The sequence below is a fragment of the Oryctolagus cuniculus genome, chromosome 12 (genome assembly GCF_051225735.1).
Source record: "Oryctolagus cuniculus isolate XC-2025 breed Fujian yellow rabbit chromosome 12, ASM5122573v1, whole genome shotgun sequence".
NCBI classification, from domain to species: Eukaryota; Metazoa; Chordata; class Mammalia; order Lagomorpha; family Leporidae; genus Oryctolagus; species Oryctolagus cuniculus.
Genome location: NC_142878.1, coordinates 58,269,143 through 58,341,231, shown reverse-complemented (window position 1 = coordinate 58,341,231; position 72,089 = coordinate 58,269,143). Strand labels below are relative to the sequence as shown.

Below are 72,089 nucleotides of genomic sequence, written 5' to 3'. Positions count from 1 at the left end.
TTGTGACTTGCCTTGTCACCCAGCACATAATCCACATAATCAATTTTTGTAAATAAACCTTATTCTTAGGGATATTCAATTATCATGGTTCACAATATTGTATGTATGCCAATTAAGCAAAGTTTATTAAAAGTGTTACTTTAATCTTTATCTTTGCTGATATTATTTTACCCTTTCTTTATCAGTAATTGAGAGTGGTGACTTTGTGGATTTGTCTTCTACTTCAAATTGTTGATTTTTACTTTAGACACTTGAAGGTATGTGAAATCAAATTTAGAACTACTTTATCTTCCCGATAAATTTCTTTTTGTTACACATGCTACTTAAAAATAGGATAATTATGTTAGATTTCTTTTGATTAATATTACCATGGTATGTTTATTTCCATCTTTTTACTTCCAATCTCTCTGTATCTTTATATTTAAGGAAATCTTTTAAAAAGCAGCATATAGTATTTGTATTTTAATAGGATTAAATACTTTTATTCCAATTAATGATATATTTGTGTTACATGTATTGTCTATGTTTCTCATTTTTTTATGTTCCATTTTTCCTTGTTTGTATCATTAAAGATTAATTAGATGTGCTTAAGTTTTCTATCCTCTATATTGATTTGTTAATTATATATATATGTGTGTGTGTGTGTGTGTGTATCATAAAGAATACAACATACTAGGGCCGGAGCTGTGATGCAGCGGGTTAACGCCCTGGTCTGAAGCGCTGGCATCCCATATGGGCACCGGTTCTACTCCGGCTGCTCCTCTTCTGATCCAGCTCTCTGCTATGGCCTGGGAAAGCAGTGGAAGATGGCCCAAATCCTTGGGCCCCTGCATCCTTGTGGGTGACCCGGAAGAAACCCCTTGCTCCTAGCTTCAGATTAGTGCAGCTCTGGTCGTGGCGGCCATCTGGGGAGTGAACCAGCAAATGGAAGACCTTTCTCTCTGTCTCTACCTCTCTCTGTAACTCTCTTTCAAATAAATAAAATAAATATTAAAAAAAATAATACAACATACTGCCTGGACTAACTACAATAGCTTTATATTTATACTTCTTAGACAATTCTAGGACCTTAGAATATTCTAAGTCCACATATCACCATACTTTGTGTTATTGTTACCAATCATTTTCATTCTATACATGTGTGCTTCCCAGAAGACATAATCACTGTTTTCTGCAGTGAATAATCATTTTCATTCGCCTATATTTTTACTCTTTTGGTCATATTTCATTCCTTCCTGAACTATTTCTCTTTGGAATCATTTTCCTTTTGTCAGCAGAATTCACATTAGTGCTCTGATTTTCAGTGAGGATCTACTGACAAAATTTTCACTTGCATTTTCTTTTTTAAATTTTTATTTAAGTTATACAAGTTTCATATATCTCATATATACAGATTTAGGAACATAGTGGAACTTCTCCCCAACCCTCCTTCCTGCTCACATAACAACCCTTCCTCCCCTCCCTCTCAGATTTCTGTTCTTAATTTTTACAATGATTTATTATCAGTACACTTAGTGATTGTGTATTTAACCCTACTCTAAGTAAAAGAGTTCAGCAAACAGTATGAAGAGAAAGAAAACAAAACAAAAGATTGTTCCTCAATGGAAAAGACAAGGGCTATAAACAATCATCTATTCTCAAACTATCTATTTCATTCCATTACATTTCAGGTATTCTATTATTTGCTTAGGATCAGGGAAAATACATGATATCTGTCTATATATTTGGGATTGGTTTATTTCACTAAGTATAATGGTTTCCATTTGTGACCATCTTGTTGCAAAAGACAGCATTTCTTTTTTTTTTTACAGCTGACTAGTACTCCATAGTATTTATATAATTTCTTTATTCAGTCAATAATTGATGGGCATCTGGGTTGATTCCATATCTTATCTATTGTGAATTGTGCTTCAAAGAACAAGGGGGTACAGATAACTCTTTCATATACTCATTTATTTTGGGTGAATTCCCAGGAGTGCAATAACTGGATCATATAGTAGGTCTATATTCAGATTTCTGAAGTATCTCCATACTGTCTTCCACAGTAGTTGTACCAGTTCACATTCCCAATAGCAGTGGGAGAGGGTACCTTTTTCCCTACATCCCCACCAGCATTTGTCATTTGTTGATTTCTGTATGCAAGCCATGCTGGAGTGAAATTAAACTGCATTGTGGTTTGATTTGCGTTTCCCTGATGGCTAGTGATCCTGAGCATTTTCACAAGTGTCTGTTGGCCATTTGCATTTCCTCTCTTGAGAAATGCCCGTTTAAGTCCTTTGCCCATTTCTTCACTGGATTGTTTTGTTGTTGAATTTCTTGAGCTCTTTATATATTCTGAATGTTAACCCTTTATCAGTTGTGTTTTCATGGTCTATAAATATCCTTATTTTATCTTCATGGGGGGTATTATTGATGGGTATAAAATTCTAGAAAGATTTCTTTCAGCAGCCTGAGGATATCATTATATTACCTCTTTTATTTTTTTCCATGGAGATAGTTTTCTTTCAACAGTTTGATATTATTCTATTTTTGTCTTTTATTATTTGCATTGAGAAGTCAACCATAATTCTTACTGTACTTTGAAGATAAGGTATATTTTTGCTTACTAGCTATTTGCCAATTTTTCTTTTCCTTTTTCTTTTGTGTTTGATTTTCAATGATTTATGTTCCTAGGTGTGATTTTCTTTGCCTCAGTGTCTTTTACTCTAGAAATTCATTATCTTTATCTTTTCAATAGCTTCTGACCTACATTTCCCCCTCTCTGGGACTCCAAATAGGTAAAACTTTTTACAAATTCCATTATACACTTATAATCTTCAATATTTCCATCATTTCTATTCATCAAGTTTCAGCACAAACACTTTTTGGTATTTCTTCCTGGTAACTAATCTTTTCTTTAGCTTTTAATGCTCTATTTAACTTTCCTAGTGAGTCATTAATTTCAGTTGTTATGCTTCTTTTATTTCCAGTATTCTATGTCATTGTTTTAAAAAATCAAACTATCTAAAATGGAGTAACCACAGTTCTTTTTTATCCAACTAGATAATTCAAAAAGATGAGTTATTTATATATGTGTTTTTCCCTCCTACTCTGTGTTATATATGCATTTTTTATGAATGATAAATATTATGTTTGTTAAACTATAGGGACTCTGCATAATGTTACTTCTCTCTTCCTGTAGCTAGTTGACCAATACAGTAATGGAAGATTATCTTACTATAATTCTGAGATTCAATTACAAATTTTATAATGTTCATTTTTGTCTCTTGTTTCTCTGCTTTTCTATTACGTGTACACCTACATTCCCAATTTGGATACTGGGGTCTTTGAATCAGGATCCCTCCCTTTTGAAAGTTTCTGAACTCTATTTTTTGTTTTCCTAGGACTCTAAGACTGTGGAAAACCTTGCACAGTACTTCATTGGCTTTCTGCCTAGCTCCTTTTCCTCTTGCTTTGTATAATTCAGAAATTCTACAAATTATTTATTATTCTTTAAAATGTTTGTCTTACTGTTTGTACTAGATTTTATAAAAGAATGGCATGCATCATAAAATTTATACATTTAAAAGTAGTAGATTTTGTTATCTGTATACATAGAGGAAGATAAAGAAACAGCAGCAGTTTAATGTAATCTGCTTTCCCCGGTACCCAAGTAAGGTTTGTTTTCTTTTTTTCTTTCTTTTTCTTAGTTAGGCTGCAGACTTTGTGTCATTAAAGTAGTTATTCATGTTTGGAATAGTCATAAGATTATAAAACTTAACGTTTGGAAGGAACCTAAGACATCATCTTCTTTTGGCTAACCTCCCACACAGCACAGAAATGTTTCCTGCAGCATCCTTGGCATATGCTCATCCGGTCTCAATTTGGATATCTTCAGCAAAGGAGCTCATCATTTCCTGAAACAATCCATTCTGTTGGACAACTCTATTTTAAAAATCCTTATGTTGAGCTAAAATATGCCTCTTTGTAACTTATACCCATTTACTCATTGTTTCAAGTTTTCCTTCTGGAGTAAGTCAAAACAAGGGAACATTTTAGATAGCTGTACATAAAACAGCTATAAATGGCATTCTTGCCTCTTCTTTTTTCCCTCTCTTGTCCCAAATTGTTAAACATAAATTACCCAACTCAAATTAATAATCCTAAGTAAGGGTATCTACTTGGTAATGATTTTGAAAACACAAATGTCTGTGACATTTTGAAGAATAATACTTTTAAAGTTATCTTGAACTATATTTTTGTAAAGAAAAAAGAGTAAGAAGACTGCCATAAATGTTCAAAAATGATATTACATAACTATTTGTGGGAATATAGAGAAAACCAAGCTTAAATTACCAAGACGTGATTAAAATCTAGAGGTATATTTCTGTTTTCATCTGATCCTTTTCAATTATCTTTACAATTTGTTGTGAATAATAATGTGAATCATCATATAGTAGCTAATATTTATTGAATACCTACTATGTGCAGTCCATATATCATTTTCTCTACTTTTAAACTGAATTATGTACTCAATGAAAACCATCTAATACCTTGTAGCACAATCTATGATCTAAACAAGATACTGAGGCTCAGGTTAGTTAATATTAGTAATTACATTGAAACAACAGCTACAAATCAGAACAATTCAGGCATACGACACTTATATCACCATCTATTAAGTTGAACTTCATTCAGGTTATTCTATTGACTAATGGCATTACTCAGAAATTACATATGTCAGGAACATTGTTTCAAATAGTTCTGAAAGGCATGATAAATGCCTGTTCTGCTTATGATTTAACTTTACTCCCACATCCTAACCTCTTCCTCACATTCAGGACCATAAAGAATGGTTTTGTAAGCAAGAATTGGTACTTTACTCAAAACCTTTGAGAAATGAAAAAAAAAATTTCTCTACCCTTCCTCAATAAATATAGGAGAAACCATAAGGTGCAGAAGGTTAGACTAGCTACTCAGCCAATCCCTCACTGACCCATAAGCTATTTTCAAGATGTAAGAAGAGGTAGGGTTGGAAGAATCTGTTAAAACTTTGAAATTTTCAGAGCCTATTTAAAAGACAGTATGGGGGAGTACATGATGCTTCAATTATTTTGCAAAAATACCATAGTTATAAAACTAATCCCATGATCCCTAAGGAATGCCAGTCCTCATTCTAAGCAGTTTTCTCAGCTTTGGTAATGTAATCAAATGTACTGGTGTCTGAGTTTCACTGTGGCTTAATTGGTCTGGGATGAAAGATAGGTTTGTGATTTTTCAAAGTCCCCCCCAAGTAATTCAAATGTATATCTAACTACGGTTAATGGTCACTGTACTAAAGCTACTATGACACTAGACCGAAAAAAGGATGTGGGGGAGAGAGGGTTCTAGCTCTAAAATTTTTATTTCAAGTGCTGGCACAAGTGAAGTTCCTCTGGCTATTAAAAAGTATATGCAGGAAGATCCTACAGATTACAGATATTTACAACTCAAGATCAACAAATCCCACTGAAATGATAGCTAATTCCACATGAAACATTCTGAATTCTGCCATTCAGATCCAGGGTGAAAAGGAATGTATTTTTCCCAAAAAGCACGTTCTTTTATCCTCAATCTGGTAGAAATTACTCATTGTGAGTTATTTTCATTTTGCAATATTTCATATCTAGAGATTGTGTCAAAGCAATGATTAAGCAAACATTAGAGGAAATATGTCCACCTACTTCCTTTTGTTAGAAAATAAACACAGCAATACTTCTCTTTTCTGTTCTTGCCTTTTAATTATTTAAGATGGGTTTAAGGCTATTAGTACTGATTCTGTCTCTAAGGAGGCAGATTTAACACAACGAATTTTCATTAGGAGCAGTATTAAATGATTGGCATACATAAGCACCTCCCCTTTTATACCATCTCTTCTGTTTTTATGCATTGCCACATAAGTCTCCATGGGGTAGCTCTAAGAGGCGTTGAAGAATATTTTTTATGTTAATATCAAGTGCTGTTTTTCTTATTGACTTTACATTATTATGTACTTTGCTATACTTTTTCACTTTTACCATTTTATATCCTCAGTAAATTATATTTCAGAATTATGCCAGATCATGACTATACTCATGGTCAGGTATTTCAGATTCTGCCTAGTAGAATGAAATGTATCTCACATGAGCCAGCAGCTCAGCTCTCATGTAAGACACTGGCTCATAACAATGACACAATCAAACTTCAGTTTTTAGAGTTAATAGTTTCCTCACGCTCCTCCTCCTGTAAAGAATATTTAGCTGAGCTTGTGCACATGCTTTCAGTTCATAAAAAGTTTACAAGTACAGCTGGAATGCTTAGCATTTGATTGTTACATAAATAAGTATTTGAGAACATATGTAAACTTGACAGTGTTAGTACCAGATGTTCTAGTAACATAATATACTCTGAATGTCCGTTCTCACTTTCAGCTTGTTTATTTTGGCAATGTCTCTTTATCTGCTTACTTTCAGATAAGCACATATTAACTCTGTCCAGAATGTTGATCCTTCATTGTAACAGTCAAATGCCATTTGTTACATTTAGGATATAGAAGTGTAAATAACATTGACATAAGGTCATTTTTTATATTCATGTCCTTAAAATATAAAATATTTCGACTCCTAAATGTTTATGGAATATAAAGAATAAAGAATATTCTTGGAAACTTTTGAAAGTTCATTTCATGTCTATTTAGCCTTTATATTTTATTATCTATTTTCTAAAATAAGAATATTGTATTACATACAAGAAAATTTAAAATTGATGTATTTTTCCAATCTTCCATCTCGATTATAATTTTATTAGTTGTCCCAATGATATCTTTAATAGTATTGTTTTGAGCATTTTTACAAAGTCTTTGTCTTTTATAATGTTTACACTTGAAAATTCACTGTTTTAATAAGAAAAAGTTTTTGTTGTGGTATTGTGTACTATTTCCTCATGGGTAGATTGAGGTTATGGTTCTATGCTGAATATGAAATAAGTGATTTATTGTTCTCAGGACATCAGGTCTGGAGGCACACTATGCTATCAAACTTTGATAGTGTTATACATTTTGATGATTTAGAGTATAGCCTAATTTCTCTACCATATGGTTATCAGTTTTTCTCTTACGACTAATAATAAATTTGTGGTGAAACAATTCAAGACAAATATTCTAGAGCAGGGCTGGCTCTGTGCTGTTGAAGGTAAAGCCACTACCTGCAGCACCAGCACCCCATATGGGCGCCAGTTTGAGTCCTGGCTGCTCCACTTCTGATCCAGCTCTCTACTGTGGCCTGAGAAAGCAGTAGAAGATGGCCCAAGTCCATGGACCCCTGCACCCGTGTGGGAGACCCAGAAGAGTTCAGCTCTGGCTATTGCCACCATTTGGAGAGTGAACCAGCGGGTGAAAGACCTCTCTCTCTTTCTCTCTCTCTCTTTCTCTCTCTCTAGCTGTGCCTTTCAAATAAATAAATAAATCTTTTAAAAAATTCTAGAATATAGCTTTCTAAATGACATAAGCTAATCACTATTTGAATCATTGTATTCTATACAGGCATACTGGAAGAGTCCTAAATTTGTCTAGATTTTACTTTCTATCTTTATTTATCCTTGAAATGCTCTTTTTCCTCTCACTCACCTTGCCCTGGAATTTCTTCTAGTGCATAAGCTTAAGGCCATATCTTTGCTTTCTGATAGCATCTACCCCGCCTTTGCTTTCAGACCTTCCCCTGTCTATCTTACTGTTGGAAGCAGGTTTAACATATTGGCATATTGGCTGTGTACTCTGTAGGTGGCTCTGCTAAGGTAGTTATAGGGTTTTGGGAACTATAGTGTCCCCAAAGCTTACTGAAGGAGCTAGTCTATTTGGATGAAAATACCAAATATGGTCAAGAGTTATACCAAAGGATTGAGACCAGAAACTCACTGCTTAGCCTCATAAGGAAAGATTATGTAAGTCCCAGAAAGGACAATTAATCAAGCGATTCAAAGGCCCCCAATGGGAAGACATAGTACAATTTGTGAAAAGGTCAGAGGTTTAGAATCAATGCTTTGAGGCTGATGGAGGTCTGTCTTTGTGTGAATACATCTCTATAGCAAAGAAGCAAATCTGTCAGTGTGAAAGAGTCTGACCCTGCCCTGCTTTGGCTTTGAATGATAAAAGACTCAGTAAGGGGAATGGATTCAGAATGGGCGGACCAGGATCCAAAGAAAAGTTAGCATAGTGAGGAGTAGTAGGAACAAAGGGTTTTAAAAGGCAAGTACATAATGATTTCTAATTTTCAGGCCTAGAAATCATGCATCAAGAATGGGTGCATAGCTCTAGAAAGAAGAGAGCCAGTTGAGCCTATTGCTTAAATTTTCTCCCATTGTGAGAAACATGTTTTATTTATACATAATATTGCAAAATTATTTTAAAAACACATTTTATTATGAATTTCAACCTCCAAAGATACAGCAAAATAAGAAAAAAAATATGCTGTAAGTAAGAATAGCTCTAATTAGCATTCTTACAGAGTGAGCTGTCGATTTACTGGAGACTACTTACTGAAGGGAAAACACCAGAGCACCAGACTAGCACATCAATCATGTGAGACTGTCTGACAGCCTTGAAGAGGTATCCTGGCTACAGAAAGCACATTGCTGTCTTAAGGCTCGGGGTCTAGGTCAGAACATAGTAAGAACAAAAGATGAGCAGTTTTGAGAGGAATCAGCTGGCTTAAGGTGATCCATAGTGCACAGATGTTAAAGGCTTACTATTCCAACAATACCATTACCCCACACAAGAATAACAGAATAGCCATTAAGATGAGTTACAAAATTTGATTTACCCTGTTGACCCTTGAAATTTGTTTATGTGTTTGTCTTCCATCATGCAAATTTTCTATCTCGATTTTAAAGTGCTTTTATTTTGTGTCTTCTAGTTGATGGCTATAAAAAGAATAGAATTTATTTTAAAAGTTGAAAGTTAACTGTGACTAATCTTCATGAGAAATATATCTAGAATTCCGTAGATGTGGGATTTTTAATAGGTTTTTGAAATGATATAAGCAGAGTAGCCAGGATTCTGTCATTGTACACTTACCTCAGAATTCCTCAAACCTAACACAGGTGGTTTTGTGGCAAGTAGAGATGATAGCTCTCAAGTCAATTATGAACCTTCTATGCTTGTTATTGAACATAAAAGGTACTAATCTAAAAGTGGAATCCTAAAGAGTTTGCAGTATAAGAGTAATCAGGAAATAAAAACATAACATGATTTGGAAAACGTTAATTTTGTTGTTGCAGAGGTTCTGTGGGTACATGGTTAAAGTCATGAAAAACAGTTGTACATTCTTTAAGACTAAAGTCATTGTTGTCTATTGAATGATACTGAACACTTTGCAAGTATAATGATTTGGAGTCATTACACACACTAGAAAACAGTTATTGTGCACCCTTTAAAGATTTTTAAAGTGAAGCATCATTTATAATACAATCAGTAGCATACCACATGACTTAAAGGTATGGAAGTTTATCATTCCACAAATATTATTAAACTCTTAAAAAGCTTTTTGCACACCTCTGTAGAATTATTGAATATATGCATAGGTCATGTGAAAATTTTATGTGCTATGCACCAGGCCATACAAGGAGGTTTTCCCATTTGCTCTCATGTGAAGATGTGCAACAGTAATAGTAAAAGTATCCCTCAGTGACAGTTGCCTCTATTCAATTCTAAGACATAGTAATAGTATAAAATAGGCAGAATGACAAGTTTTATTTTCAAGCCCTGTAAGTACATCAAATTGGTTTGTTATTTGTATTCAGAGAATGTGGGGCTGAGACTATCTAATTCAGCTGCAGCTTGCTTTTTACTTCTTTTTTTCAAACCATCAGAATAGCTTCATAGAGATGAGCTTTGAAGAATTACTTAAACATACTCTTTTTCTTTATTCTCAGGTTAGTATCACTCCAAAAATAAAAATAGGCACTCTTATTGGTACATCAGGAATAAAGCTGGCTATAAACAGGCTTAGAGTGTCCTTAACTATAGTAATCCTTCCCAACACACATAGAGATGAATTGATAACCGGATTTGGCATTTCAAATATTTTTTACCTAAGGCAAAGGCTTTAGGGTGTTTTCTTGGAATTAGAGAGTTTAGAGATGAAAAGGGTGCCATTTATTATTTTCTTTTTCTGTCAGCTTAGGCTTCTTTTTGCAGTCATGTTTATAATATTGGGCCTATCTGTTCTTAAATGTTTCACTTGTTGAAGTATTCTGCTCCATCAGAGGATGTGCTAAAATCTTAGATTGTGTGTACCCCAGGTTTTGACTGAACAATAGTAAGGAAATTTATTGGAAGAGGAACATAGACATAAAATCAGAAGTAGTGAATTCAAGTCACTGCAACGTAATTTGTCCATGATCTTGAGCAAATCAGTTAGTGTCTATGCATTTCATTACGCAAAATGTGAGAGGTTTTGGCTCACCTAGAAGGTTTGATCAGTCAGATAATTAGATAAATTTATAATTCAATCAAATTAATCATATCAACTGATCTGTTCAGCCAAAATATTTAGGCCATTTTGTATAAAACTATAAGCAATATTGCTTTCTTAATGTTGTATACCTTTGCCAAGCAATGGAAACTTAAAAGATCTTTCAAAAATAGCCATTTGCATTACTCTATATAAACAGGATTCCTGATGATGTTAGACTATATCATGGTACAAAAGTGATACACATTCAGTAGAAACTTTACTTTGAATATTGAATTTTGCTCTTTTCTGAGGATGGCAATGTACGATAGTGTATTGATGTTATGCTGTGTTGTGTTGCTGGGCAGTGGTAGTGAGCTGCAGCTCCCCGTCAGCTACATGCTAACAAAGATAAACAACTGATACTCCTTGGTGTTCTGTATTGCTAAGCTGTGATGTTGACTAGGTTAGATCTAGTAAATACATTTTTTATTCATGATATTTTCAACTTACACTGCATTTATCAGGATGTAACCCACTGTAGAATGAGGAATATTTGTATGATTTGGGCAATTTCTTCAACATCGATGAACCTCAGTCTTCTTATTTTAGCCGTAATGCTTATCTTTGGAGTGATTGTTAGAATGAGATGAAGCAATGAATTGTGATTCATAAAGGATAATGTGCATTATTATTAACACTAACTGGGGCCAGCGCTGTGGCATAACGGGTAAAGCCGCCGCCTGCAGTGCAGACATCCCATATGGGCACCAGTTCAAGACCCGGCTGCTCCACTTCCTATCCAGCGCTCTGCTATGGACTGGGAAAACAGTTGAAGATGGCCCAAGTCCTTGGGCCCCTTGTGCCCCTATGGGAGGCCCAGAAGAAGCTCCTGGCTCCTGGCTTCGGATCGGCACAGCTGCAGCCGTTACAGCCAATGGGAGCAGTGAACCAGTGGATGGAAGACCTCTCTCTCTCTCTGCCTCTCCTTCTCTCTGTGTGTAACTCTGACTTTCAAGCAAAATAAACAAATCTTAAAAAAAAAAAAAAACTGTGGGCCGGCGCCGCGGCTCAATAGGCTAATCCTCCGCCTCCGGCGCCGGCACATCGGGTTCTAGTCCTGGTCGGGGCACCAGATTCTGACTCGGTTGCCCCTCTTCCAGGCCAGCTCTCTGCTATAGCTCGGGAGTGCAGTGGAGGATGGCCCAGTGCTTGGGCCCTGCACCCCATGGGAGACCAGGAGAAGCACCTGGCTCCTGGCTTCGGATCAGCGCAGTGTGCTGGCAGTGGTGGCCATTGGAGGGTGAACAAACAGCAAAGGAAGACCTTTCTCTCTGTCTCTCTCTCACTGTCCACTCTGCCTGTCAAAAAAAAAAAAAAAAAAGCTGTGACAAAAAATTGTAAAATATTTGATAAATTAGGCCGGTGCCCCGGCTCACTAGGCTAATCCTCCGCCTTGCAGCGCTTGCACACCGCTTCTAGTCCCGGTCGGGGTGCCGGATTCTGTCCCGGTTGCCCCTCTTCCAGGCCAGCTCTCTGCTGTGGCCAGGGAAGGCAGTGGAGGATGGCCCAAGTGCTTGGACCCTGCACCCCATGGGAGACCAGGAGAAGTACCTGGCTCCTGCCATCAGATCAGCACAGTGCGCTGGCCGCGGCAGCCATTGGAGGGTGAACCAACGGCAAAGGAAGACCTTTCTTTCTGTCTCTCTCTCTCACTGTCCACTCTGCCTGTCAAAAAAAAATATTTGATAAATTGTATTTTTCCATTGGACTACATGGAGATGACAACATACTTTTATATTAAACTCAAATATTAAAGGAAGAAGAAGGAAGGAAGAGAAATGGAACCAATATGTCTTGAGCATCCTGCCCCAAAATCATGATGGAAAAGTCAAGCCATGCTTTATTTTCTAACTCCTACAAAATTTAATTTCTAACTCCTCTTGAGAGACAGAGCTCCCCATGCTGTTCCTCTGTATGGGACAGAAACGTTCTTTCTGGGTGCTATACATTGTGGAACAAAGAATAGTTGCCCCATCACAGAGGAACTACCTTGCCAACACCATCTCACCCCTGTACCATTTCTCAAAGTTTTATTTTTTAATATGTAAGTCACTTATATTACTTATAAATTTAATCTAAATGCAAGTGATTTGAGTATCAGAAGACTATTATTCAAGTTTGAATCCAGGTGGATGTTTAGCTAAAATGCTATAAGAGAAAAAAAAAAAAAAAGAAGAAAAACCTTCTTCATTATGAATATGAGATAATTACCTTTCAAAAATCATTGCAGCCCCAATCCAAGAAGGGGCCACAAGGTTTAATTGTGGGTGTGCTATTTACAGATTAATTAGGACATTTAACTTCATTTTTTATACCACAGAATTAATCCCATAAAAATTAGTGATCTCGAAGGAGTCAGTTGTCAACTCTGACAGGATCTCTTTGCCATAATCTATTAAAATGCTGCTTTTATCTTGTCTTGCCTGTGTCATATTTTATGGATTTTTTCATAAACACTGCCTATACTTCATAAATGTCTCAATTTTCTAGTCTATTAACATTACTTCAAAAGCAATTGATAAAAGAGTAGGGCATGCATGAAATAATACACCAATAATGTGAAGTGCTGGAGGCAAGAACAGTGGGTAGGATCCGCACAGCTTGTGAGCTGAAACAATGAAAGGATGTTTTATCTACTACAATAAAGAAACAAATGATCATTTTTGATAGTAGGAAAAAAATTGCTAGTAATTGGGCAGATGAAAAATGGGTTACACAGAAAATACAGCGTATTTTGAAAATGACAACTGAAATGAGAAAATAAACATCCCCAAGTATCTATTTACATTAGCGAGAACCTTGTCCCTTCAGTTACTAAAGATGTGGTATTCAGCTTGATTTGGGTTAGTTCTAGATATGATAGGTTTAGTCTTTGTCAACATATAAAAATTTCCTTTGTATGAATGTATTTTAACAAGGCAATAACATTTTATATATAGATCAATATAATAAAGTTTTAAATTAGCTTTTTAATCTTTTTAACATTATTTTAGTTTTTGAAATTAGTTTAATTTTCCTTTTAGTGTATAGAAGATATGTCAATAGCATTCTCTTTCTATATTTAAAGCCCTAATGTGAGACCTTAATTACATAAAGAAATTAGAATCTTAACCTGGATTTTTTTTTTTTTTTTTTTGACAGGCAGAGTGGACAGTGAGAGAGACAGAGACAGAGAAAAAGGTCTTCCTTTGCCGTTTGTTCACCCTCCAATGGCCGCCGCAGCCGGCGCGCTGCGGCCAGCGCACCGCGCTGATCTGATGGCAGGAGCCAGGTGCTTATCCTGGTCTCCCATGGGGTGCAGGGCCCAAGCACTTGGGCCATCCTCCACTGCACTCCCTGACCACAGCAGAGAGCTGGCCTGGAAGAGGGGCAACCTGGACAGAATCCGGCACCCCGACCGGGACTAGAACTCGATGTGCCGGCGCCGCAAGGCGGAGGATTAGCCTAGTGAGCCACACACTACGCCTTAACCTGGATTTATAGCACAAAATTTAACCAAAAGTATATATTTTATTTGAAAGGTAGAATTACAAAGAGAGAGAGAGAGAGAGAGAGAGAGATCTTCTATTAGTGGTTCCATCCCTAAATTGTCACAACAGCTAGGGCTGAACCCACATAAAGCCAGGAGCCTATAGCTTCATCCAGGTCTCCTATGTGGATGCAGGGTACCAAGCACTTGGGCCATCCTCTGTCCCCTTTCCAGGCATATTAGCAGTGAGCTGGATCAGAAGAGCTGCAGCTGGGACTCTACTGGTGCTCATATGGGATGTGCACCATAGGCAATAGCTTGACCTGCTGTGCCACAAAGCCAACCCCAACAATCTGACTTTTCAATACTTAGTTGATAATTTTGTATTTAAATCAACAAAGAAGAGAAGTAGCATTATGTAAGATGCAGAATATCTGGTTGTTCTTTCATTTTTTTGTTGTTGTTATTTTACCACTTGATTTAGCTGAATGACTCCAGATTCTGTCTGAGCTTTCATTCTTACGGTACCATGTTTTATAAATGGAACGATCTTAGTTCCCAGTATTTGTAGGCAGTCCTGGTGTTACCTGCGATTAGCAATAGATCCTTCTTCCACTAAAGTCTTGGCTTAGATGACAAAGTCTGTGGTCCTCTTTTAAATTACATGTTCAACTGAATATTGAAAGGAATGTTTTAGTAATTAATATTATTTTAAATTTCTTAAGTGCTACATAGTGCTATCTCAAATAATTAGTGTGGTTTAGTGTTGATTAAAGTTCAAGATTCTTGATTCACATAATTATGTGCTTTGTTTTTCTTACTTGGAAATGAGAAAATTTTATTGTTGCTCAGGTCAAGACATAATCTCCAGTGACTCCACTGTGAGCACTCCATTCTGACACTTAGGAAGTAGACAGTTTTTTAAAAAAGATTAATTTATTTGAAAGGCAGAGTTAAAGAGAGAGAGAGAGAGAGAAGATATAGATATCTTTCATCCAGTGATTCACTCTGCAAATGTCTGCAACAGCTTGGACGGGGCCAAGCCAAAGCCAGGAGTCAGGAGTTTCTTCTAGGTCTCCCACATGGTTGCAGGGGCCCAAGCACTTGGGCCATCTTTTCTAACTTTCCCAGGCACATGAACAGGGAGCTGTATCAGAAGTGGAGCAACCAGTACTCAAGCCAGTGCCCCATATGGGATGCTTGCACCGCAGACTGCAGCTTACCCTGCTGTACCACAGTGCCAGCCCCAGAGTAGACGATTTTTCCTCCTTCCTTGAGAAATGGTGATAGAATAGGTTATTCAGTCATCCTAGTGGTGTTCAATGAAGCAGGTGATGTAACTGAACAAGTAAAGGACCCAGCATAACGGTGATGCTATACGAGTCTGTGACTTTACAGGGGCCCAGAGATCGTGTTCGATGGGATTCTTTAATTCTCAAATGTTGCAAACAATATTTGAGAGCCCTAGTTTTTGGTACTAACCTAAGGAAATCAAAACTATGCGAAATGACTAGACCTGACAATTTGGGGTGAAAGACAATGTGCAAACTGAGAGTTTACTCAGGAAACTTAATTCCTACCCCTCTCCTCAATCCACTTCTCCTTCACTATCTCGGAAAACAGCATTAATGTTCACTCAGTTTCTCCAGCCCAGACCCTAGGGATTTTTCATCTTCTCTCATTTTACCATGTTACCTGCTCTTCCTCCTTTTTCTTTTGCTTTCTTCCTCACCATTCGTTCTCCACAGAGTAGTCAAAATAATATTTAAGAATGTGTATGTGTGCATGTGATTCTGTAGCTTCCATCAAAGACAAAATAAAATCTAAACTCTTCACCATGGCCAGTGAGCACAGCATGGTAGAACTTCTGTCTGCCCAATCTTCCATCATTCTCTTTTTGGCCTGTACTCTAGTCACACTGTCTTGTATTCACGCTCATTCAGCATTGCCAAGCTTGTTTTTACCACTTCTTCTTTTGCCCTTGCATTATTGGCTTCTCCTTGTCATTCAGGTTCTCTTTCTAGAGGCCTCTCTGATTATCCTATCAAATACTTTTTCTACTCACCCCTCACCCCAGTCCCTATCTAACCTTCTCCTCCTACTTCCAGATGAGCAATGATGATTTGAATTCAGTTTTATCAGTGAGCTTGGAAAATATAATAATACTAACATTTACTGAGCACTTGCTACATATGTTCCTGTACTATTCTAAATTCTGCTTCTCACAGCAGTACCATGAAATATATGTCATTATTATTACTCTCTTTGTAGATGATAAAAGTCATAACACAGAAAGGATGAAAACTCACCAGGAAATGGTAAAAATCAAAATTTCAACCTAGATTTCATGGGTCATTTCACTACTACACTGTGGTGCTGCATGCCGTCTATTCAGAGAGTATTCTTGCTGTTTGAAGGACAGCATGGGCACAGTAAAGATAAAATCAGATGATCACTTCAGGATGAAGACCAGGTGAATCATCACAACTCAGGGTGCACAGAACAAAAAGAACCTGGCACCAGCCTTGGTGTAAACCAGAGTGGGGTAAAAAGCAGAGGCGGTCACCCAGCTGCTGGGGACTCTGTGCTTTTGTTTGTTTGTGCTTCTTCACCTCATTGGCCATTTCTTCTCTTTTTTGCAGACCTATTCTCTGTACCTTTGTAAGTTCAGCCTTAGGCCATCTTTCTGCTATACTTTTTCCCTAAATAATCTCATCTATACATATCATGACCCCTGTCATCACCTACAGACATACAAATGATTCACAGGTTTTATGTCCTATGTCTGAATCATTCCTTGGAGCTCCATACTTTTTTTAGTCTACCTTCTGTTTACCATCTCTTCATGAATGTGTTGAGAATTTTAACTTAGCATGCCCCTAAAACAATTCATTCGTCCCTTATTCCATGACTTGCCCAAGGTTCCAAAGTCAGTGAGAAATATACATAAAACCTTGGTGGCACTCCAAATCTCCCTTTCCATTGTCTTCATTCTTCATATCCATGTGTGATAAGACATGTTATTTTTCAGGGCCTGCACAGTGGCACAGCAGGTTAACAGCCTGGTCTGAAGCACTGGCATCCCATATGGGCGCCGGTTCAAGACCTGGCTACTCCACTTCTGATCCAGCTCTCTGCTGTGGCCTGTGAAAGCAGTAGAAGATGGCCCAAGTCCTTGGGCCCCTGTGCCTGTATGGGAGACCCGGAAGAAGCTCCTGGCTCCTGGCTTCAGATCGGCACAGCTCCAGCCGTTGCAGCCAATTGGGGAGTGAACCATCGGGATGGAAGACCTCTCTCTCTCTCTCTGCCTTTTGTCTCTCTGTGGAACTCTGACTTTCAAAGAAATAAATAAAATCTTAAAAAAAAGACATGTTATTTTTCTAAAAGAAATATTTGTGGAATCCATCCATTTCTTGCCACCTCTGCCACCATAGTCCTGGTATAGCTCCCATTATCACTCACTCACCAGACTGCTCTATCAGCTTCCTCAGTGATCTCAGTATCAATTCTGGCTCTCCATCTGGGGTGATATTTTTGCAGTGTATATTTGATTGGTTTGTCCCATTTTTTTTCTTTTCTAAAATTACTTTCTCCATCTTGATCACTTCCAGTCTCCATTCATTCAGCTATTTTCTATGAGCTGAGCATACAGCTTTGGCCTTATAGAATTTATATTTTAGAGGGGACGCAGACACTATGCACACAAATAGAGTAATTCCAGTTTTTGGTAAGTACTATGAGGAAACTAAATCAGGATACAGAGATAGGGAATAATTGGAGAGAGATCCATTTTTAAATTATAGAGTCACGGAAGTCTTTTCTCCAATTAATAGCTGCATAAAGAGCTGTGGAAAGGCAAGAGGAAACTAGGGTGGAGGAAGCACAATGACTGAGGAAGAGAATAAAGATAAAGTTAGACGGGTAGGATGGTGATGAATGAAGAAAAGGTTATAGAGCTGGTGCATATTTTGGAAGTTAACAGATTTTGGATGGTTGGTGGATTAAATGTAGAAATTAGAAATGATACTTAATCTTTGCCCTTGACCATCAGATGAATAATAGTCCTAGAAACTGAGTAGCAAAGAGTAGGGAAGAAGCACTATTATTGGAAGAGGGGGATATCAGGGTTCTTTTACGTCTAGGGAGAGTGGCTGAGGAAGGTTAAATTTACTGTGTCTGCTATCTATCCTTGTGATTGTATCAGGAAAGTAGATGATTATGTGAATCTGGAACTCAAGGTAGAGGTCAGGGCTAGAGATATAAAATTGAAAGTCACATCATATAGATGGCAGTTAAAATTTAGGAGCTAAATAAAGTTGCCTATAAAGAAAAGTGAAGAGGAAGGGATCAAGTCCTGTAGCAGATTTAATGAAATCAGATAATCTCTTTTATGTATCTCTGACTGTTAGAGAGTTTTAAAAATTGTGTTTTTTTTTTTTTCTCAGAGGTGAGAAAAACATTTCAAGGAAGGTGTGGACCAAAAGAAGAATTAGGTAGTGAGTAAGTGTTGCCCTGAACAGACTAGGACAGAGAACTGACCATAGGATTTGTCAAAATGGAAGTTGTTGAACTTAGACAAGCCAGCATTCAACAAATTGGTGGAAATAATGGCCTGAAAGGTGTTGTGTTAAAGTAAAAATAGGAGAAGAGTTAGCGGATATTGGCTCCATTTCAAAGGCTTTTTGCATAAAGGGGCATAGAAATAGAGCAGTTAACAAAGAAGCCTGGGGACAAGGGGTTAAAAAAGGATTGAGTTTGTATTTTGCCTCAATTCTCATGTTAATGTGATATTAATAAAAATACATTGATTCAAGGTAGTCCCCATAATGATGCTTTCCGTCCTCCTCCCCTCACCTTCTCTCCCTCTCTCCCTTTTCCTTCTTTCCTTCCTTCCCTTCTTCCTTCCATCCTTCCTTTCAGAATTATTGCATATTTTTATTGTTAACTAACTGAACACATTGGACAATTAAATAATATCAAAATTAGATTCTGATTTGGTAAGATGGGTGGTAACTTTAAATGGAAGACTCATCTTGAGAGGAACAAGAACAAGTCTATTATGATCCAGAGAAAGGTACAGTAAATGTACTCACCTACTTTTTTATTTTGTGCTGGGTAGATGAAACAAGAAGCCAGTTCATCAGTTTAGAAAAGGTCAGATACAAAATAGTTGTCAAGGGAATGAGAATACTCTTCACAATAGTAGGGAAATATAGTAGGATTAGTCAGCTTAAAGGCCTGCTTGTAATTTGGGATCATAAATTTGTGATATCTGTCTCCATACTTGTGTGTTATTTTCAGGCAACACTCAGCTGCTTGGATGGTGGTGCAAAGTAGCTAGAAAGCTTGGTTTAGATTCTGGGATTTTAACAAGAAAATACCATGGAGAATCAAAAAGGGAAGCAGTTGGGGCTGGTGCTGTGGCACAGTGGGCTAAGCTTCTGCTTGCAATGCAGACCAACACTACAAGTAAAAGAACTTTCAAAACAACTCAGTGGGGCCAGAATCCCATATAAGCTCTAGTTCAAGTCCTGGCTATTCCACTTCCAATTCAGCTCTCTGTTAATGGGCCTGGAGAAGCATCAGATAATAATGCCCAAGTGGTCCCCTGCCACCCATGTGAAAGACCCTGTCTCAGCCATTTGGGTAGTAAACTAGCAGATGGAAGATCTCTTTCTCTCTCTCTCCTTCTCTGTAACTCTGCCTTTCAAATAAATATTTATTTGTTTGAAGGGCAGAGTTACAAAGAGGCAGAGGTAGAGAGAGAGAGAAGTCTTCCATCTACTGGTTCACTCCCCAAATGGCCACAATGGCTGGAACTGAGCTGATCTGAAGCCAGGAGCCAGGAGCCTCCTCTGGATCTCCTACACAGTGCAGGGGCCCAAGTATCTGGGCCATCCTCCATTGCTTTCACAGGCCGTAAGCAGAAAGTTGGATTGGAAGTGGAGCAGCCAGGACGCAAACCAGCACCCACATGGGATGCTGACACTGCCAGCAGTGGATGGGTGGCTTCACCCACCATGCCACAGCACTGGCCCTGAAGATATATCTTTAAAAAAGAATTAATTCATTCAAGATGAACATATATGACATATAATTGAAAGAAATGTTCATGAAACAATGTTTACCCAACTTCATATAACTCTGACTTTTAAAAATATATTTCATATTACTTGACAGAAAAAAAATTATTTATAACTGCATTAAATGGATTTTTATGATTGCTATATTACCTATAGATTGACCACAGGAATGGATAATTGAACTGTGGTAGAAGAGATTGATGGAAATATAAATCAAATACTAGAGATTCCACAGATCAGAAGGATTATCTACTTAGATGTGGAAGTCACTAAGGATGAAGACATGATAATGTCATGGGGAAGACAGTGAAATAGGTATTAAATTAGTACATGATAAGTGGATGTCAAGGTGATATGTGCTTAACAATACAAAGGAAGGGAAGTAGTGGAATAGTCTGATGGTGTTTTGTGCTTCCAAAGATTGGAGGTTAAAGAACCAGGAAAGATGTCCTGGTCCTACCATGTGGTTGGGAAAGAAAAACAAACTTCCAGTTTGAAGGATTCAGGCAAAGCTATACACTTGAACTATAGCTTGGTTTCAGTGTGAGCAAAAAGATAAAGTTAAGAGGAGAGATTGTGGAGATGAGCAGGCTTGGGGTGTTGCTGCTGAGAGATTCTGATTCTTGTAAGGTACAGGGAAAGGCTTTGGGAGGTCAGAGATGCATTCAAATAAAAATGACTTGGGAATCTTGGGCTGAAATTAAAGATGGATTTGGTTAGTCTAGATGGTAACATAGGGAAAGTGTGTCGTCAGTCCCTTTTAGGCTTTTTCAAAGGTGTGATTTCTTAGCTAGTGTGTTGAGGTGAGATGGTCCATGGGGACTTCTCTGCAATCCCAAAGCAGCTTATTTAGCAGCAGGAGGGAGAACTGGGGCTGTGAGGATAGGTAACATCCCTGAATCCCTGCAGCAACGCTTCTTCCAGCAGGCTCTTCCCACGTCCCTCAACCTGTGCCTGGATACCAGCTAGCTGATTATCTTCTATTCAGTCTCCACACAGTCTTACAGCCTCAGGAAAACTTCCCCTAAGTCCCTGGCCTCCCTGACTAGTCTCTTATGGCACCTGGTGCTTATCTGTTTTTGTTCACTGTTGTATCTCAAGCATGATGTATGGCATATAGTAGGTGCTCAGCAAAGATACAATTAGTGAGATAATGAAATTATAGCCAGCAGACATTTTTGAAAAAGGGGAAAAAAGCAAAGGAAGGTATATGGATCCAGGAGGAGATGCTATTTACATTGCAAAGAGGGCTTCCTGTTGCAATTAGTAGGGCTCCTTTTGAAGGTCTATGGCTAAATCCTAATGAACATGACCTAGCTGATCTTGAAGGGAGAACACTACGAACATAGTATCTAAACCCAAATAACTGTTTAGAGACCTTGTTTTTTTAAAGTTCGTTTATTTATTTATTTTTATCTGAAAGGCATAGTGACAGAGACAGAGATTGATCTTCCATCTACTGGTTCACTACCCAAATGCCTACAACATTTGGGGCTGGACTAGGCCAAAACCAGGAGCCAGGAACTCAATCCAGGTCACCCATGTGGGTGGCAGGGACCCAAGGGCTTGATCATCATCGGCTACTTTCCAGGTTGCTCGTTAGCGGAATGCTGGATGGAAGTAGACATGGGACTCAGTCCCAGGCACTCTAATGTGGGATATGGGCGTCCCAAGCAACAGCTTAATCTGCTGTCCTATAATATCTGCCCCTAAAGATTATGTTAATAGTAACAGCAATCACCAGGGGGTATGAAGTGGAAACTTGAGGGATGATTTGGATTGGGGGGGAAATAAATAAAAAGGTGGGAAAACCCAGACCTGAGGAAATAATAACTTGTTATACTTCTGCAAGTATCTGAGGGAGCAGGGTGAATCCAGGAAAGAAGAGACATTCAGGGTAGGAGTAGTGAGGAAGATGAGAGGAGAGAATAGGAAGTAACGTTGTAAGATTTTGGAGCAAGGAAGCAATTGGCTATATTTGGAGTAGATTTGGGAACTGGGATTCTTTTCAGAGCGTGGCTATACCAAAAATGGTTAGTGTGGAAGGAAAGATTTTGCAGAGTTGGGGCAAACAACTGGACTGTCTGAGATGTCAGACACTCTCCCCACTGAGTAGGACATAGAACCTAAAGGTTGAAATGCCAAAGGTTTTGTGGGAACTGTGCTCTTTGCTAACAGGTGTCATCCAAGACAAATACTGTAAGACATTAATGTAGAATTCAGTCATTTTGGACAAAAGTCATAACAAATTTGAAGGATCACTGCTAGGGAAGATTTCATTCTGTTTCCATCCTAATTTTGTACCAGTCAGGAACATTATTACATTCCTTTCACACTCATTCCCTTTATACATTTACAGTGCATTCTCTTCATTTGTCTTGTTAAGGCCTGTATGTGAGAAGTGATTTTTCCCCCCACTTACTGGCTCATCACTCAATAGCAGAGTGGGACACCTTTGAGCAATCACAGAGTTTCATCTTTCTGTCACAAAGGAATTCAGTGACTCACCTTTCAAAACTGCATTAACTCTTTCAGGCCATAAGGGCACTAGCCAGCATTTTGGAGGAAGTAATTCACTAAACGGTGTTGTGGCCAGAAAGGCTGAACACACATAAAAGAGAGAATTTACATTTTCTAAGTCTTCTCTTTAGAGTCTTGGAAACAATTAGGATTAATTTTGTTTTTCTGTGTAAGAGATGCTATGCATTCCAAAGGCATATAGGAAATAAGAGATAAGCCTATTTTTTAAGCAAAATAGTTCTGGTTTAGGTCCATTATAGCTGCACAATGTCATTATGAGATATGAGGAGATAACTAAATTATTCATATTATGATTTTATTTTTGTTCTATTCTTTATTTTTCCTATAAATGTCCCTATTTGTTATTGCAACTAGCAGGTTTTATAAAAAGATTTATGTTAATTACACTCAAAGATGCTTTAGTCAGAATAGCAAATTCTATAGTGAATTTCAAAGTTTTTTAATGTGTGATCTCTATGTTGTAGAATATTTCTTGCTAATGGTTCATGCCATCTATATATCTGGTGATCTTTGAACTCCATGTTCATTATTATGGTTATAGCTGTACCCAAATGGCAGCGTATTATTAAAATATGAGGTAATGATTGAAGAAACTGGATATAATTATCTTCGTAAAGGAAAACAAACCTTCTAGAAATAAGTTTTTAGAAGGCAAAATAATAACTTTAAAATGTTATGCTCAAAGTAAACACATAAGACAGATGAGAAATGCCAGGTTTTCAAAGAAAAGGAGAGACTGAACACAATAACAAAGACTACCTAAAGAAAGTTACTTAAAAAAACTGTGTTAAAAAAAATTAGGAAGTTCACTCGGGTTTCCTTTGGACTTCTTTGAAATTTTCTAAATTATCTGAATGAACAAACAAAAAAATCATTTTTATATTATGAAGCTCTAAGTAACTATCCTCCCAATTGATTGAACTATTGCTGACTTTGCAGTATTAACTTTGGTAGGCCTGTTGATGTGTCATGAAAGCTAACAGCCTGAGAAAACAATAAACACTAGTCCCTGTCCCCAGCAGAAATGTATTTGTTCTAAACATTTAGGGTGGGATATGGGCATCAAATACCTTTATATCAAGATGTGGAAATGCCATGTCTCACAACAGATACCTTGACTTGAAGGGTTGATTTTAAGCTATTAGCATTCTTGCAGACTAAGAGATCGTTGGTATACTGAACTTCTTAACATAAGGAGATATATTCATTATATGTTAGGACCAGGGAGACAATTTAAATTTGTAGTATATTTTAATGTATAATTTTTAACACAGCTAAGTATCTGGAGAGTATTTACTTTGAATATAACAGAATATATCTTTAGCAAGGTAATTTTTTCCTAAATAAATTTTTATAAAAAATACGAAAATGTATTTTGGGTTTGCATGAATATTTATACTATTTGTACTTACACATATTTTACACTAGTATTCTTAGAGCTCAATTTTGAAGATATTCCTGAAAAGCACAAAAATTGTTTATGTGAGGAAGAAAGCTGATAATGAATTAGGTATTCAGGGAAAGGAGGGGCAGTAACCAGAGAAAAAGGAATGAACAAAGGAAATTGGAGGATGATGTGTGAAATAGGGAGTAAAGAAGGGAACAGTATTACATGAGATAGGAAGTAAAGAAGTGAAGATATTCTCAGAAGAGAAGGAAAATAAGACCTGGGAAAAAATGTATGTTTCCACATTTCTGTTTATCTCCACCAAAATACCATTATTCATGTCTATTTGGTCATTCATAAGTAGACGAGGCTGGTATCTTTCAGTGCTAAGATATCACAACATCATCTTTTGTAGCTGAGATGCTGGAAGTAAATCCTGGAAGAGGAGGGGAGGATGAGGATATTAGGAGATTATAAGAAAATTCAAGGCATTTTTCCTGAGAATTTTTCTCTTCAGAAGAATATCTCTTCTAAGTAAGCAGAAAGTAAAATATGAAAGAATCAGAAATTAACAAACAGAAGACTTCTATCCCAAAAATAAGAGTGTGACGCTGTAGAGTTTTATCATAACATAAAATGTGTATGGAATAAGCTGTGTTATAATCATGCTTCCTGAATTACTAGCCAGCACTTAACACATTTTTCCTATTTGTTATTGATTGTCAGAAAATAGGCATGAAACATTTTATTTTAAATTATTACCAAATTATAAAGATTTTCTTTAAAATGAAGCAGTGGAGTGATTTTCTGCAATGCTTCTGCTTTCACTTCTTTTAGGATTAGGCTAATTTTCTGCTAACGGTTTTAGAGCCTAGGTAAGTAACTTGTTTTTATTGCTTATGAGTAATGTGTGTAGTGGACATTGTTTCTTTTAAACAAATTTGTCTTGTATTGGGAACTGTTAATATTTACAACAAGAGAATGGGATGCTACCTTCTAAAGTCCATTATAATTAATTAGTGAGGATTACATGTGCTGACCTATATATATATATGTGTGTGTATATATATCACCTAAAGCAACAATGATAAACACCCCACCCTTCTAGTAACAAATAACTATGACATGCACAAAGAGCTGGGTTTTAAGTGGCAGAGGGAGGGACGGAAGTGGGTAATTATTTGTAGCAATGCTTTTACTGTTGTTTGAAATGAGACAGACTAACAGTGGCAGCAGTCATTTTGCTGAATCAAAGTCCATGTTAGTCGCATTATACACTGCCACAAAAGGTTGTTAAGGCTGGTATTAGCATGTACCACTGAGGACATTGGAAGGACTCGATCTGTCACACTAAATCGCCTTCTTGCCCTCAACCATTGAAGTCTCCAGCTCCTCTGACATGTTCTTTCATTAATGGCCTGGCCTTGACAACTGATCCTAATTGCCTCTGAACCGCACTTCATGTATTATTGGTGTCTGCCTGCCCTGGTTCATGTCAACAAGCCACAGCATGCGCAGGGTGTGCCCAATGCCTCTGCTGAAACGATGTTCACATCGTCATATTCCTCTGAGGGGCTTGGGTCTCACTGGGAGTAAAGTAGAAAGCTAAAGATCTTCCTGTCTCTTCTTAGTAATACCTTAATGTTGATTTGTGCTGTGTACGTGTGAAGCTTATCTAAGAACTCACTAAAACATTGAAGCAATTATACAACATTCCATTAAGGCACAGATGCAAATGCTGACTTAAATTTGCTTGTATTTTAGTAAGTGGTAAAATCTATGCTTGTTTTAAAATCCTTTTCACCTTTAGTTAGTACAGCTTACATTCCTTTTCAACTTTACTTAGTATGGTTTACATTCCTTCTCCCTTGATTGTGCATAACAATTTCAATTTGACATATGATCATGGCCAAAAAGGTCTATAATGTTATGTAGTTTCCAGGTACAAGAACACATTAGACTAGAATGCCCCAAAAGTAAATTATTGAAGGTCTGCAAAGCATGTGCTAGCCTCAGATTTATATTTAATGCATTTTCTAAAATAATCAATTTTAGTGCATCCCATGCATTTTAAAAACTTCTATTTTTGCTCTGATATGCCAGATAATATTCAAAAAGGACAAATGAATTTAGGTACACTTTAATTTTTAAAGTAAACGATTTGCTTACAGCACACTACTTTAAAATCTAAAAAAAAAAAACATTCAATGCTTGAGATATTTGCCTCTTTTGTTGGAAGTGCCTCTGAGATTTAAAATTTACCTCATTCCTTTGGCAATTTTTTACAATCATAGCTCTGAACAATAATATGAAATTTTTTCAATCTTCTCATCCTTTTTTATTTATCAAAGACAGTTTTCTGGTGAGCCTTTTAAGCACGCAAGTTCTACCCATGATCATAAAAAATAAATCACAGAAGCTCTTCGGTGCTAGGTATCATTTAGCCTAATCTAGACAGTGACATTTGGGCCACTAACAGCATAATCATGGTTATTGCTACAAATTGCTCCATGTTTGAGTTTTAATGTTATAAGTAAATTATGCCACCAGATAAAATATATGTTTCTTTGGGAGTTAAACATGTTTATTTCAGCAATGTGGCCATGGAATATCGCGTAGGCCTAAGATGTCTTTCATGTAGTAATACTGCCACCTTCTGAAGCACAGAAGAATTGTCTTCAAGTTAGCTGCCTTACTCTTAAAAGACCTCAGGTGGCCATTTTCAGTGAACTAGCAGCATGAAACTTCCAACAGAAAGCATCTAGGTCTAGAAATTTTGGGGTTTTTATGCTATATATAATGTTTTAACTGTTCACTTAAAGTAGGTGGAAATGAATTCAAGTATACCACAGTCAGCAGAAATACTATTTCCTCTCTTATTTTGCCACCAAATGCCTTTTATTTTCTGGACTTTAGAACAGTGTATGTTGGTGAGAAGGAGTTTCTTGTCAAAAAAGCACAGTTGACACATATTTAATTCTGATACAGAAGTTACACAGCAAGAGCAGTTGCCTGGCAGAAGTGGGGCAGTAGTGGCCACAGCTGGGATCGTGAGAAAAGGATGGCAAATGTTTTCCTATCATTCAATCAGACAGTATGCCCTTCAGCAGAACAGCAAGCCCTCCCGATTCCTTAGAATTAGTGAGATTAGCATGAAGCACATAATGCAGGATGATGGAATTTGTCATAATTTGCATTGTCCTGGAAAAATGCGGGTTGATAGAGCGATGCATCTTGGAGCATGTCATGTCCCACGGGCAGGTCACAGAGGAAGCTTGGCAGAAATAATTTTGTGATATGTGCATCAGTTGCAAATGCTTCATAAGTGATTTGTCAAAATAAAACAAAATAAATTGGAATAGGTTAGAAAGGTGGGGGAGAGTAGGTTCCTTGTGAAAACACCTCAAAGGAGTAGGTATGCCATCCTCTAATATCACATTTTAGTAATTACATGAAAATACGTACAATGAATGATTTCATCCTCATTTTGGTTTTAAATTCACAAAGCTTTGTTGCTAAATCTTTCCTTTTTTTCCATGATCGAAAGTAAATTCTTGGAAAACAGTATATACAGTTGTGTAAAGCTTATTTATAAAAACCCATTATAGAAACTATAAAATACAACTGCATTAGGAAAGGCTTCATGAAGATTATCTCCTGACCTTGATAATGTTCCCAAACTGCAGATAGGAAAGGATAATCAATGTGTAGTTGACAAAATGAACATGACAGTGTTACTTATCTGCAGCAGCATTTCTGGAAATGGGCATGTAGAATTCAGACAGGCAATGGGAGCATGCTTATTTAGCATAGCATGCCAAGAAAGAAAGGTCCAATGTCAGGTATTGTCCATGGTTTATTTATGGAGCACCTGACAGTGATGCCACTGTCTTGATATTTAGAAATTTCTTTTACCATTGAACATTATAATTAGTGTTTGTAGGCTATTTTATTTATCATTTCAATATCTGCTTCTACTGCACAAAACATTTTGCAATGTCTTCTTTATTTGTCTTTATACATTTCAAAGAAAAGATTAATGCTGGCAGTTCAGTAACACTGATTTTTTATGACAGTTGAACATTTGTGGATTGAGGGTCTAATAAAAAAATTAAAGTTAAGAGTTTAAGGAAAATGAAAAAATAATCAACTGTGAGAATCAGGTTTATAATAAAAATGTTTCTCCTTACTATAGTGTTATGTAGAAAGAATACTCATTTTCTCAGATGGTTATAATTGTAAAATTAGGTTTTATGAAAACTAAAATTACCCTCGGGCACAGCTAAACATGAATAAATCTTTCAACACCCAGTATCTGGAAACATGATACACATGAAACTAATAATGCCCTACAATTACAAGTAAATCAAGAAGAACTGTGTGAAGTTTTTAAAAAGCCTTATTTATTGAGTTCTATAACATGAAAGTGACTCTGAATAATGTTAGTTCAGACCATTTTAAATCATTTGTTGTATTTAAAATAATAGCCTTCCATCTATACCTCATGTTTTTAAACTTGCACCCCAGCCCCGTATTCTTCCAAACTGAGGACTTTCAAACAAACTGTTTTACTAACCAGAGATAATTACTTCTTTATGGTGCCAATTATCAAAAACTAGGTTTTTTATGAACATTATTTCTCTAATATATCATTTCTTGACTCATGAAAAAAATATTTTAATGAATCCTGTTTGCTGGATTGTACCTTTGCAGCCCAGTTTCAGCATTGTGGCTCTAAATAAATATCCAGTACAATATTTGTTCCATTGACAGCTGGCATTGTAGATTCCATTTTTATTGTCTTATGTTGTCTATTGTTTTTTGCTTAGTACTACTATGCAAAAAGATTTTTTAAAGGGCACCTGTTGCTTTTCCTCATAGGAAAATTTATTTCCTCATAGGAAATACGTTTGCAGTACCAGATAATTTGCCTGGGTTAGAATTTTTCTAGCATTTTCCCCTTAGCAGCAAAACCATAGTAGTCTTAGATAAGCTTTCGAGAAGGTGGAAAAAAAAAAAAAAACACTGTCTTAGCGTTCTTGGAGGAAAATTATGATAGGTGATTTTAAAAACTTTAAGTATACATCTCATTAGCCCCTCCCAGAAATTTTAATAAAGGTTTAAATTCTATTTTCATGTGAAGCATTCTAAATCGAATAAACAGTATAAGGGTCAACTTTTGCAGGCTCTTTAGGCTTTACAGTTCCATTACTGTAGCCAGTGACCAGTAACCTGTGAGTGCTAGGGTAATTCTCTGTGTCTTTGGACTGTTTCCACAGTCATTGTCCCCTCAGTCAGTATTTTCTCCCATTGGTTACAGCACCTCTTCTGCCTCCATTGAAGGATGCTGCGCCAGAATTTATCTCCTGCAGGAATAAAAAGGGGGTGAGCAGAGAAGGCACAATTAACAAATTTAATCAATTGATAATTATTGGTCAAAACACCTCATCCAGAGTTAATGGCATTGGCACTCTGAATGAGTCTCAGAAAATGAAGAGGAGGCTAAATGTTCTGGCTTCTTAACATGCTATCTTCACATATGGACTAGATCCAGTTCTTGGTGCTTTCCTGAAAAATTAATTGCTGCTGCATTATCCAAGAACTTGATAAAGATTATTGACAGCATCAGGATGCTTTCTTTCCAATTTGCCCCTGCTTCAGTAGCTTCCTCTGTGAACTCTTACTTTCATTTCAGAGTTGGATACACATGCACACATGCATGTTGGAAACATATGCACATTACACACACCCATAAATCCTCAAACACAGTCTTAGATAATGTCTAGAGGCACTTGAAATATATATATTATATATATAGGCTATATCCCATAAGAATATGAATCGATAGTGGGCAGAAATCATTCTCCTAGCCTTAGCTACAATAGTTATTCTTTTGGTTCTCTCTGTCTTTGCTATGGCAATTTCAGATGTTCATTAAGCTTAAATTTTAGAATACCTGATTTTTTAGTCCAATTATGGCAAGCCAACAAGACATAGAATCATTATTTCAGCCGGCGCCACGGCTCAATAGGCTAATCCTCCGCCTGCGGCACCAGCACTCTGGGTTCTAGTCCCAGTCAGGGCGCCGGATTCTGTCCCGGTTGCCCCTCTTCCAGTCCAGCCCTCTGCTGTGGCCCGGGAGTGCAGTGGAGGATGTCCCAAGTGCTTGGGCCCTGCACCCCATGGGAGACCAGGAGAAGCACCTGGCTCCTGCCATCGGATCAGCGCGGTGCGCCGGCCGTAGCAGCCATTTGGAGGGTGAACCAACGGCAAAGGAAGACCTTTCTCTCTGTCTCTCTCTCTCACTGTCTAACTCTGCCTGTCAAAAAAAAAATCAATGATTTTGGTTTTATTAAAATGTCTAGATAATTCAACTTTGAAATTTGCACCTTTAGTATGTTTAAGGTAAATTGGTAAATAGTTCTCTATAGCTATGAAAACACAGTATGAAATCATTCAAATTTCACATTTGTATTAACATCATTAAAGCTAATGTGTATTGCTGAGACATGCACAACTCTGTATCATGGTGTCAGTTATCAATGTACGTTCATGTTTTAGAAATCTAACCATTTTTAAAATTACAGCTTAAATCACAAATATTCCATGATACTTTCATCTGAGCTATGAGCTACAAGTGACTTTTGTCTACCCATATCTCTAATATCATTTATTGGTTAATAGACTTTATCTATCAGTAGCTGAAACCTACTAAAGCTGTTTAAGCAAACAGTAGGAAATCTGTTGTTATGCTGCCATACAATTTCCTAGAACCTCAATGTACAAACTGGCTAACTTTCATAAAGTGACTAGGAATTAGAACTAGAACTAGGAACTAAAATAAGAATAATAATGGTAGCAAAGACTTAGTTCATGTGTTTTAGTCTACTCAGGCTGCCATAATAGAATATCATATACTGGGTGGCTTAAGCAACAGATATTTCTTTCTCATAGTTCTGGAGGTTGAGAAGTTCAGGATCCAGGTGACAGCCAATTCAGTTGTTGTTGATGGTTCTTTTCCTGGCTTGCAGGCAGCTGCATCCTCACTGTGTCCTCTCATGGCCTTTTTTTGTGTGTGTTGGTTTAGAGAGAAAAAGATTGCTCTTTCTTCACGTTTAAAAACTGAAATATACTTTTAAAAAATATTTACTTATGTACTTGAAAGGAAGAGGGACAGAGATAGAGATTTCCTATTTGGTGGCTCACTCTTCAAAATCCTGTAATGGGCAGAGCTCAAGCCAAGAGCCAGAAACTCAACCTGGGTCTTCCACAAGGGCTGCAGGGACTCAGATACTTGATTTCATCACCTGTTTCCTGGCTTTCACATGAGCAAGAACATTAGAATCAAAAGCAAAGCCAGGACTCAAAACCTGGCACTAGATATGAGATATGAGTGAGTATCCCAAGCAATGTCTTTTTTTTTTTTTTTTTACAGGCAGAGTGGACAGGGAGAGAGAGAGAGACAGAGAGAAAGGTCTTCCTTTGCTGTTGGTTCACCCTCCAATGGCCGCTTTGGCCGGCGCACTGTGGCCAGTGCACCACAGGTGCTTCTCCTGGTCTCCCATGGGGTGCAGGGCCTAAGGACCTGGGCCATCCTCCACTGCACTCCCGGGCCACAGCAGAGAGCTGGCCTGGAAGAGGGGCAACCGGGACAGAATCTGGTGCCCCGACTGGGACTAGAACCTGGAGTGCTGGCGCCGCAAGGCGGAGGATTAGCCTATTGAGCCACGGCACCGGCCCCAAGCAATGTCTTCACCACTATGCCAAACACTCACCCATCCTCTTCTTTTAAGCTCACAAATACTATTGGATTTAATATCCACTCTTACAGCCTCATTTAACCTTATCACCTCCTAAAAAGTGTACCTTCAAATCTAGTCACACTGGGATTAGGGCTTCAACATACGAATTCTGGGAGAGGAAAACAATTTAGTCCATAGCATCATGCTTCCTAGAAACCAGGCTTTATTATAGGAACTTTATATATACATTAGGTGTTTATTGCTCATGAAAACTCACATAAAATAAATACTCTTTTACTGCCATTTCATAAATGAGGGAAAGAAAACAGAAAACACAAAGAAGAAACTTTTCCAATACTATATAGCTTTTAAGTGAGGAAGCCAGGTTTAAACACAGCCATCTGGCTATAGAGATTATGCTGTGGAATACTACCCCCTGAAGCCAACAGGACTCTTTGGTCATCTCTGCTTCCATCTGGGTGTTTTTCTATATTGCATCATAGCTTCGTCTGCTTCTTTAGTCCATGACAGGCCCTCAGCCCGGAGAATCCATTTTACAGTTCTCTCAACCACCATCCCAAATATCTGAGAAAGAGAATTCTCTCACCAATGTGAGTCTGCTTTGACCTGCAGAATGCTTGACAATATTGATTGAAAAAGTAAAAACATAAATGGCCACTATGTATAACTCTAATTGCTTTATACTCTAAATATATGACTTTCACTGATTGTGTTCTGCCTGTAGGACTCAACAGTTAATACCCTGTATGTTGGACTCCAACTGCTTATGCTCTACATGCATGAGTCCACGTGCTTCTGCCCTGTATGTATTCCTCTGACAAAATGGGTGGATGCTGTTCTCCTTGTGATGACCATAACTCATTTTGTTTTACTGTTGTTCTCTCCTGGAGTGGCATCTCTTAATTCAGATGCTTTCCTTTGAAGAAGTTGAATTGTGTTTTTTGTCATATTGGTTTTGTCTTATTGACCTGAGGAAATGTTTATAGAGGACATATATATATATTTTTCCTTCTTCACTTCAAACTATGAAAAGAAAGATATGCAGTTTGCTGGGAGGGAGTGGGGAGAGGCAGAAAAGGTGACTAATGTTTACTTGTTTCACTCAATGGACCATTATTTGAATCCCCCTGTTCTGAAGGGAACGGTCTGTGGATTTGGCAGCATGACAACTTTGTGGGAATACAGGTGAGTTTTATAACGTGAAACAAGTTTGGCTGAACTAACCCTTAGTATGAAAGGCTTGTTTGGCTGCCAGTGGTTTCCTTGGCATGTTCATATCCTATCTCAAATGAACTTTCCCTCTCCCTCTCCCTCTCCCTCTCCCTCTGCTCCTCCCCCTCCCCCTCCCCCTCCCCCTCCCTCTCCCTCTCCCTCTCTCTCATTAGATCAAGAACTAAAGAACGTGTGATTTGTAGGTAGATGGTCTTGGCTCCATCTCTCCCTTCTGCTGATTTATAAGTTATGTGACCTTTGGCAAGAACTGAACTTCTCGGAGTCTGTGTACTGAGCTACAAAATGAAAATGATCTTTATATGGTAAAAACCACTATGAGAATTAAATGAAAATGTATCTAATTATCTGTCTTAGAAGCTCAACAATATTGACTTTCTTTTCAAGTTTTTTTATTTTTAAAAATCACCATAATAAAAATATGTAATGAACTGGATCCCTCTAGGAAGTTGTCATTCTCTACATATATGAGAGCATGTTGAAGGAACATTCAGTACTTAAGGAAACTAGGACATATACTAGTTCTTAAAGAACTGGAATAGACAAAACCAGACCAATTGCAGTAACTAAATCTAAAAACTGTATGGAAATAACTATTAAAATAGCTATAATTGTATTATCAGCATGTACTATTTGAGGTACTATTTGTGGAGACTAGAAAAAAATTTGTAACATTAAACATTGCTTACTTCTGTCCAAGGTTTATGAGCCAATGCCCATATGTTTCTGTTTACCACAGAAACTATCTTACCTTTAATCTACAATACAAATAACAAAATAATTGATAAGTTTACCAGGACTGGAGGCACTCTGTTCACAGTAACATTTCTCTGAAAATGGTCTTCTATTTCAACACAACATAAAATGAAGATTATAGCAAGTTGTCTTTCATTTCTATTGTCTCTTTTGCTTCCATTTTTCTTATTTTCCTAGTTGGTGCCAATAGATACCATTCTTTTGGTTTCAAACAGAAATTTCAATTCTGTGGATTGCATCTTGCGTTCAAATTAAGATTTTTAAGAATTTAGAAACAGACTCTTACCATTGTGGAAATATATAAAGAATACAAAAAAAATGAGGTCCTAAAATTCACTGAATTAGCTTTATTGGTATTGACTAAAGCTCTAAATAAGTCTAAACATCTCATTAGTTTCAAGGGTTTCTGGGTTGCATAAGTTCTACTTGCTTTTAGAGATTTAGTAAAACCATATAAGCATACTTTTTATCCTAATAACAAGCAATAATTAATAAATATGGAAAAGTTTATAGGATAATGATGAAGAAAAAGAGAGTACACATGATACGGAATTGGAATTATTTAGCTAGGAAAGGAATGAATTTGGGAAGAATTAATCATCCAACATATGAAAGGATTTGATTTAGATGGTCCTTATAATAAGCTTTCACCAAAGGATGAATCTGAATAGCAGCAAAAGACTTGGAGATTGATATTGAAGAGTTATTTTAAATTATTTTGCAATATTATTGTGTACTCAGAGATTTATATATCAAAAAGGTGATTTTCATATTGAAAACATTCATGTTGCCATTATTTTACATGCAACCTTTTTTGTATTCCTTACTTTAATTCTACTAGATCTCCTTGGCCTAATGGTCTTTCTTGGCCCTCCTCCAACATTGACAGCCTTTCTTTTTCTATCCTGTTTTCCTCCTCAGTGCCCTAATAGCGGTAAGCCTTACGAAGACCAAACCCTAAATCTTTATTCATTTTATGCCTTTGGATTTTCTTATTTATATTTTATTTTTTAGTCCATCTGTCTCTACAGTTATTTTACATGACTTCATATATGACTTCTGTCTTCTAATCTTATGTTTCCAAAATATATGATACTGTTTTAGCAGATATCTTGTAGTTATTTCCATTAAGCTTTTTTGACATTGCCCCTTTTAGAAAAAAACAGACTCCTTCCTCAGTGTTCTTTCTAGTGCTGATAAATCAAGAATCTCCCTGGCTCCCAAAATAGGACCCCACATGGCAGAATTGTGACAAATGGAAGCAAAACTGGAGTTTCTCCTACTCTGCCATTTACTCTTTGTCCTCATGAGATTTCCAAGAGAGACAAATATACAAAATGGAAGCAAAAGATACAATGGAAATGAAAGATAACTTGCTGTGATCTTCAGTTTATGTTGTGATGAAATAATTTTGTTTATTTCAGTTTATGTTGTGTTCAATTAATTTTGTATGACTTCCATTAGTTTATGTAGGTAGCATTAGAACATTGAACTAAGAAACCCAGGAGTTCCTTTCTCCTACTCTGCCATTCACTCCTTGTCATCATGATATTTTTAAGGGAAACAAATATACAAGGCCTGATGGCAAATGTATGGGTTATAGATAATATTAACAGGGTGCTTGAAACTTTTAGATTGTTATAGAAAACTGAGCAACAGGAGATTTAAGCCTAAATCTGGCTTCTCCACTCTGCAAAGGCCAGATATTGCCACAAACAAATCGCCAAGACAAAGATAATTGGAACTCATGGGAAGCTATATGCTGGCAGGATTAGGAAGACAGAGAGAAGGACTGAAAAACAGTAAAAAGGCAAGAGTGAATTCCTGCCTGGGTAAGGGTTTATCCTTCTGTTTGATGTTAGGTAAGGAAACAGCAGTAGCAACAGCATCCCACACTAGGTGGCCCAAGAAGAAGGTATTAATTCTCTTGCAGATCTAGATTTCAGGGGGAGAAGAAAAGCAGGAAAGAGCATCTACCATTATATGTGACCTTTTGGCAAATGTAAATGAAAGTGGTCAAGTCCGGGTTAAGGTGTCTTACCCAATTTGATTAGTTGCTTGTCCCTGCTGACTAATCACAGTTTACAAGGCTTTTTGGAAGCAAGCCCCTGGCAGCCTCATTTTACTGTTCTCAGATTTATTTGTTTTCTCTGCATTTATACTGTCCATGCACATTTCTACTTTGAGGATTGTAATTTTTCCTTCATCTTACCCTTCATGCATTCAAATCCTTGAATTCTTTTAAGGTCAGTTTATGACTTACATCTTCATTAAAATCTTCTTTTGTTGTGCACAGTGATTATAAATTCCTCAGAATTACTATGACTTTATTATTGCATCTACCCAGTTTTGCACTTCACTGTTCTGTCATCAGTTCATGTATGTATGAATATATGTGTGTATGTCAACCCCTTGAAGGCATGAGCCATGTCTTTCTTTTCTTTCAAATGAAGATCCAAGTGTAGTATCTAATACATTGTAGAAACATGGAGCTACAAAGAAAAATAGAAGAAAAATTACAAATGATTTTTGGTTGATTGATTTTTAATTCTTGTGTCTATGTGGAACAGTTTAATAAAAATCACAGTGAAAGTATGTGGCATGGTCTACCTCCTTTAGACATTCGATAACAACTGGGAGTAGTATTCAAAATATTAATAACTATTACTGACCAGTCTATTGACAGTGCAAACTCCTATTAGTTCACAACTAAAAAAAAAAAAAAACATTTGAACCCAGATTTGCCAGAGATTAACAGTTGATCTTTAGTCATATCATATATTATGTATCTTAACCTTACTGTTGTTGTCGTTGTTAAATTTACCTACAAAAAAATAAAAGTCAACCTGATGAATTCTTAAACTGACTATGTTTTTCTTCTTCCCCTCCTGCTACCTGTCCTGTTTACATCCAAGTGTACTACATATAATTGCCTCTTCCATTGACTGCCTATTTAAAACTTTAACAGACCCACGAGCATCACGTTTGGAATGTGATGGTCCACAGTACACGAGAAGCATCTCCACTGGCTAATCACATAACTATGCAGTTGTTGCAACAGCGAGTGCTATTGAATAGCAGTCCATGCTCTGGGAATGATATAATGAAATCCTTTCTGATTACTTCTTATGTAGAAGCTATTTTAGAGTATATGATTTCATATTACATATACTTTTTTCAAAAATATATTCTTATGTATATCCTGGAGTACTTGCATTCAGAGTCGACCAATTAAAACTAAACCAAGTTATTTACCTATAGAAATAGCCTGCTAATCATTTCAACATTAACAAGGCAAATTAGGTGTTTTGGTATGTTGAGTCAGTCCATTTTAATACCACTTTAAAATACTGCTAATGCCACAACTGTCATGTGTCAGGAAAAAAAAGACTTTTTTTTCTTGTGAATTTCCCTTTTTTGTTTTGTTTTTTTTGTTGTTGTTGTTGTTTTTGTTTTATATCAGTTCCATATTTTTGCCTGACCAGTGGTAAAAATTTGGATAAAACTGAACTCTAATATTATGGAAATAAATATGTGTGTGTTTTTTAAGACAATCAACTAGTTTCAATCCAAAAGTAAAAGCAATGGAACTTGTTTTTCAAGACAGAGAAATGTCTTGCTGGATGCTAATACCTTCAGCAGCTATTATTATAATGTAGCAGAGGAGGATTCTTGCAGATGGAGAGAGTAATGTTAAGATTCACACCAGACCTTGTCCTTCTATGCCTTTCCCCCCTGTGCAAAGGAATCTGTCAGATCTTATTCCTTTCTTTGAAGAAATGCCTAAAGAATGTCAGTTCAGTCTGGCTACACTTAGGCATCATGTGGAAGATTGTGGATGCCTTCAAGTAAAAGAGACACATTCTGAAAAATGTAATTTAAGGGTTATCAAAAAGAAGTATTTTGGCTCTCTGAGCCTGGGTTGAAAGTTTACTCCTTTTTCATAATAATGGTTTCTTACATTTGTGTGGTGCATTTTCCTTTTCAAAGCATTTTGGGAATAAATGTCTCATTTGATTCTCATTATAGTCTAACTTTAGTTTGAAGTGATTTTACTTTGTTTATAGTCACAAGTACTACTGTTAATTTTGCATGTTCTGACCTCTAGAGCCTGTAGTTTATGTTTGGTTATTTTTCTGTATGGATTATATTTTACACGGTGGGCTTCAGACAGTGTCATCTGAATAATATAATGATTTACCTTGGTAATAATTAGGAACATTGGAATATAATATGCTTCCATTCAGTCATTTCTGAATATCCAGCAGGGCTCTCCAAATCTTGCTTTTCATGTTATGCTCACAATTGGCCTTTGGAGGTCCAAATGAAGTCCATCCTGACTCCCCCAACAGAGTTAGATACTCTGATGTTCTACTCCCAGAATATCTTGCATGCAGTACTGACATTGTATTGGAAATTCAGTCATCATCTTAGGTCATGCCCATATTTATCTCTTTACCCAGCTAAGTAACTGCTTATTGAATATATGTGGTATGCATTACTGTGCTAAACAGATACTCCATTTAAAGACTGTTCCAATATGTGTAATTAATACACACCAAATAAAAATTAAGAATTAACTTAAAATGAAATATGATATGTGGGATATTAGTAGTAGTAGTTGATATGACAAACTAATAAATGAAATATCTTGCTTAATTACCAGGAGGAAAAAAGTTTAAAAATATTAAAACCCATTAAGAGATCTCTTCATCAAAGAATTTTCGTATCTTTTTTCCCTCATGCTGTAAAAAGGAAATCTTACTCTTGGATGTGTAATTATCCACATCAATCTATAATTTCCCAAGACTCAAATATTTTATAGGCATAGTCCTTATTTGATTTAAGTTCAAAATTTTTTATTTTCTGACTATTTGTGATGGCAAAATTTTACATAACTCTCTCATTTCCCTTTTCTACTTTGAGGCATGTGAGCATGAGAATAATCTTGTGGCAGATCCTGAAAGGTACTTTGGTAAAGATCTCTCTGCAGAGTCTGGCAAGAAAGCAAGGCAATGTTTATATAATTAGAAAGTAAACAAAACCTTGCATATGTGGCTACTCATTAAGTTTTCTCTACAATCACTTAGCAATTATTTCTAAAGATTTAAGTGAGGGCAGATATTTGGCATAGCAATTTAGACATCACTTGGGACACCTGCATCCCATATTGGAGTGCCTGAGTTTGTGTCCTAACTATACTCCCAATTCTAGCTTTCTGATGCTAATGGACAAATTGGGAGGAAGCAATGATGGCTAAAGTGGTTGTGTTCCTGCTACCCATGCCAGAAACCTGTATTTAGTTCCCAGCTCTTGGCTTTAACCTGGCCCAACTCTAGCTGTTGCCAGCATTTGAGAAGTAAACCAACAGATGAGAAATATCTTTCTCTCACTCTTTTTCTCTCTCTCTCTCTTTCTCTCTCCCTCTCTCCCCCCTCAAATAAGTAATTTAAAGTTATTTTTTAAAGTAAAGGACTTATATCAAATTAGTGAATATGGATTAAATGTATTCTCAGTCATTGTAAGAATTAGAAATTTTTATAAAACTTACCTTACTTGAATGGTGGAGAGTGCATGAACAATTGTGATACTACTTTTCAAATAGGAAATTTGGAGGGATTCTAGGCGCCATCATGCAATTAATATAATTTAAATATTTAATGAAATGAAAAAATAGTACAAATTATATGTTTATTCATTATTACAGATTCTAGAGTTAGAAGTGGTCTTTCTAATATATTCATTAGTTATGTTACACAAAACTCTCAAAGTAGGAAGCACAAAGAAAATTAGAAGGGTCATATACAGTCATTCTGAATACCCTTTTTTATGTGACTCCTCCAAAATGTCACTTTTCACATAAATGTGGTAGTCACTTCTTTTTCACTATTGTAACTTCAGGTAAAACTTTTTTAATGCATGTTTTTGGCCACCTTAACTTAGAATTCCCATTGCTTCTGTAATTCAATGTAGAAGTTCTCTTTCTACTGTCTATTCTATCCTGAGAGATCTGTTTACCTAAGGCTTCCTTCATATATGTAAAGTTTATTTCTAATAACTTGGGGAAAACAAATATATATTTGAGACTATATTAATGACCAAGATGAAACTGTTAAATAGAGAAATTACATAATGACAACTATAAAAAATACTCAACATAGTCAACATGAGAAACAATCATCACGAAGAGAATTAAGTTCAATGTGAATTAAAAAACAGAAGTTAAAGGACCTTCAAGAGAAGGAGGACTGAAAAAAAAACCTTTGAAGCCAACAAAGACCTCTAGGTAATACTGGATTTTAGATCAGCTGAACATTTCCAGTTCTGCATGACAGCAAAGAGAGTGGTGTGATTATGGGCACCCTGCTTGGAGGCATGCTGCATTGCTGTATTGCATCTGGACAAAAAAAAATCATTCCATAAAAGCGTAGTGAAACTGCATAAGGAATGTATTTGGAGCATCCCATTAAAGAAAAAAACTTAGTCATCTGGGAAGGAGATGGGGCAAGAAGAACCGAGGTATGCAAAAATGACTTCCAAGAAAAAATGATTTAATAGATTGTGGGCTTTGACTTCTGGGAATTTCTTTTCATAAGTCAATAGGCAAGACATGAATAACTATAAGAATGGGTAGGTGTTAAATGTTATATAGAATATACAAAGTGAAAAGAAAGACTTCTTCAAGAAAAATTAATGAATATCAGTAAGTAACAATTTTGCTAGAATCCTTACAGATCATATTGATGTCCTTAGCCCTAGTCCATTCGGAAACAAAGGAACAGATACTCCAAAGGAATTGAGAGGCTTGCAAAAATGGATTGCCTGAGGTCAGAAGCTAGAAAATAAGAACAAGAGGATAATGTGGTTGTTGTAAAGGAACTCTCCCCTTGAGATCCTGAAGGAGAAAAAAAAAGAAATAGGTAAAATAAGTGAAAATTAGTATCGGAATTTTCATCCTATTTTCATCACAATTGAAGTGAATTAAGGAACCACTATATAAAACCACTTAATTCATGCTAAATTCATAGGGAAAATATGTAAATAAAATACTTAAATGACTTAAGTTATTTAAGTGTTTGAGTAAAAATCATCCTAAAATATCTAACTTTACCCTACAGGTTAAAAGAATATACTGAAGCTTTTATTTGTTCTTCAAGATTTGTGGTAAATTCATAAACCTCAATGGTTTGTCTTCAAAATAGTAATTCTCCCAAAGGTTACTGAGGCTAATTGAACCATTTTTCACCGCTTGAATGTCTAGGTCTGTTTTCTTCCTTCAGTGCAGTTCTTCTGCCTCCTCCCTGGCTGCCACATGACCTGCTTTCTCTTCTGCTATCATCCAGGAGCCTGAGTCTAGTGACTGCCTCCCTACTTCTTTCTGACCTGTATGTACTAAATCGGGGGCAGAAAAGTGACAAGAAAGTTGGGGTAACTATTGCAAAAGAAAATAAGTTTTGAAGAAACATCTCTGAAACTATATTAATATTGGATGAGGTTAAACACATGGCTCTTTTATGCCATATAGTGGCTATTCAGTAATTTCATTTTGAAGAGGAAGGTGAAGAGGAACATACTTCAAGGATCATAACTGCATTCTGCATAGTGAATATTGTGAAATTACTGTTTTCCAGTTTATTTGTTTGAAACTGTAAATGTCATCACTGTTTCAAATATAAAATTGACCTACAAAGCTTGATCCAGAAAGTGATCCTATTGTTAGGAAAAGAGTTGCAGATTGGTGCCTCCTCACATGGGGCACCAAAATGTTAGGAAAAGAGACACAAATAGAGAGGAGGCAATGTACAAATTTACAGCCAGACCGAATTTATTCAGAGAAAATAAATCTATAGAGGTGGCTGATCAATTGCTCGTGTGCCCATGATGGAACATGTGGCAGAAGGCCCTGACCCCCAGGGGCTGGGCATTTTTATATTTCAGGAGGGGTGGGGAAGGGAATGGGGTAGGGTGCAGCAGGCAGAGGGGAATCCTGGAACTGGTCTTTAAAGTGTTCAGAGCGTCTGGTCTTTCAGGTGGCTGGAGGGGGTGGGGTATGAAGGCAATAGGGTGTGAGACCCAGTTGAGTTTCAAGAGCAAGGAATACATTCCAGTGTTTATCTCTTTTGGGCAATGAGGGAGAATCGCTGAGGCTTAGGTCTTTGTTCCATCAGCTATGCCTTATAATTGAAACCCTATCATTGGGGCGCTGGATTCTGTCCCGGTTGCACCTCTTCCAGGCCAGCTCTCTGCTGTGGCCAGGGAGCGCAGTGGAGGATGGCCCAAGTGCTTGGGCCCTGCACCCCATGGGAGACCAGGATAAGTACCTGGCTCCTGGCTTTGGATCAGTGTGATGTGCCGGCCACAGCGTGCCGGCCACGGCAGCCATTGGAGGGTGAACCAACGGCAAAAGGAAGACCTTTCTCTCTGTCTCTCTCTCTCATTGTCCACTCTGCCTGTCAAAAAAAAAAAAAAAAAAAAGAAAGAAAGAAAAAAGAAACCCTATCATCTATCTTATGTTACTTACAATGAATAAATCCTGCTATTAGTTACAAGACTTTATCCCTTTTTATCTGATGGGATATGTTTCTTCTAATAGGAAGTATAGTATAATTGCATAGTCTTGCATGTAGCAGAATTGCTACTTTGAATAATTCAGTTAAATGAATTCTTTCATTTTTTCAGTTACCCTAGAAGGGTTTCAAGAGAAGTAGGGCAAGAAGTTTTGGCTTATGCTTGCCTCTGCAGAGACATAATAGAAATTAGAACACAGCAGAGTTCAAGGAGGCACTTGTAGGAGGAAACTTAAGGAGAAGAATGTGGAGGGCTAGAGACAGTAAAGAGAAGGGGAGGAGATTGGAGAGACTAAAGAAATAACAAGTTTTCTTTTTCTTTCAAATAGTGAACCAAGTAAAAGATAAATGTCCAAATATTGGCAAAATAAATAACATATTTCAGAGAAAATTGAATACCTTTATTTATGAAGTTTTATTGCTACCTGAGCTCATCTTTAAACCTTCTGAAATAGCTTCGAGAAAAAAGGATGTTAAGCTCTAAGTCTAGCCTTGTAACTAGAGAGGTTTTCAACCTTTAGCAAGTACAGTCATGCGTTTTTTTAAATCTCTTGAACCATGGGATACGTTCTGAGAAATGTTTCATTAGATGATTTCGTTACGCAAACTACCTAGAGTATACTTACACAAACCTAGATGATATAGATCAGTCACACAAATAGATCATACAAATAAGGGACTAGGTGAACATGAGATCTTCAGGCTGCTGCTGCAAAAAACAGCATACTGGTTTGTTTTGTTTTTGTTTTTGACAGGCAGAGTGGAAAGTGAGAGAGAGAGACAGAGAGAAAGGTCTTCCTTTGCCATTGGTTCACCCTCCAATGGCCGCCGCACTGATCCGAAGCCAGGAGCCAGGTGCTTCTCCTGGTCTCCCATGGGGTACAGGGCCCAAGGACCTGGGCCATCCTCCACTGCACTCCCGGGCCACAGCAGAGAGCTGGCCTGGAAGAGGGGCAACCGGGACAGAATCCGGCACCCCGACTGGGACTAGAACCCGGTGTGCCAGTGCCACAGGTGGAGGATTAGCCTAGTGAGCCACAGGGCCAGTAGATAGGAGTATATTCTAAAATAGTGATAAGAGGCATAATATAGTAAATACCTAAACCAGTAATAGTCCTTATGTCATTAATTGCCAACTATTATGTACTGTACATAATTGTGTTATGCTTTTTTTAAGATTCACTTTATTTATTTGGAAGGCAGAGCTACAGAGAGGGATGGGGGAAGATGCAGAGAGACAGAGATCTTCCATTCACTGGTTCACTCCCCATTTGGGCCAAGCCAATGCCAAGAGCCAGGAGCTTCATCCAGGTCTTCCACATAGGTGCAGGGGCCAAGGACTTGGGCTGTTTTCTGCTGCTTTCCCCCACTCATTTGCAGGGAGCTGGAAAGGAAGTGGAGCAGCCAGGATTCAAGCAAGCACTCATACAAGATGCTGGTGTTGCAGGTGGTGGCTTAACCCATTATGCCACAATGCCAACCCCATGCTGTACCTTTATACAGCTGATAGCACATTATGTTTGTTTAAACCAGCATCACCACAAATACAAGGTTATGAAGGCTATGGCAACATCACTAGATAATAAGAATATTTCAGCTCCATTATAATCTATGGGACTATACTTAACCCAGACTTAAATTCTCTCATTTATGAAATATTTAGAACAGATTATTTTTAATATTATATTTTATATTACTTCCACCTCTAAAATTCAGATTTTTTCTGAGGAGCAACTTTTAGAGTATGGGTTTAGAATGTTAACAGCCAATGAATATCATAATCACACTGCCCTCTTTTCATGTCTTATACTACTTCTGACTCTTCTGGAACCTTTCATGGCCATTGTTCTCTTCTAAGATTAACTTTCCTGCACTCCTTGTAGAGGGAATCAGTTCCAGGCTGCTACTTGTGCAAGAATATGACTGCGGCTCCACCACCACCACTGTGAATAGTTTATTGGTCAATAATGACTCCAGGACAGCCAATCCATTAATAATCCAATGATCTTATTAAGTGGCTTGTTACTAAAAACAACATGAATAACACATTATCCAAAAAGATATGGGTTGGGCTTTGTAGGTGAAAAGAATGCATGCCAGATATCATAAAAAACAAAGGACCATGAAGTTACGCAAGAGAGCTAATGTCCACAATATTCAAGAATGTAAGAAACTGTGGAACAGGGAATTAGGTAGTCACTTGTGAGAGTTTATTGCTTACATTTCTGTCCTAAGGTAACACATTCAAATTGTCTAAGTGAACCACCACTCAAGCAATAGGTAAAGTTTTCCAGATGAATTACTGTACATTGTAAGTGAAACAAGAAAGCACACATATACACTAACAAAAGTTTGAGACCAAGAAAATATCTGTAAAATTGTTTGAATGCCAAAATGGAGATTTATGAACTCCTGCTAGGGTTCTTACAACCACCTTCAACTCAGAATAAAGCTTTACTTCCAATACTCATGAGCTATTTCAATGAGGTCCTATTACCCATAGTGCCCCTTGTATATCTATAATAAATCCCCATTTCTTGAACCTGAGTTTCATATAACCCTAAGAGCCTATTTAAGTTGTTATACTTTCCACATCTCTTGATCTCTACTACGTCTCTCAACATCCATTTGAAGTAGGTCAGATCCTATTTCATGCATATAAAAACTCAGAAAATGTAAGTAACCTCCCAGGTCTTTTGACTCTAACCTGTTATCAAGCCTGTAGGTATGCAACTGCCTAATACAGCACTTCTCTGATGAGAACTTTTACTCTAAGAAAAATACAGCCACATAAATTATTCTAAAAGATGTCACATGATCCTAATAAATAGTTCACATTAACACACAAAAACTAGTACCCTTGCCTATTTACGAAACTTTACTGTTTTCTGTTTCCTTTCCTGATTTGCTACGCTAATGTCATCCGTAAGAGGTGATGCCTGCCCATGTCATTACTGACGCTTATGATGCCTGGTGTTGAAGTCACAAATTTTTATGCTAATAGTACCTAAACTTTTCCCAAATCGCAAGCACTTCCCTATCACTGTCAAACCACGGCCAATCTATCACTGCTGAAGTAGCTGTCATCAAGGCCTCGAATGCATACCAACAGACTCTCATTACACATTTCTTGCCCTAAGATTCAGAAAAGATATAGTCAAGATCACTATACTCCACAGGACCCCTCTGCCCTACATAACACTTCCACACATTTACATAGACACACCTGCCCATTGACCCTGAACCAAACTTGTAGACTTTTCTTTCCCCTATATTAGGATATGTAGCATATGCCATCTTCCACTCCCAGCTCTAGCCTCCTGACTCTCCTGCTGTGAATGGACCCTGAGTCTCAGCCTTCCAGTCATGCAGGTATACCTAAGCATGGCTAAACCTGAGAATAAACACAGGCATTGGCGTGTACTGCACTACTAGTTATGCAGTGCATTCTGTTATATGTACTCAGTCTGTTTTGTAGAGTATAGCTGATAATTTAAAGTACTTTTCTTTCTAAATAGCAAAAATATTTTATTACATTGAGTGTCTTGAAAGCCTTCAAAGATAAATGTATATCCCCTATGAGAATGATACTTTCTCTCCATAGTCCTCCTCTCCAAAATTGATACATCCAGTTTAACCAGGAGAAAAACATCAGAAAACCTAATTCAAAGGGTAATCCATGAAATTCCAGCCCAGTGGTACTCAAAACTGGCAAGGTCATCAAAACCTAGGAAAGTCTGAAGAACCATCATAGTCAAAGGAGCCTAAGGAAACAGAAGGACTGCTAACTGAATGAGATACTGCAACAGAAAAACACCAAAGGGGAAAGCTGTTGAAGTGAAATGGACACTATGAGAAACAGTGACTTGATCAGCTCTTGTCCTGACTGTTGATGTACAATGTAATACTTTATCCATTTTAGTATTTTTTTCTTTATTTTGTTCTAGTACTGTTGGTTGAACTCTGTAATTAACACACAATTATTCTTAGGTGTTTAAATTTTAACTGAAAAGTGATCCCTGTTAAATATAACAGTGGGAATAAGAGAGGGAGGAGATGTACAGTTTGGGACATGTTCAATCTGACTTGCCCCAAATGGTGGAGTTAGAAATGTGCCAGGGGATTCCAATACAATCCCATCAAGGTAGCAGGTACCAATGCCATCTCACTAGTCAAAGTGATCAGTTTCAGTTCACAACTGATCACACTGATACGTCTAAGATTCAAAGGGATCACACAAGCAAGACTAGTGTCTGCTAATACTAACTGATAGAATCAAAAAGGGAGAGAATGATCCATCATGGGAAGTGGGATACACAGCAGACTCATAGAATGGCAGATGTCCTAAATAGCACTCTGGCCTCAGAATCAGCCCTTAAGGCATTCGGATCTGGCTGAAGAGCCCATGAGAGTATTTTAGGCATGGAAAGCCAAGACACTCTGGCAAAAAAAAAAAAAAAAAAACCACCTATATGAAGGATCTCTGCAAGTGAGATCCCAGTGGAAAGAATGGGGCCATCAAAGAAGGAGGTACCTTTCTCTGAAGGGAGGAGAGAACTTCCACTTTGACTATGACCCTGTCGGAATAAGATCGAAGTCGGCGAACTCAAAAGGCTTCCATAGCCTTGGCAACTCATGACTAGAGCCTAGGGAGATTATTGATGCCATAAACAAGAGTGTCAAATTGTTAAGTCAACAACAGGAGTCACTGTGTACTTACTTCTCATGTGGGATCTGTCCTTAATGTGTTGTCCAATGTGAAGTAATGCTATAACTAGTAATGAAACAGTATTTTATTTACACTTTATGTTCTGTGTGGGTGCAAACTGATGAAATCTTTACTTAATATATACTAAATCGATCTTCTGTATATAAACATAATTGAAAATGAATCTTGATGTCAATGGAATGGGAGAGGGAGCAGGAGATGGGAGGGGTGCGAGTGGGAGGGAAATCATGGTGGGGGGAGCCATTGTAATCCATAAACTGTACTTTGGAAATTTATATTTACTAAATAAAAAAAGTATACTGATCAAATAATGGTAAAAAAAGAACATTAGATAAAAGCTAAAAATATTCAAATAAAATATGAACTAATACTAGTAATACATATCACTATTTGTTCATTAGTTGTGACAAATGCACCATGAGAGTAACCACAAGGGAAACTGGATTCAGGTTATACACAAACTGTGCATGGACTTGCAACTTTGCTGTAAAACTAAAATGATTCTAGAGGAAAGCATTTGCCTACCAGTTAAGATGCCCACATCCCATATCAGAATACTTGAGTTTGATCTGCGGTTCCACCTCCTGACTCCAATTTTGTGCTAATACAGACCCTAGAAGGTAGTGGTGATGGCTCCAGTAATTAGATTCCTGCCATCCATGTGGGAGACCTGGACTGAGTTCATGGATCCCAGCTGTGACCCAACTCAGCCCCTAGCTATGGCAGGCATTTTAAGGAGTGAACCAGGGAATAGAAGAAACCTTTCTCTCTCGCTCGCTCTCGCTCTTGCTATTGCTCTTGTTATCCTTCCCTCCCTTCCTCCCTCCCTCTCTCTCTCCTCTCTCTAACTCTTGACTAAATACACATGCACACATATATATAAAGATAATGTATATTTTTCATGAACTCTTGGAAGCCCTCTCATTTATTTTATTTACGTGCATGTACACGGATCTCCAGGTCCATGGATTCGATCAGCTGCTGATTGAAAGCATTAGGGAAAAAATTGTTCCTGTATTGAACATGTACAGACTGTTTTCCCGTCATTATCCTTTAAACAATTCAGTATTAACAATTATTTGCATTGTATTTACATTATATCCAGTAATATAAAGAATCTAGAGATGACTTGAAGGATGTGGGAAAATGTGCAAAGATTATGTAAATATTATACTATTTTATATGAGGGACTTGAGAGTCCCTAGTTTGGGAATCCTGGGGGTGGGGTCCTGACCCCAATCCTCGATGGATATCTAGTAATTACTGTATTTATTCATTATATACATGTTATATATTTTAAAAATATAAATAAATTGATATGTATGCATAAATTGTGTATGTTTGTTGCTTATCCTTATGGGGTATAGATTACTCCTTGATTGGAAAGTTGAAAAAAAATCCTAAATTTTGGATAAGTAAAATCTGCGGATAACTTTGAAATTATCTAGGTATAACTTTCCTCCCCAACTAATATGCTCATTTGGCTAATTATTTACTAGCAGACAGTAATATACAAAGTCAACAAAACATTTTAATGCAAACTTTATTTACTAAAGGTACTGAGAAGAAGCTAGCACATCCAAAATTATGAGGACACATTTGAATTCTCCAGGCTTGCTCCACAAAGTTGAGAATTTCTGCTGCTTGGAGCTGTGATGCTTGAATAATGATCAGAGAATCAGAAACTAAAGTAACATATCTCTTGAGGAAACACTTTAAAAAAAAATCTGTGCTAATTCTTGAAGAGGTCATGGAAGCATCTGAAAGCAATATCTCCATGCTGATAACAATGAATTTCAGACCATTTCTCATAAAGTCTTTGGTTATGAATAGCCTTTAACCCTCATCTATCTTTCTTATTTAATGATTCCCAAACTGATAGATGATTGAAGATTTTTAAAGTCTGGTTTTAGAATACAGGTTTATTGGAGGGGATTTGAGAAAACTTGAGTGCAGGACTAATATATAACCCTTTTTTCATTATGTTAATTGTTACATGCTAAATATCTTCTCATATGGATCTTCAGCTATCACAAGGAAGGATGATCCTATCTTGTTTCATATTTCTGTTTTCAAAAACCCCAAGCAAGGCTCGATCACTTTTGCATCACCTTTTGCGTCATATTTTCTAGAGCAGTGATACTTCTAAAATGCAGCTGTAAACCATTAGGTTGCAAACATATTTTGCTTAAGGCACAAACTATGAATTAAAGTAATGATCACTTTGAGATGAAACTTTGTCCCCTCTCTTTTAAAATCAGAATGAAAGTAGGTTAATGAAATTTGGGATTTTTTAGAGGATGTACCGTATTGTATTGTTTGCCAGTAGCTAATTTACAATTACAGAGCTCCATGAATATTGAAATGATTCAGCTTCCCATTATAAATGTATGTGGCAGTTTGGTTGTTGATCAGTTTATGAAGTTAATGCAAATGGAACTGTCTTCCTGTCAGCATTTGAAATCTATAATGCAGTCATGTTGTATATTCAGGGACAGGCCATTGACAGTCAATTAACAAGTTTGATTGGTATGTCAACTCATTCTTTTGAATTGTTAATAGTATGTTAATAGCATTCCTTTCTTTGTGCAGTCCCATTTGCAGCTTCACAGTTACAGCTATTTTTTATAATTCTGAGTAACCTAAAATAGTGCCTTAATAATAGATTATTAAACACCTGTCTAGTGTAGCTTAGGGAGATTTTTCTAGACTGGGAGTTTGCAGTGGATCCCTTTGATATTCAAATCAACAAATGATAGCCTTTTTATTCAAAACGTAAATTCTTTTGATGGTTAGCTTGTTAAGAAATATTCAGCTCTAGTCTGACCTGATCTGGTTTCCCATGGAAAAGATCTGATGCCGTTTGAAGGCTCATAAATGGAATGCCAATGACAATTTGTTGTTGACGTTCTGCCGCCCCAGCCCTCAGATGCTGCTGGTTGATGTGCCGCTTTAGCTTCACCAAATAATCCTTCCAGGTAAATGATCTATGGATTGATCAGATAGTTTCAAAGCAAAGAGGGCTCGTCTGTGGTCTGGATTTTTAGTCTTTGGGGGGGGGGGGTACTTAAAAAGGTGCGTCAAAATTGACAGATGAATCTTGAGGCATAGAATGATAGGAGGAAGCAGAAATGTGAGAATATTTTTAAGTGACTAGCGTATTACTTAGTTTTGAAAACCTTCAAATGTCGATCAAATCTGTACCCATAGCAGATTTATTTCTACCTTGGTTTTTGTTACGGTTGTTTTGTCTGTGTGCCCAGGTTTACTCTCACTTTTCTGGGGAAGTTGATGAGACATTCAATGTATTTTTCTCGAATGGTGCTTTGGAATAAGGTTGTGAGTTCATTTGCACAGCCATGTTTTATTCATATAGTTCCTGTACACCAGAATATAAGAATCTGCCATTTCTCTCGCCTAAAAAAAATTGTCTATACCAAGGCAGCAGTAAAAATTTTATTCCTTTTCCCCCCTCTTCTTTACTTCGTTTGATGATGTGTTCCATGACCTGCTATTTATATTTAATTTCACTGGCGGAAGTTTCTTTATATTAATGGGGGGAAAATCCCACCGATGTAGTTTAGATATTTAGTTAATATTTTTCTGTCCTATGCCTCAGCGAATCTGAGAGAGTAATTTGCATGCATTTGAATTTTAGAATTAGATGCTACTTGAAGATTACTGTTTGAATACACTCATATGCAGAAAAGGAAACTGAGGCAAAAATACAAACTCACAGTTGCTGGTACGACCCAGATCTCTATATTCCTAAGCCTGTGCACATCTTGTTTGCTACCTTAAGAAACACAACGAAGCTCATTTGAAGATTTATACAATTCTAATGGACATTTCTCAACTCGATATAGAAATTTGCTGATGTTTTCTAGCTGTTACATAAAAATCTTTATATTATGGTATATGATAAAGAACTATATTAGACACTATAAATAATAAAATATTTTAAAAATATTTTTATAAAAAAGTTTTAAAGATTATTCTTTTCCAAATTACTGTAAATTTTTATTTTAAAAATTTTAAAGATTATTCTTTTCTAAATTATTGTTAATTGGGAAGAGAGAAAGAATAAAGGAAATTAATTACTGTCTTAGACATTATTTTTTCACTGTCTTCTGTTAGGCAGGACCATAGAACTTAAGACCTATTTCCAGATGGGGAGAGGAGAGGAAGAAAAGACACACAGCACTAACTGATAACAGATTTGCTGTGTAACCTTTCCACAGTATTTCTCAGAGTACCTTTCAGAGATCACTAGTCACACAAGATGCTTGGCCCACAAAAGCATCCACAGCGAGGGGATCAGGGCGAATATGATCTCTGGAAGATTCTAAAAAGCCCTTGTTTGGCCCTATTTAGCCCGGGATTTTCAAAACTAATTTGAACACAAAAACGTTGTTTATTTGTCTATGTTTGTTTCTTTTAAAACCAATTAACATCTTCCATGAAGACATGAGGACTACTAGAATATCCTTGGGCAAATTATTAATTCCACAATGCTGCAATTTCCTTTTGTATAAATAGGAGTAACAATAATACCTATTGGCTTGAAGATTAAAGGAGCTAATATATTTAAAGCACTTAACATGTGTCTATCATATTGTGTCACACATGTATTTGCTATTGGTATTATTTATTAACAGTGAGATTCTTAATCTTTTTGAATGAGACCAGTGACATAGTTTTGTTCATTGGGACTGGATGCTTATGTGTGGTAAACTGTATGCAGTACCAGGCATTAGGTAGGAGCTCCAGATCTTATGAGTCAATAGGTTAAAGCATAAATGAGGGGAAGGAGACATGCCAGCTGCTAACTTAACAAAGCACAGTGGTGTGTTCAGTTACAAAGTTAAGAACAGAACAAAGGACTAAGAGTACTGAAGGCGAAGATTGACTGCCAGTTCCAGGAGACCCCAAGGTTTTACTTAGGGATTGAGAAATGTCTGGATGTGTGGAAAACTGCCGGGGCTAGAATTATGGAAACCCAAGAAGAACAGCTTTACTTTCCATGAGAGTGACTAGTGTGTCTGGGGACTGAGATTAAGTATGGGATCTTGGAAGTGGGAAGGGGATGTGGCACACTGGCCTGGTAAATAGGAACCATAGCTCCGATGACCTTACATCCAAGCTCAGAAGTTTGCAGTTTATCATATAGACAACAAAGGGAGCAGAGAATTGTTTTAAAATTATTTATGTATTTATTTATTTATAAAGGAGAGAGAAAGAATATCTTGAACTTCCATCTACTGTCTAAAGTCAAGAGCCCAGAACTCAATCCAGGTCTCCCAGATGGGTAGCAGCAACCCAAGTACTTGAGCCATCACCTGCTGCCTCACAGGATGAGCATTAGCAGGAAGTTAGATCAGAAGAAGAAAAGTAGGGGCCAGCACTGTGGCATAGCAGGTAAAGCTACCACCTGCATTGCTGGCATCCCACATGGGTGCCGGTTTGAGTCCCAGCTGCCCCACTTCCAATCCAGCTCCCTGCTATGGCCTGGGAAAGCAGTAGAAGATGGCCCAAGCCCTTGGGTCCCTGCACCCATGCGGGAGACCTGGAAGAAGCTCCTGGCTCCTGGCTTCGGATCAGCACAGCTCTGGTGGTTGTAGCCATCTGGGGAGTGCACCAACAGATAGAGGATCTCTTTCTCTCTCTCTCTCTCTCTCTCTCTCTCTTTGCCTCTCCTCTTTCTGTGTAACTCTGACTTTCAAGCAAAATAAATAAATCTCTAAAAAAAGAAAGAGAAGGGAAGGAAGGAAGGTAGGAAGGACGGAAGGTAGGAAGGATGGAAGGGAGGGAGGGAGGGAGGAGTAGGGGACTAGAACCAAGCACTCTGATATGGAATGAAAGTATCCCAAGAGGCACCTTAAGTCCTGCATAAAATGCCTTCCCTAGTACAGAATTTTAAGGCATGAGAATAGCATGATAAATCTTGGTTTTTTAGAAAGAAAATGTGACAGCTGTGGCTAGAGGAATGAGTGGTAAAGAGAGACAGGAAAACATGGTAGGAATATGGATTGAGGCCCTGGCTATAGGAATGAAGTGGACATATGAGATTAAAGAGAAATTTCTGAGGTAAAATTGACAAGAATCTACGACCACTTATTTGGGTCAGGGGAAATAACAAAATGGAGGAACTAAGGATAAGTTTAGCATGTCAAGTTTGGGAGATTGCATGAATGATGATTCAACTTAGTTTTATAAATTGAGATGCTGAGTTTTTCAACAGGAAACTGTTGCACGTATCTACAGCCTGCCAGCAGTTTTATAAAAATGATCTTCTTCTTGGGGGAACTATTCAAACATATGTGTCTGTTGCTTGACACAACTCATGAAAAATACTGGTAATACAAATCCAAAGTGACTAGCTCAATAGGTAACTTGCTGGAAGTATAAGGGAATATACACTTATAAATTGAATTTAAAATATCACAGACACAGAATCATAGTGAAAAATTGTTTCCTTATCTGCACACTCACAAAACATTATGCATGGCTCTTACAGGGGTGACCCTTCCTCCTCTGATGTTTGGTAATGTGGGTCTATGAAAATGAATTGATAATAGATTAACAGGGTAAGAGACATATGAATTTATCACAGGAAACTGAATACCCAGGAACCCAGTGAAATTTAGAAGCTCTCTACCTTCTTCACAGTGGAGAAGTAAGTGGAGGATATAAACAATTTTAGAGGAAGATATAAGTGAGTTTTAGGGGTGATGAACGGGCCTGAAGAACAGGTGACAGCCCTGCCAATGTCCATCTGGACTCTGGGCATGGCGTCAACTCTAGTCTTCCATCCTACAATATAAATCACTGTCAGTTGATTGATGAGACATCTCAGGAAGAAGCTCACAACAAATGAACATCTTCTAAAGCCTTTCAGTAGATAGAGGAAATTCAGAGAGAGCCTTCTTCAGTAGGAAGAAAACTTCAGAGCACTCTCATCTTTCTAAGCTCTTTCCATTCAAAGTGATCATCACTCCAAAGTGTCCTGCTTTGGGATATCAATTTCTGAGTCCAGAACTCTGCTAAAGCACTTCTAATATTTTTATTAGTTGTATTATTTCATGTATCTTTGTTTTTTCTCCTTTTAATCTTTTCTATTTTTAGTTTCTTGGGTCCTGCATCTTTTTGTCTTCATATTTCCCAATCTGCCAGCAACTGATATAGAATAGATTCTTAAATATCTATGTGAACAATAATTGAAAAAAACTAAGACTCTGGCCCCAAGCTGTAGCATATCAGGTAAAGCTTCAGCCTACAGTGCCAGCATCCCATATGGGCACCAGTTTGGGTCCAGCTGCTCCACTTCCAATCCAGCTCTCTCCTATGCCCAGGGAAAGCAGTAGAAGATGGCCCAAGACCCCGGGCACCTGCATGGGAGACCAGGAAGAAGCTCCTGGTTCCTGGCTTCAGAATGGCCCAGCCCCGGCCATTGTGGCCATTTAGGGAGTGAACCAGCTGGAGGACCTCTCTCTCTCTGCCTCTGCCTCTGCCCCTGCCCCTCTGTAACTCTGCCTTTCAAATAAATAAATCTTTAAAAAAAAAAACAAAAACAAAAACAAAAACACTAGGACTCATTTGTGTTCTCAAAATGCAAATTCAAAATATACAACATTGTTAACTATAAAATATTGTATTAGAATCTTCATATAATATATTTCTTTTTTTTAAAGATTTATTTTATTTATTTGAAAGACAGAGTTACAAAGAGAGGTAGAGACAGACAGGTCTTCCATCTGCTGGTTCATGCCACAGATGGCCGCAATGGCCGGAGCTGCGCCGATCCGAAGCCGCGCCGATCCGAAGCCAGGAGCCAGGAACTTCTTCCAGGTCTCCCAGGCAGGTACAAGGACTTGGGCCATCTTCTACTGCTTTCCCAGGCCATAGCAGAGAGCTGGACCGGAAGAGGAGAAGCTGGACTAGAACCGGTACCCATATGGGATGCCGGCGCTTCAGGCCAGGGTGTTAACCCGCCCAGCCACAGCGCCATCCCCCATATGATATATTTCTTGTACTTTGGAAACCTTGAGAGTTTACTGGCCTGCAATATATATTTGATCTACCACATTACGTGAACATTAATGAAAAAATAAGTCCAAACTTTTAGTTTGATGTTTATTAAGTGACACTTTCTCTGATTTATACAATGGCTCATATTGTGGGGGGAGCATTTGAAATCATCTACTCTAAGAATAAGCTTCTCTTTCCTGCTTTGGGACTCTTATTCTCAGGGCCTTCTCTATGAAGACACAGGAAGCTCTAGATTTCTGGAGATATTAAGCCATTAGGTTAAACCTTATACAATTTTATCAGAAGTTGGTCGACTGCTCTTCTTCTTGCCTCATGCTGTGCTTATAAGAATCTTAATATACTTTTATGTTCTGCCAGTTTTCCATCCCTTAACACATCACACAAACTTAAGTGATAACAGAAAAGACATTATTAGCTCCAAATTCAGAATATGCTATTTTTAAAGTTCTCTTTAACTCCCAAATTGAGCAGCATATTACTTTCTACTACCCACTCTATTTAAACAATGCGAAGATTATAAATCTCACCTGCAAAGAGACAAGAAGTAAAAAATAATCAATGTAAAAACTGCGAAAGGTCTTAAAAGTCTTAAGTAATTATTCATTCCACTATAAAGAATCTTACATAAAATAATTTACACTTGCCTGTGTTACTTCCAGGAATGTAGATTTTACTAGGTATCTCATTTAGCATTTCTAAGATTTCTTTTTAGGAAAAGAATTTATGCTTTGAAAAGGAAATGGGACTATAAAAAGATTCTCTCCTTCCATAGCTTGTTTTTATTTATATACCTAATTTTTTCAATCTAGATCTTTTTTCTAATCACAAATCTTTCATAATTCTCTAACAAGCCAGAATCTCTTCGGGTGGTAGAATAATTTCCATCACAGGAATAAGGTGATAACAGGATGCTTTTACAAAGACCAAGGCAGAGAGTACTGGCCCTGAAAGTGTAAAGACCATAGTGTTTTTCAGCAAGAGGAGAACATTCGTAATGTGTTCAGCCACTACATTAACTTTTGTCTTCCTATGGACTACTTCCTCTGAAGCGATTATGAAAATATGCCGAAGGCCTGGGGTTCTGTATTATAACTACTGTTTCCTTGAGTACTGCAAGCTCTCTGCCTTTAGTTGTTGGTAATTTTGTACTTTTGACATCAGAAATATTATTAGGGCAAGTAAGAAAAACTCACTTTTACTTAAAGTATTACTTGCCCTTTAAATTATATAGCCATTTTTATGAAGTATATTCACAGCTCTTCTAGTACAAGTAAAATTCGAACCATGTTGGGATATACTATTTATTTTGCAAAACACTTGACATTTAAATAAAATAAAAATGACTTGTGACTTGTAATAGCCTATACCTTTAGCTACACATGGACTTATATATTTTATACATAGGATTACATCACTGATAAATTAACATTATGTTATGCCTTTTGCACTCTTCACCATTGAATTTATGCCATCAATCATACATTTCTTCTTTAAAGTCAGTAAGATTTAATTGTTAGACAGTAAATCAGGATTTCAGACTAGTCTCTATAGATGTATGACAGCAGAAGCAACATGGTATTTTTAACAAGCAAATCTGGCTTTGACCTTTTACCTGGTTTTTATTTCTTATTATAATGTGCAGTTTCTAACTTTTATTATCACTGTTTTTGAGCTAGCACAGTGAAAACAGTTGAAAGAACCATAAAAGTAGTATTTCAAAGAGAAAGATACCAGTAAAGACGTAGAAATTGGATATATGTTTCTTTATCTTTGGATATAAGAGTAATAGCGAACCAGTTAAATAGTAAAAGGTGTTTCTCCCCCAACCCTAGTTGAAACAGATCTTGTATAGTCCTGAAGTTCCTATTAATTATTTGAGGATAAAGAATTTCATTTCCAGTAAGTTAAGAAATCCAGATTTATCTTGTGACTTTGTAGAAGTTGTGTGGTGGCAAGAAAGTGAGTTTCAGTAATGAAAGGAGGCAGGCCAGGATTTGTGCTCCACTCTGTTGGCATATGAAATTACAGCACATCATTCAAACATATTCAATAATCCAACTTTTATGTCCTTTGCAAGATAGGGTGAGATTTTATTATTCTGTGATCATTTTATTTTTTCTGAATTAGGTCATGTGCTGTAGCAGTAAGAAGCGGCTCAAGTACATGGAACATGCAATATGAAAGCTTGTGTTTTTATCAACATACCACAGTGTTCATATACTATTCAAGGAAAGATGCTGTGAAAGTCAGGCAAATGGAATTATCAAGAGATAGTTTGTTTCAACACAAAAAATGCTCACATGAACATGGAAAGAAAAATCTGATCATATCCTTGCTCTTTTGATTTAGTTTCTGACTCACTCTTTTCCTATGGAATAAAAAGGTGTTTTTAAAGATAAGATGAATTGTTCTTGGGGAAGGTCTACACAGCAGTAAAAGCCAGCCCATAAATTTACTTTAAAGCATCAGCTCCTAAAGTATGTTTGCATAGTAAAGTATGGACCAGGCCAAAATCCAGGCTTAAACATTTTCTCCTTGTTATCACCTCGTTAAGCTCCCCAGGTCAGAGCCATGCCTCCTACAGTCACAGGTATGGTGCCACTAATTAAGAAGAAGGGGCTCATTACCAGTTCTCATTAACATCAATTGGAGTTTTAAGGCCAAATCCCTGGGCTGAAAATTTACCCCCTTAATGTTCAACACAGGTGAACGAGTAAAATCATTTAAATGCCTGTATCATGGGGTAGTGCAAATGTGTTCTCCAAGGTGAACAAATTGCTTACTGCAGTCTGGCACTAATTGGATTGTTCAGTAAAAGGCAGAGTTTTGAAGAAAAATACTATTTGGAGGATAGAACTGGTGAGGAAAGGGGGTGACAGGTGGGGTCCAACTGAATATACATATTTTCATCTGAATAGGTGTCATCTCCAGTAAGAATATATGAATGAAAACAACAAAAGATCATTTGAAATAGTACTCAACAACTGAATGTCCAAAAAATGTTTTTGATGAATATTAATGAATGAAAAAATACATGTTCATCTTTGTATTTCAACCTACTAATGAAATTTCTCTCTCTGGCCGGCGCCGCGGCTCACTAGGCTAATCCTCTGCCTTGCGGTGCCGGCACACCGGGTTCTAGTCCCAGTTGGGGCGCTGGATTCTGTCCCGGTTGCCCCTCTTCCAGGCCAGCTCTCTGCTGTGGCCAGGGAGTGCAGTGGAGGATGGCCCAAGTACTTGGGCCCTGCACCCCATGGGAGACCAGGAGAAGCACCTGGCTCCTGCCATCGGATCAGCGCAGTGTGCCGGCCACGGCAGCCATTGGAGGGTGAACCAACGGAAAAGGAAGACCTTTCTCTCTGTCTCTCCCTCTCTCACTATCCACTCTGCCTGTCAAAAAAAAAAAAAAAAAAAAAATTTATCTCTCAGACTCAGCAACTTTTTTTATTGTTTCAACCAATTTTTATTTACAGAATATAAATCTTTTCAAAAAGATACATTCCTTCATTTAATCAATGGAAAAAGCCTTATTAAACATTTACAAAGTCCACACATCATCACTTATATTTAAACAGAAATACAGATCATTAAAAGTGTATGAACATAGAAAACAAACTAGTTTTTACTCAAGCAGTTACATGAATGAGGCTGTTTTTAACTTCTTCACTGACAACCTCATTTTAACCACTGAACATTGTACCTAACAGTAGTAAAAATGTAAAAATTCAAATTTAAACTTGAAAATATGGAACAATAACAACAAAATAACAAGAAGTATCTTCATTACCAAACAGATAAATAAATTCGCCAACACTCAAACTTTCTGAGGCACATCAAAACACCCACATCAGAGGCTGCATTCATTTGAGAGATATCAATACATGTTCAGTGCTGAGACTGAACTTACAGCATATACAAACAGCATTAGACTACTGTGGTTCACATTTGAGAAACACAGATTTAAGTTTTATGCTACAACTTGCCAATTAAACATTCTAGCTAATGCAGTGACAATTTCTCATTTCGTATTTTTTCTTCTGAAACTCAGTAAACAAGTTACGTGTAAGCACATGAAATAATGCCATGTCTTCTTCCTTATAATAATAAATTTTAAAATCCAAATAGTTTGTATCATGGAAACTTTACCTAGCTGACAAAGGCTCCCAAATATAATACAGTCATCAAGTTTCTTCTTTGCAGATTCCACTAATTTATAGTTATGTTAGTACAGATAAATGCAGGACACTACTCCAGATTACTGGGAACACAAATGTCAGTGCGTCTCTACCTGTATTTAAGTACGAGCACACCACAACCACAACCATGGCAAGTCACTGCCCTCACACGTCCTCCACTGCTTCCAGGGTTCCTTTCCACATCACAGAGCTAATTTAATGGATACCATCAGGTCTCAACCTCTCTGCGAAAGTTCCTTTATTAAAAATTTTGAAATGTAACTAATGGAATATGTACAGTCTCAATAAGCTAGTTTTTTTTTTCTTACTCCTCACTAACTAGTTCAAATACAATATGTAATGTTTTAAATTTTTATAGAAACCTTATTAAAATGATTATGGGTATCTAAAATAACATTAGTGAGTCAAATATTAACAAAAAATAAAACTAAAAATAGTTTTGAGACTATTTTTCCCTAACTAGAAAAGCTATGGGAGGGGCCAGCGCTGTGGCATAGGAGTAAAGCCATTGCCTGCAGTGCCGACATCCCATATGGCTCCAATTAGAGTTCCGGCTGCTCCACTTCCCATCCAGCTCTCTGTTATGGCCTGGGAAAGCAGTGGAGGATGGCCCAAGTCCTTGGGTCCCTGCACCCACATGGGAAGACCCAGAGGGAGCTCCTGGCGCCTAGATTCGGTTCAGTGCAGCTCCGGCCATTGGGGCCAGTTGGAGAGTGAACCAGACGATGGAAGACCTCACTCTGTCTCTCTGCCTCTCCTTCTCTCTATATATAACTCTGACTTTCAAATAAATAAATAAATCCTTGCTCCAGGAATTGGTTTTAGATCCTTGATCAAATATAAGTTGGCTGTAGATGTTTGGATTGATTTCTGGTGTCTCTATTCTGTTCCATTGGTCTATCCATCTGTTTCTGTACCAGTACCAGGCTGTTTTGATTATAACTGCCCTGTAGTATGTCCTGAAATCTGGTATTGTGATGCCTCCGGCTTTGTTTTTGTTGTACAAGATTGCTTTATCTATTCAAGGTCTCCTGTGCCTCCATATGAATTTCAGCATCACTTTTTCCAGATCTGAGAAGAATGTCTTTGGTATTTTGATTTTTATCATATTAAATCTATAAATTGCTTTTGGAGAATGAACATTTTGATGATATTGATTTTTCCAATCTATGAGCATGGAAGATTTTTCCATTTTTTGGTATCCTCTTCTATTTCTTTAAGATTTTGTAATTCTCATAGTAGATAGTCTATTCAACAAATGGTGCTGGGAAAACTCGATTTCCACGTGCAGAAGCATGAAGCAAGACCCCTACCTTGCACCTTAAACAAAAATCCACTCAACATGAATTAAAGATCTAAATCTATGACCCGACACAATCAAATTATTAGAGAACATCAGACAAACCCTACAAGATATAGACACAGGCAAAGACTTCTTGGAAAAGATCCCAGAGGCACAGGCAGTCAAAGCCAAAATTAACAATTGGGATTACATTGTGGGGAGCAACTGAGACTAGACTAAATTACTGGCACTAAGACTAATTCTATGCATCTGACCTCCCACAATATGGCGCTGAGAGACAGCAGGCAACTTCTACACAGCTGCCTCACCAATTCGAACAATAAGCTGCAGGAGCTGATTCTGCTCCTGATTGGAGGAGAGCAGCGTGCTCGGCATGTGGGCAGCAGAGCACGGATTGGTGGAAGAGGACTATAAAGGAGGAGAGAAACAACATGCACCAGGAACATCTGAGGAACATCTGAGCAACCCCTGAGAGAGCTGGCCGGCGGTGTGCCGCTCCTCCGCAGAAGTGGGGAAAGCGGCGGGGGTGCCACCCCTCCACGGAGGCCAGGGGGGTGGCTGGCAGCAAACCCGGGAAGGGCCGGGCAAAGAGAACAGCGCAGGGTCCAGTGTCGCTCCTCCATGAATGGGGGAGTGACATTACATAAAAGAGAAGTTTCTGTACTTGAAAAGAAACAGTCAGGAAAGTGAAGAGGCAACCAACAGAATGGGAAAAAAATTTGTAAACTATACAACTGATAAAGGATTAATAATAAGAATCTACAAAGAGATCAAGAAACGCCACAACAAAAAAACAACCCACTTAAGAGATAGACATTTTTCAAAAGAGGAAATCCAAATGGGCAACAGACACATGAAAAAATGTTCAGCATCATTAGCAATCAGGGAAATGCAAATCAAAACCACAATGAGGGCCAGCACCACGACTCAATAGGCTAATCCTCTGCCTGTGGTGCTGGCACACTGGGTTCTAGTCCCAGTCAGAGCACCAGATTCTGTCCCGGTTGCTCCTCTTCCAGTCCAGATCTCTGCTGTGGCCCGGGAATGCAGTGGAGGATGGCCCAAGTCCTTGGGCCCTGCACCTGCATGGGAGACCAGGAGAAGCACCTGGCTCCTGGCTTTGGATCAGCGCGGCGCACTGGCTGCAGCACGCCAGCCAGAGCGGCCATTGGGGTGTGAACCAACAGAAAAAGGAGGACCTTTCTCTCTGTCTCTCTCTCTCTCTCTCTCCACTCTGCCTGTTGGAAAGAAAAAACACACAATGAGGTTTCACCTCACCCCAGTTAGAATGGCTTACATACAGAAATCTACCAACAACAGATGCTGGCAAGGATGTGGAGAAAAAGGGACACAAACCTACTGTTGGTGGGACTGCAAACTGGTAAAGCCACTATGGAAGTCAATTTGGAGATTCCTCAGAAACCTGAATATAACCATACCATACAGCCCAGCCATCCGACTCCTTGGAATTTACCCAAAGGAAATTAATTGGCAAACAAACAAGCTGTCTGCACATTAATGTTTATTGCTGCTCAACTCACAATAGCTAAAGCATGGAATCAACCTAAATGCCCATCAACAGTAGACTGGATAAAGAAATTATGGGATATGTACTCTATAGAATACTATACAGCAGTAAAAAAAAAATGAAATCTGGTCATTTGCAACAAAATGGAGGAATCAGATATTGGCACAGGCAAAGAATTTCTGGAAAAGACCCGGGAGGCACAGGCAGTCAAAGCCAAAATCAACTATTGGGATTGCATCAAATTGAGAAGTTTCTGTACTGCAAAAGAAACAGTCAGGAGAGTGAAGAGACAACTGACAGTTTGGGAAAAAATATTTGCAAACTATGCAACTGATAAAGGGTTAATAACCAGAATCTACAAAGAGATCAAGAAACTCCACAACAAGAAAACAAACAACCCACTTAAGAGATGGGCCAAGGACCTCAATAGACATTTTTCAAAAGAGGAAATCCAAATGGCCAACAGGCACATGAAAAAATGTTCAAGGTCACTAGCAATCAGGGAAATGCAAATCAAAACCACAATGAGGTTTCACCTCACCCCGGTTAGAATGGCTCACATTCAGAAATCTACCAACAACAGATGCTGGCGAGGATGTGGGGAAAAAGGGACACTAACCCACTGTTGGTGGGAATGCAAACTGGTCAAGCCACTATGGAAGTCAGTCTGGAGATTCCTCAGAAACCTGAAGATAACCCTACCGTTCGACCCAGCCATCCCACTCCTTGGAATTTACCCAAAGGAGTTTAAATTGGCAAACAAAAAAGCGGTCTGCACCCTAATGTTTATCACAGCACAATTCACAATAGCCAAGACCTGGAACCAACCTAAATGCCCATCAATGGTAGACTGGATAAAGAAATTATGGGATATGTATTCTTTAGAATACTATACCGCAGTAAGAAACAACGAAATCCAGTCATTTGCAACAAAATGGAGGAATCTGGAACACATCAAGCTGAGTGAAGTAAGCCAGTCCCAAAGGGACAAATACCATATGTTCTCCCTGATCGGTGACAACTGACTGAACACCAAAAAGGAAACCTCCTGAAGTGAAATGGACACTATGGGAAAAGGTGACTTGATCAGCATAGCCCTGACTGTTAATGAACAACTTAATACATTATCCCTCTTAGTATTTTTTTTTGTCTGTTCTACTTAATATGACTGGTTTAATTCTGTAATTAATACACAGTTATTCTTAAGTGTTGGAAATTAACTGAAATGTGATCCCTGTTAAACATAAGAGTGGGAATAAGAGAGGGAAGAGATGTATAATTTGGGACATGCTCAAGCTGACTTTCCCCAAATGGTAGAGTTAGAAACATACCAGGGGATTCCAATTCAATCCCATCAAGGTGGCATGTGCCAATGCCATCTCACTATTCCAAGTGATCAATTTCAGTTCACAATTGATCATAATGAAAGGACTAAGAGTCAAAGGGAGCACATAAGCAAGTCTAGTACCTGCTAACACTAACCGATAGAATAAATAAAGGGGAGAGTGATCCAACATGGGAAGCGAGATACTCAGCAGACTCATAGAATGGCAGATGTCCTAAATAGCACTCTGGCCTCAGAATCAGCCCTAAAGGCATTCAGATCTGGCTGAAAAGCTCATGAGAGTATTTCAGGCATGGAAAGCCAAGACACTCTGGCAAAAAGATCTCTGTGAGTGAGATCCCAGTGGAAAGAACAGGTCTTCAAAGAAGGAGATAGCTTTCTCTGAAGGGAGGAGAGAATCTCCACTTTGACTATGACCTTGTCTAAACAAGATAAGAGTCGGAGAACTCAGAGGGCTTCCATAGCCTTGGAAACTCATGACTGGAGCATAGGGAGATTACTGATGCCATAGACAGGAGTGTCAATTGGTAAAGTCAACAACAGGAGTCACTGTGCACTTACTCCTCATGTAGGATCTCTGTCCTTAATGTGCTGTACATTGAGGCTTAATGCTATAACGAGTACTCAAACAATATATTTCACTTTGTGTTTCTATGGGGGTGCAAACTGTTGAAATCTTTACTTAATGCATACTAAACTGATCTTCTGTAAAAAAAAAAAAAAAAAGAAAGAAAAAAGAAATTATCAATTCCCAACTTGACTCTCTCTGGGATTAAACATGACAATAGGTCTGATCTGATTTCATCATCATTTTAAAAAAATCATCTATTATTTTTCACTTTATGTTTCTGTGTGGGAGCAAACTGTTGAAATCCTTACTTAATGTATACTAAGCTGATCTTCTGTATATTAAGATAATCAAAAATGAATCTTGATGTGAATGGAAGGGGAGAGGGAGTGGGAAAGGGGAGGGTTGTGGGTGGGAGAGACGGTATGGGGGGAAGCCATTGTAATCTATAAATTGTACTTTGGAAATTTATATTTTTTAAATAAAAGTTAAAAAAAATGGAGGAATCTGGAAAACATCATGCTGAGTGAAATAGGCCAGTCCCAAAGGGACAAATATCTTATGTTCTCCCTGATCGGTGACAACTGAGCACCTAAAGGGAAATCTGTTGAAGTGGAATGGATACTATGAGAAACAATGACTTGATCAGCCCTTGTCCTGACAGTGGAGGAACAACTTAATACTTTATTCCTTTCAGTATTTTTTTCTACTTAATCCCATTGGTTGAACTCTAATTAACACACAATTATTCTTAGGTGTTTAAATTTAACTGAAAAGTGATCCCTGTTAAATATAACAGTGGGAATAAGAGAGGGAAGAGATGTACAGTTTGGCACATGCTCAATCGGACTTACCCCTAATGGTAGAATTAAAAATGTGCCAGGGGATTCCAATTCAATTCCATCAAGGTGGCATGTACCATTGCCATCTCACTAGTCAAAGTGATCAGTTTCACTTCATAATTGATCATAATGATAGGACTAAGAATCAAAGGGATCACATAAACAAGACTAGTGTCTGCTAATACTAACTGATAGAGTTAAAAAGGAGAGAATGATCCAACATGGGAAGCAGGATACACAGCAGACTCATAGAATGGCAGATGTCCTAAACGGCACTCTGGCCTCAGAATCAGCCCTGAAGGCATTTGTGTCTGGCTAAAAAGCCTATGATAGTATTTCAGGAATGGAAAGCCAAGGCACTGTGGCAAAAAAAAAAAAAGAAAAAAAATCTTAATGAATGATCTCTGTGAGTGAGATCCCAGTAAAAAGAACAGGTCATCAAAGAAGGAGGTACCTTTCTCTGAAGGGAGGAGAGAACTTCCACTTTGACTACGACCTTGTCTAAATAAGATCAGAGCTGGCAAACTCCAGAGGCTTCCATAGACTTCGAAACACATGACAAGAGCCTCAGCTGAATACTGACATCATAAATAAGAGTGTCAATTGTTAAATCAACAACAGGAGTGCACTTACTCCCCATGTAGGATGTCTGTCCTTAATGTGTTGTACTATGTGAATTAACGGTATAACTAGTACTCAAATAGTACTGTGTACTTTGTGTTTCTGTGTGGGTGCAAACTGTTGAAATCTTTACTTAGTTATACTAAATTGATCTTCTGTGTATAAAGATAATTGAAAATGAATCTTGATGAGAATGGGATGGGATAGGAAGTGGGAGATGGGATGGTTGCGGGTGGGAGGGTGGTTATGGGGGGAAATGCTGCTACAATCCAAAAGTTGTACTTTGGAAATTTATATTTATTAAGTAAAAGTTAAAATAAATAAAATAATAAATAAATCTTTAAAAAAAAAAACAAAAAAAGCTATGAGATTCATAATAAACACATATAATGACACATTAACCCTGCTGCTTTACAACATCAGTAATAAGAGTAAATGCATGAAACATAGAAAACAAGAGCAGGATTTCAGGAGAAAAATCCAGTAAACACAGAAGGATTCACAGTGCTTATAAGCACTATCATTATTTTCATATATTAAGCAGTTCATATCTTTATTTAATTTCTAATTTTATCCAGAAATAAAAACCTAATTCATTAGATGACGTATCTTATCAATTTCAGTTTTCAAGTATTCAAGTAATGCAAACCCACGTGTTCTGTTTTGTGGCAACAACGCATTTATGGACTGTGCTTCAAAGACAGAGAAAAAAATTCATTTAAAATAACTGATACACTCTTCTGCCCAAAGACATAAGAACTAAAACTTAACACTGAGATCACACAAGTGGTATGTAATAAGAGAATGAAAGAAAAAAAGATGGTCTAATATATTCAATGTCTTCTTTTTAAAAAGATTCAAAAACATATTGCCATAATATGTAGCTAGATTCCGAGTAACAGGATATTCGGAAATCTAAGAAAGTACAGAAGAAAAAACAGAGTAAGTTCAATTTCTCTTCTGTTTTTCCATAAATGTTCCTATTGTTTATTTTGCATTTCCTTTGTACTTTTACTGAGATTTTTCTGCCTTCACCCTCTTTCATAGTGATGACCATGTTTCTGTGTGTAGCATATCCTTAAGCCTCTTTTGTAAGGCTGGATGAGTGGTGACAAATTCTTTCGATTTCTGTTTGTTATAGAAGGTCTTTATTTCACCTTCATTCATAAATGAGAGCTTTGCAGGGTACAGTATCCTGGCTTGGCAGTTTTTTTCTCTTAAGACTTGGATTATATCTCGCCATCCTCTCCTTGCCTGTAGGGTTTCTGATAAGTCAGCTGTAAGTCTAATTGGAGATCCTCTAAAGCAGTCTGGCATTTCTCTCATGCACATTTTAGAATCTTTTCTTTATGTTTTATTGTAGAGAGTCTGATTACAATGTGTCATAGTGAAGATCTTTTCTGGTCATGTCTCTGCAGAGCACTTTGTGCTTCCTGTACTTGGATATCCCTTTCTTTCTCCAAATTAGGGAAGTTTTCTGTGATTATTTCACTAAATAGGCCTTCTAATGCATTCTTTCCATGCCTTCAGGAACTCCTAATACCCATATGTTGGGTTGTTAGATAGTATCCCATAAATCTCCAACACTGTGTTTTAGTTTTCTAATTTCTTCTTCTTTTTTGGTCTGAATGTAAAATTTCCAGAAATTTGTCTTCTAACTCGAATATTCTTTCTTCTTCCTCATTGAGTGCTTTTAAGGCTTTCCACCACATTCTTTATCTGATCTATTGAATTCTTCATTTCCAATATTTCATTTTGATTTCTTTTTAAATCTCAATTTCATGGGAAAAATTTTAATTCATGTCATTTATGGATTTCTTTATTTTGTGTATTTGCTTCTGATTACTTCTAAGTAATCCTACAATCAATTTTTTGAATTCCATTTCCAGCATTTTTTCAATCTCTTCATTTTCACATCCTAGTATTGAAGTGTTGTGTCCCTTTGGAGGCGTCATGTTGTCTTCCTTATTCTTGCTTCTTGAGTTGCCGTATTTGTTTTGGGCATTTGTGGAGATACTTTTTTTTTCTCCCTGTGATGGCTTTTATCTTTGGACTATGCCTCTGTGGATAGTGGAATGTCTGCTCTTTCAGTGACTACCCTGAGGCCTGTGGTGGGTGTGACCAGGGAGCTCTGCTCAGTGCTCCAGAGTGAGGAGAGTGTCCAAGGTGACACCCAAATTGGGCTTGGTAAATTTCTTTTTTTTAATTAGAGGGGAGGATGAATCTGTTCTGTTGACACAGTCTCACACTCACTTCTTCTGTCCAAGGAGACAAATGCCTGGTCACTAGCCTCAGCAGATATAATATTCATTCGCACTGCCATAAAAACTGCACAAAGGATCCATGCAGTCCTCAGTGTGAGCATGGATCCCGCAGCAATGAGTCAGGGAGTCCCAAGAATGTGGAGCCACCCACAGTGACTATCTAAAGATCCAGCTACATCCTGCAACCTCACAGCCACAGCATTTTCACAGTCCCAGAACACAAGGTTCCCACAGTCATGAGCACCCAGCCCCTTGTCAATTCTCCCAGCCAGACTTGGGCATCTCTTCTTGGCTGGTTGCTGGGCACATGGACACAAGTGGCACAGCTGTTACATATGCCCAAAGTGGTGCCTGCCCTCTCTGGCTAGTTACAGGATGCCAGTGCCAGGTGGTCGGGTAGAGAGAAATGCGCCCCCCGCCTTTTTTCCCTCTAGGTTGGCAGGTACACTGGATCCCACAGGGCTCCAAGCCATACTCATGCCAGTCCCTTCCCGCAGTTTAATCACCAATGGCTTGGGCTGCTGCAGTCTTGTCTCACCTCACTCTACAAATCTGGTGATGAGGCTCTCACCAGTCTTAGCAATTGTTTGAGAGTGCCCTGGATCATATTTCTTAAGCCTTCTTCTGTAATTGTGATTTCTTACAGATAAAACTAAATTATTTTGTTATAGAAGGCTGTTAAGACAGTTCAAAATGCTTAATTTTGTGAAAAGTTGAAATGTGTTGATTTGGTTGAGAGAGCTGTTTTGTGGAGTTTTGGAAGTCCTATGAAATTTGTCTTGGAAAGCCATCTTCCTTTGCATCAGATAATGCTTTGTAAACCCAGAACCCAACCATTTTTAAATGTTTATTTATTTATTTTCTTCCACTTGAAAGCCAAGTGTGGGGAGGAGAAAAGGCGAGGGATGGAGAGAAGGGGGGCGGAAGAGAGAAGGAGAGAGAGAAAAAGAGAGAGAGAGAGATTGACCTTCCATCCACTCGTTCAATTCCCAAATTTCCAGAGCACCTAGGAGGGAGCATGGGCTTTATTCAGGCCCCCGTGTGGATGGCAGAGACCCAGGAACTTGAGCCATCTTACTCTGCTTCCTAGTGTAACCGCTGATTGGAATCCTGGGAACTTGTTCTATCTACAATGAAGAATGTGGCAATTAGGGAAGAATTTTATTGGAAAAAGTGAAGAGACAGAAATTGTTATACCTGAGATACCAGGCAGGTATCTCAGTAAAGTGCTGAGAGCCAAGTTGCATACAGAATGAGGTTTTAATGGACATGAGCATGGGTCCTGTTTCTGCTCCTCACCTCCCTCTTCTGGGAGTCTGGGTGGGGGATTTTTCAATGTGGAATTCTCCTAAACAAACCCCTGCAGACAATACTGACCATGAGGATTCTTACCTATTGGAGAAGCAAATAACTCCTTCAGTCCAGTAGGGCCAGCTGTATCACTCCCTCAATTCAGTGAATTCCTTTTGATAAAGGACAGGCAAGGACACCTTGGGCAGGGGAGACAGACAAGAGTCTGGGTCCCACTTTCAGGATTTGTTTCCTCATTACACATAAATTTATTTTCTTTAAAATTTCTCATTTTCCTCAGCCCCTCTTACATACATAGGCTAATATCTTTAGCACTAGGATGCATTATCAGGAAGCTGGATCAGGAGCAGAGTAACCAGGACTCAAACCAACAATCCGACAAGGGATGCCTATGTCCAAAGTGATGACTTAACCTGCTGTGCCACAACACCCACCCCTAAGGATGACCAATTTTTAAATTTAATTTCTACTTTGCTTCATGATTTTCCTTCCTAACCCCAATGTAAATAATGACCCAGAAATATTTATGACTGGTTACCCCTAAACCATATGGGGATTAGAGGGAATTATCTCTGCTTTTATAGAATCATGTTACATGATGGATTATTTTATAAATTGTCCATATTTTCCCCAGGTGGGCACATTGTTCGTGTTTAAGTAACATTAACGATGCATACCCTATTAGCCTCCCCCCTAAAGTGTAATGGCTTTGCTCTAAATTTTTCATAGGTTTCAAATTCCTTCACGAAGTTACTGTCAGTAGCAGTTACGAGATCATAGAACATTGTCACTGGAGGAGACTTCAAAGCCTTCTAGTTAAATCCCCACATTTTACTAAAAAGAAAACTAAATTCCCAAAAGTTTAATTGATTGTCCCAGGCCCACAGGCTCAATGAGTCCCTATGTAGAATGTTGCTTTGTGGTCCCTGGTTCAGTTTTGGTATGAATAGCTGACTCAACATACCTTTGGGTGCCTTAATATCTCCATTTCAAACTCTTTCTTTCACACTCCAAAGTTGTTTTAAATTTGTGATTAATCAGAATAAAAGAAATCCTGGATGAAATATTCTTCTGGATATATGGAAAGATCACCGCTTTTACGTAAGATAGGCTTGCCTTACCACCTTATAAGCATTAACTTTTCATCTTTTCACCTGCTTAAAAATTGAAAGACAGTGCTAATGGATGTATAGATGCTTCATGGGATGAATAAATTGTGTGAGTTGGAGAAGAGAAAATGAATGTGTTCGTGAAAGAGCGAGCACATCAATCAGTGGCTGCATGGTGTTTGCACCAGTGTGTCCAGGAGACACCTCACCAATCAATCACTCAGGATGCTCCCACCAGCTTTCAGAAGGAGAAAGATTTTACACTAAAGTGCTACACAGAAAGCCTGGCATTTAAAGAGATCACTCAAGGGATGCTTCCAGTTCCTAGAGGGGAGAAAAACTGGAAGAGAAATAGAATGCCACAGAAAGCCATAATTTGGAATTTTAAAGATGCTGATTGCATTATGAATCATTGTCATTTTATATTGATTAAAAGGCATTAGTTAAATATCATACAGCACATCTCACTCTTATGTGAGCATTAAAGATTTACATTCATATGCATCTTCTGCCTTCAAGGAACTATAAAGACCTTCAGCCCCAACGAAGAAAAGCTCAGGATCGGATGGCTTCACTGCTGAATTCTACCAAACTTTTAAAGGAGTTTAAAAGCTAAAAAAATGTTTATTCTTCAAAGCTTTTCATTACATGCTGAATTATAATCCACTGCTGCTATTTTTCTTGAGTATTAAATACCCAAACATTTGCTGGAAATATTTCAGTTTTGTGAATAATCCATCACATAATTATTGGTCTTGTGCAAGATATTACGTTAGCTACTGAGGTAGCCTGTATACTGGTAAGGCAAATAAAATTAGTTTGTAACTAATTTTGATACAAAATAGAAAGGAAGTAGTGACAGAACTGTAGAAGCAACCTTGTCTATTCTCAAATTTCTAAGACGATGAAGAGAATCACAGAAACATGAAAAGTTTTGTCAAAGATACAGATATAGAGACTGCTCCCCAAGAGGCAGAATTCTCAGAGTATTTGTTCTTGAGGTTGGAGTACCATTTAAATAGATAAGCAAAGAGGAAAATATATTGAAATGTCTTAATAAAATGTTGCCCAGCAGTGAGAAAAGGCAGCCACTGCTGATAAAGTGATTTTGTAAGCAAGAAGTACTTCTTGCCATACAGCTCTAACAGCAAAACTTCATCTACTTATTAATGGTCGCTCCTTCTGCATTGGATTTGCAAATCAAGAAACTGGAAGAAATTCTATTTAAAGATTAATAAGAAGTGAAATTCTGGAGAAAAGCCCAAGCAGGTAAACAACACCTAAGTATACCCATTTGTGTTCAAGTAAAACACTATCAACCATGATGTACAATATGCAGTCTATAGCATTTAAGAGAATGTGAAATGTTTTGTCCTCAATGGACACTTGGGTTGTACCCCCTCATTCACACCAGATTCTCCATCAATTCTTGGTAATAAAATATCCTTCCAAGGTAGACAAGATATTCTTTCTAGTACCTGACCTAAGTGTTCTTCATCCACAGACCCAAAACCCCATCTCTGGTTAAATATCAAATTTACTACCCACTACCTATTTGCAGGTAAAATATGGCCAAAACACACACACACACAATCATGCTGAACAGTCTTGCTTTAAATTTGTGAGCATTTATCTTAACTGAAAACTTTATGCTAACCCAGCAATCTTAGTAGAGTCCCTAATCCATCCACTCTCCGACACTCCTCAATTATTTTACAGTTCCCAAGCTCCTCCCAGACTTCACTACTTCCTCCTTCCTCCTCACTCTCTGATGATGATCTTAATTCACTGAGATAATGGAAGCAATCAGAGGAAAATTTCCACACTCTTCCTTGCCACGTTTAATATTCTGTCTACATCGGCCTTCCTCCTGTTGCTGCAGATGAACTGTCTCTGTACATATCTAAGGCCAACTTTTAG

General features: G+C 37.7%; 1 long non-coding RNA gene across 1 annotated transcript; it reads left to right on the top strand.

Moving 5' to 3' along the window:
* The first annotated feature begins 24,234 nt into the window (after positions 1 to 24,234).
* LOC149123070 (uncharacterized) lies at positions 24,235 to 36,577 on the top strand. The gene is made up of 3 exons (XR_016217536.1): positions 24,235 to 24,863; positions 32,890 to 32,936; positions 33,137 to 36,577. It is a non-coding gene; the product is annotated as an uncharacterized LOC149123070 (long non-coding RNA).
* The last annotated feature ends 35,512 nt before the right edge of the window (positions 36,578 to 72,089 follow it).